At 45.1% G+C, this 72,089-nt stretch overlaps 2 protein-coding genes across 2 annotated transcripts in view; both read left to right on the top strand.

Moving 5' to 3' along the window:
* The window catches only part of LOC142786841 (uncharacterized), a 5,771-nt gene extending 1,506 nt beyond the window's left edge, over positions 1 to 4,265 (top strand). The window contains exons 3-4 of the mRNA XM_075884530.1: positions 1,109 to 1,216; positions 3,883 to 4,265. Coding sequence (XP_075740645.1) covers positions 1,109 to 1,216; positions 3,883 to 4,032 — 258 coding nt within the window. The 3' untranslated portion in view covers positions 4,033 to 4,265. The remainder of the gene's footprint in view (positions 1 to 1,108; positions 1,217 to 3,882) is intronic.
* Positions 4,266 to 23,486: 19,221 nt separating this feature from the next.
* On the top strand, positions 23,487 to 58,981 carry LOC142793095 (Na(+)/citrate cotransporter-like). Its single transcript, XM_075885739.1, has 14 exons — positions 23,487 to 23,594; positions 24,844 to 24,993; positions 25,546 to 25,661; positions 25,830 to 25,963; positions 30,031 to 30,193; positions 31,929 to 32,063; positions 33,266 to 33,382; positions 33,782 to 33,862; positions 43,693 to 43,800; positions 50,610 to 50,790; positions 51,568 to 51,729; positions 52,659 to 52,796; positions 54,135 to 54,209; positions 58,835 to 58,981. The coding sequence occupies exons 1-14, from the start codon at positions 23,487 to 23,489 to the stop codon at positions 58,979 to 58,981; spliced, it is 1,815 nt and encodes a 604-aa protein (XP_075741854.1).
* Positions 58,982 to 72,089: the final 13,108 nt, after the last annotated feature.

The following is a 72,089-nucleotide window of genomic DNA, read 5'->3' as shown; positions in this document are numbered from 1 at the left end:
CTACACAGTGTGAACTGTAAAGATTTCATGCTCGTCTCCTCGCATCATGGTTTCGCACCGCCGCAGATCATTAGTTTTGCCACATATAAATAAAGTTCCTTATGTAACTTTGTGAAGAGCCTTTCAAGGGCGTAACCGCTCTTTCAATGCGCCTCTTTCGATGTTTCTGTCCCTAGAATTAGGTTTATTCTCTTGGTGGTGCCAAAACAAATCTGGGGTACTGTAAAATAATTCTCGTTTTAAGGATTTACTGAAAGATTGACAAATTGCATAGCGCTCCGGACAAAGCCATCACTGGAGTATGTGTCAGTCTGCGCTTAACTAAAACAGTCCCTCTGCGAAACCTAAACTCGTGAAAAGCTTGCCCGGCCTCCGATTGATTGACTCAGTAATTGGAGGCCAGAAAACCAAAACTATTGGACTTCAGGGATTCAGGACAATAATATACCAAGCACGTCTATGATGTTTGTTACCATGTCCTAATCTTCGCAATGTTCCAACATACAAAAATTCGAGGTGGCCTTAATCTTTGACTTTGTTGCCTGACAGATTCAATCAAACGTCGAAGTTTGTGCGTTGTAGTGTGTACCTTGGTTTTACGGTGTTTGGTGGCGCCGTTTTGTGGAGCCATATATGAAGAAATGCGTAGTCTTCCAGGCTAGATATATGCCGTAAGGATCATCAGTGCTTCTAAAACAAGCGCCTGCCTCTATTATTAAGCTCATTAGGTTAACTTTTGCTTATAGTTCTGGCAGTTGACTGGCCCTCACTTTAAGTACAATCATGTTATAAACTTCTGTTTTCAACATATATTGTAAGTTAAAGCAAAACAATTAGCTTCCTGCCAGTTGTATATTGAAAAGACAACACTGAACATTCGGCCAGCCGGAAGTAAGTGGGTTACTGCTAGTGCTTGGAAAGAAAAGCAGTGTGCTGCTTGTTAACTGAGCCACTGATACAGAACGTGATCGTAACGTACCACCGTGTAGTGTCAGAATAACACCAAAGCACTTGGTTTTCTTTTTTTTTCTTACTGTGTTTGTTCATATAAACTGCATGAATTGTGTGTGTTATTGCGCGCAACTATTGGGTGTCTTTGATTTCGCAGTTCGATCGCAACGACAGCAAGAAGGTTACTGGAGACCCATCGTATTTCACCAGAATGTACACGAACGACTTGGTTGTTTTCGAGAGGGACAAAGAGTTCAGTGAAAAAGTGAGTGTTACTAAAAAAAATGCAGTGATGAGCATAATCAGTTTCCTCTGAAGCTATTTTTTTCACATTCCCACCTCATTGGTGGGCTACTTCTCACTTTGTGATATAACTTAAAAACGGTAAAAAAGAGCATTGCAGAGCCAAGAAAAGTACGAATGAATACTGCATGCTGTTAAATAACACCGCAGCACCGTACGTGTCTGAATAGTGCATAAAGATCTAGACAGAATAGTGCGGCAACCGGACAAAGCCCTGCATCTACGTCCCAGCACGTGACCTGGAATTTACCACAAATTTTAAAATAAGCATGAATTCGTTTCCTCTCCTCTCAAATAATCTTTCTGAATGAAGTGAAATCATCACGCCTTAAACTCAGTGTTCACGGCCATTGATCGATTTTAGTATCGTTTATGCCGCCACTTTCCCGCACGCACGCATGAACGCTATCACACGGAAAATTGCACGTTCGAAGAAAAACAAAACGAAAGAAAATATTCAAGGTTAGGACACGTACTGGCAGAAGACAGCCTCTTCTTCCTGACTTGTAATCCCGGCATACTTTTCAGTGGCCTCGCTAGGGCAAAATCAGCGAGAAAGCCCTTGAAACCTGCGAGAAATCTCTGTTACACCGCTTATACTTCCCGGACTATAATTTGTGGTAGTTGATTCGTGCGATACTAAGTTCACGCAGTGAATATTTTCAGCGATTACTTCAAAAGATGAGACCAAGTCTTTTTAAATTGCAATCTAAGAAAGATACAAACCATTGAAACATTCATTAAGGCTGCGTTGATTATAATATCTTGTATAGCTCAAAAACATTGCTATAATAAAGAGCTCATCACTTTCGATGTTTGGCCTTTGCCCAATTAAATAAAAGAAACACATTTCTACACATTGGAGGCCAGTTACAGCTTTGCTGCCTTTTTACGTTATGCGTCTGACGCCATCGAATATAATGACCGTCATCGTGAGTTGGTTACGATGCACAGTAGACCAGCTTACACCCTTGAAGAGTTTTACCGTGTATATAAGTAACACCCTTACTTCCTAGTAAAGAGGTGTTTTCACGTATTTAAACACCCATACCAAAGATGTTTCCAATGAACTAAACATCCTTATCAGTGAAAAAACGTTAAAAATAAAATTTACCAGTCAGGAAACATGCATTTACAGATGACATCTGCATAGAATAGACATGCACACGCCAAACTGCGTACACAATGATGATAAGATATGTAAGGTTTAGCGTCCCAAAACAAACATATGATTACGAGAGACGCCGTAGTGGAGGGCTCCAGAAATTTCGCAAACTGCGTACACAAACCAGCGTAGTCTAATATACCGCGTGGACGGAGCAGTCTCACTACATAGCTTTAGGGTGATATTCTGGTATATATAGCCATAGTATCTTCAGCTTCTGTTCAGTGCCGATGAAAATATATCTGTTTTTATATATGAACACTGTACTATAAGATAATAGGCCTCAATAACGGCGTCACTGTAGATAGCCCTGAAAAAAACACGCAATTTTTATCTGAACTCACCGTAAGATACAATGAAATCCTAATCAGTGAGTACCATCTATCATTTTCCTCATTATTGCATGGGTCATGGGTGTTTCGATGACCCGAAACGCTCTTAACTCCTAAAAAGTGTTTTGTCTAGAACAACACACCTTAAAGACAGTTCACCAATGCAAATTATCTTTTGCATTCACAAACTGGTTGCATCTGGGTCAACAAAATGGTGTTTTGCTTGCTTGAAACTCTCTTAAGGGTGCAAAGTGGTTCGGAGCGTAAGGAACTTGAGACATTACCTTTATGTTCTCACTGCAGTATGGCAAATATAATGTTACACGGCATAGGGAACACGAAGCCAGAAGACAGACAATGAAGACAACGAACGCGAACGCACTCGTGTTGTTGCTGTCCCGCCATCTTGGTTGCAGCTGCCTCAATTTTTCTGTCTATTTTTTGTAAATATGTTTATTTTATTCATACTGCCATTATTGAGACGATAACATAAATGAAAAAGAAATAAGGTGTATGAAAAATCAATTTGCTACTGGTAGGAACGAAGCCTGCAACCTTTGAATGATGCGTCCTATGCTCAAACAAGGGCGCTACAAGAATGATCTATTGCTCATCTACTTTATCAGGGGCTCTATCTTTCTGTGATCCTGCGAGTGTTAGCCAGCGCCGTTCACAGCCGGCGAGCGTGGAGCACTTTTTATTTTGAAAGCTCGCGTCACGAAGCTTATTGCAAGTTGAAAACTATAAGCCCCCAAATACTACTTAATACATCGAGTCAGACTGAATCAGATCCTCGCTATGAAATAATAAAATAAGGAGGATTTATCGAGGGCTAACTTATTTTGTTAAAAACATCGCAATGAAAGCAACAAGTGACGAACCTAAGGCAAAAATAGGGGCAATTACTTGTTTCAACTGCTCTGTGCTCGTTGAAGCATAAATATAAAGGAACCAGCGGGGATGAAAATCACCTCGAACTTGTTAGTGCGCAATTAGTGCACTTGTAACGCGTCCTTACTCCCTCCATCTTCTGTTTACGAGGTACAGTTGTTCATTATGTCTCTTCTCAGTACCTGTGTACAGCTAACACAATTCTGTTTTGTTTTTTCTCACGATATCGTCGAACATCAGCTGAAAGAGGTCACCAAGCTCGCCAAGTCATGCGTTCTCTTAGACGACGTGTTCTACGACTACCACAAGTGCGAGTGTGACAAGCCGAACTTCAAGCTTTTGCGAGCCGCACGTCGCGTTCTCTGGGGCGGTTCTGCCAAGCTGTCCTGAGGATGAAGCCGGCGAATCAGCGCTGATCCACTCGCTGAAAGATGCACTCAGCGCACATACTGTTTTCTCCGATGTTACAGAAAATATTTTTTTGCGAATGTTGTACCTTTAAAGACATTAGTTCCCATACACATCAGACGAAATGAGCTCAATAATTTCGCACAATTATAGTGTTGCTGCTTTATCGCAGTTTTTTTTTTTGAAGCCTCATACTGCTCAAAAATATTCTTCATATCCTCCTGATTTTTTTTAATACTGGAGTAAAGAGTATTATTTCCTTTTACTTTATTTTTCTACCAGGGAAGCGTTGTGTTAAAGCACCCCCCTCCCTTCACTGACTTTTTTTTTAATTTGCATGTGAATATGTATATACATTTACTTGTTTTAAGTGAGTATCCACTGAAAGCTGAAATTTATACTGTGGCTACGCTACTATTACACATCATTGGAAGCTGATTTGTACAACTCCGAATTGTTGAAAACAGCACATCAAGATGTCTGTCTACTACACTAATATTTACAAGGCAGATACGCTAAAATAAAAGAGACGTAGATGAAAAGCTCTTTTCTTATAGCTGGAAAACACGCGCTTTTTTTTAGTACAGTGCTGTAATGGTCCCGGCAGAGTGCAAACATGTTTATATACTTATTTGAATAACGAAATCTTCGGATCCACTTAAACTTAAAGGCCAGAGAACACTTTCACACTACTTTTACTGCTAGTACCACGGACTTTCTGTTCGCGCCACATTATTTTCCAGAAGATGCGGTACTACCGACATTACCCCTCTTTCTTCAATTACGACTGCCTTTTTTCACGAGTTGCCATTTTGCGACACCACGTCATCATTGTCGCAGCTGCAACAGAGAACATACCTCACGGTATAGAATGCACTTGTATCGCGAATGCCAGGTAAGGGCGTCGACCAGGGATAGTGGACCTCCGACGGGGTTAAAAGGTATATTTATATTTTGCAGCTAAGATTTAGTATTTGTGCCAGTTGGATGTAGAGCATACGGACCCGCATCTCACACGGTAATTGAAATAAAGAACATTTTATTGCAGTTTAGTCGCTTGCATTGCCCGAATTAGAGATCGTTTGAAACGTAATAGTTAAGTAAAGTCGTCAAAAAGTGCAACATTGAAAAACAAAGAAGTGGGAGCTAGGTGAGTCTCTGATTCTACTCAAGTTCATGAGTAAGTCTTGAGTGAGGAATACCCTAGGACCAATAAAGTTAGAACCAATAAATAGATAAGAAATGTTCGCACAGAGGGTTACAGACTGCATGATGCGTCTGCTATACTGTCAAAATGAGCAAAAGACACGTGGTTACTTTACAGAATACATACATTCGCTCATATAATGGGTACTAGAAAACACTAAAAACCTGATCGCCGAGGGAAAAAATCAAAGGCGTTTCTTACGATTGAAGTATCCGGCAGGGTAATAGAATATTGCATGGAAGCCATGACGTATAGCATACTATTTCTGGCGATTGACACTCACACGGCGTTGCACCAATCTCGTCACAAACCGCATGAGAGACGGCGTGCGAGTAGTTGAGAGGTTTGGGAGGTTGAGAACCGCCAATAGAAAGGTCGCAGACTTGGTTTTCGTGACAAATATTAGGATGCCAACACAGGCGGCGAGCAAGAACACAGCCGAGTCTGGTTTCTGTGTGATATGCCGCGGAATATTCGCGAAATGAGCTGTAGCTCTCGCACAACCGAAATCATTGTGCTCACCAGTTGTCACTGAGGAACCTCGAAGACCTTCGCGGAACTAGAAATTCCTGTGTTAACACACTACAGAGCTGCGCAGACCCTGATTTAGCCATCTTCGTCTAATGCATAGCTGAGCTGATTCACCAGGCCTACCGTGGTTTCCGTTTATTGCACACTACATTCAATGTCTTATCTTTGCCTTATTCATAGTGGCACGCTAACTTAGCAAGACAACCGAGGGTGATCCAAAGTGTAATATTGCTGTGCAGGTGGCAAGGGGAACGCAGGCAAGCCCTAACACTAGTCTTCCCGAGCATCGCCCGATTCAATATACTCTAAATAAGGAATAAAACGGACAAATTAAGATAAGACGAGTTCTATACAGTTCAATCATTTTTTTTTCATTTGTAAAAACTCGTGAAAGACAATAGGTGCGAACATCCACGTTAACTTCCCTTTATTCAAATATATCTAAGATTACCGGGAAACCGCTGCGAGCTCACGTGTTCGCTGCAACCGAAACTTGCGCTTAGTTTTCGAGGCATGACATCGTCGCGTAATGATAATTCATTGCACGACTCGCGCTGAAGCCATTGACGCGGGGTCCCAAGGGTGAATTTTCTCCTTTTATGAGACACCGAAGGCTCTCACCTTGCTAAATTAAGGTGAACTCTGCTGAAACATGGCAGGTTTTCCTACATATGTTCTCTGCATGCATCTGGAACTTTCTCCTCAAAATGTTACAGCTGCAACAGATACAGGGACTGCACTAGCCCCCAAACTAGAAACGAAAGATACTGACCTGAAAGGTTCTAAACCTTTTTCCACGACATGATTTTTGTTCACATTTCCCTGGCCAGTCCAAAACGTTACCAATACGTGCTGTACGATGTTTTCAAACCGTATATAATGTCTAATATTTTGCTTTAATTCGCTCCAAAACCGAGTAAATATACATCAGCTCTTGATGGTGTGAGAAAAACCTCATCCGACTTCAAATTTAAAAAAGATAAAAATTAACGGTACGCAACAGTCAAGAAACTACACTTCCTTTACCATCAAATCGCAGAAAATATGTAATCTTTCCTTATTAGTAAGTAGATATTGGTGCGCTTGATTTCTTCATTGAAGCACGTAAACTGCAAGTACAAATACTTAGGCACTACGTGGTTGTGCACCGCATAGTTGTTTTCACTATAACTACATAGACAAACAAATCAGTAAATGCACATTGTTATCAATTTATTCTACACGAGGCGCAGGTGGCATATGCGTTGACGCGAACTCGTGCCAAACGTGCATTCATCCTTGCAGAGGGCTTGTTCAGGCACGCTTGGCGACATCCAAGGTGTCAGTGCCAGCGATTACAGTTGTGATGTTGCTGCTGTCGGTGGTTTTAGCTCCACCCTGCTGCCGTAAATCCTGAAGTCCCACATGTGAGGCGGGTATTTCTTGATTGACCATTGCGGCAAGCGTGCCATTCACGCTGCGGTTATCGGAAGCGGCCCTGGCCGCTGACAATGCGGGCTCCACCACGAGGCCATTACCTGCTGCCAGTGGGATGACAGCCTTGACGGTGGCCGCGCGATTGTTGGTGGCGTTGGCAGCCGTCCCCTGCTTGCCACCGCTCAGCTGGTCGGCCACCTTGGCCCTGGAGGCGATGTAGTTGCGCACCTCCTCGGCGTTCTGCTTCAGCTTGGCGTGGTTGGTGAACGAGTACGTGAGCACGCCCGCGCAGCCCAGAATGGAAACACCGAGCACCGCGATGATGACGTAGAGGCCTTCTCGGTTGACGAGCACAACTGGAACGTTGACTCTCGTCTGCAGTTCGCCTTCCATGGTTACTGCAATATGCCGTTGATGAAGAACTAAAATCAATCAGTGGAGTGGTTTGAACGGAGAAAACGTTAAGTGGATGACGGTTATGGCGTGTGGTACTGTCTCCAATTGAAGATGCTGATAATGACCATTCTGTAGCACGTGTGGAAGTAGAAGTGCGCTGAAAATTTCCGGTAGGTAAATAGGCCAATCGCACTGGCATTCAATTTAGTGAAATTGGTTGAGAGAATCATTAATGTACGAATTAATGAACTTTTTACCGAGAGGTCAATTCTTAGCCCCTGTCATATTGGCTTCAGGGTTGGTTGTTCAATTTGGGATGCCCACGTTTATTAAGAAAGTCGGCTTCAATTAGCTCGGCTACATAACAAATATGCAGCTTTAGTTACCTTAGACATCGCTAAAACATATGATACCGTGGAGCACTGTATTTTGATAGATCGATTAGAATACCTTGATTTTCCGTCATACATAGTAGCGTCGGTTTATAAATTTCTTGCCGACCAGAAATTTTATTGTCTTAAAGATGGGTTTTCATCATCTACTCACATGCCCACGAGGGGAGTACCACAAGGCTCAGTGCTTTCCCCGGTGATATTTAATTCTAACGTAAACATACATAATAGTCTATAATTATGCAGACGATATCGCGTTTTTTTATTTTTTGCAATGGCAGATGACATTCAGATTTCATATGAAAGGTTGCAGACTTATCTTAATATATCCAAGAGCTGACTTGATGGCAATTGCTTTCTACTGAATTCGAGTAAATGTTGCCTTCTTTTTTTTCCACTGTAATACCCGTGCACATCTCTCTGTCTTACCATCATGAGAATATACCACACGTGGAATCTGTTAAATACCTTGCAGTAATTTATCATGCATCGCTTAACTGGCGACCTCACATCGAATACATCACGGGGAAAGGTGCGCGGGCTATTGCCATATAACGTAGGCTAAGCAATTACTGCATAGGTATGAGAAGAGACACACTGGTAATGATATATTACATGTACGTTCATCCTATTTTGTAATTTGGTTGTGTATTTTTCTATAGAGTTCCAGCTTGCAATTTATGTCCTGTAGTTTTTTAGGAAAGGGAAGCTTTGCGCTTATGCCTCAGAATCCCTAAAACAGTTGCTAACAATGTGTTGTATTTTGAATCGAGGGTCTCTCCAATTTCCTGCAGAATTCGCCTTCTGACTGTTCAGACATTCTTAAGACTTTATTATTCACCATTATGACAATCAGAAACAGCCTTTATTTCCACCCCTGTGTCATTTTTCGGTGTAAGATGGCCGCAATTTCACACTCCACAAATTACATTTGTACAAAAATTAATGCAGCCTCTCAGCGTACGTATATGCGATGTCATGCCGAGTCATAATAATTCATAACCTGTGGAAATGCATTTTGGCGACATTTTTTCTAATAACGCCAAATTACTTTCCTCTGATATTTTGGATGGTTTACTACAAGTTTACCTGCGCAGTATTACAACAAACGTTGTTATTGCTACAGGCGCACCACAATGTGACGAAACGTCAGGGGTTGGTATTTTCACCCCGATTTTAGATTGGATTTATTCCCTTCGACTACACGATTTCATACCCGTTCTTGTGGCTGAATTTCTGACAGTAGTGCTCACCTTATGCGAGTTTGATGCGGCACTTGCATCAGCTGTTATAATAACAGATTCTCTATCTCTCCGTGCGGCACTTTCTGTTGCTGCTGATAACGAAGTAACAAAGGCGTTTTGTGCACTAGTGTCAGCGCATTTGAGAAAAGAGAAAAGCCTGATTATTTTAGGTGCCTGGACACAGAGGCTTATTTCTAAATGAAATAGCCGGTTCATCGTCTAAGTCATCAATGAGCAGACCAATTCTACCGCACTTTCCATCATTCGCTTATGGGACTGCTGCTCGATTCCGCCGACGTACGCTTATGGAAGTCTTTAGAGGTACATCACTGACAAATTCTACCGAATATCGCCAGTTATTATATCGCTGGCGAAGAGCCTTTTGTCGAAATCGTAAACAAGAAGTAGCTATCACAAGGCTGCGTTGCCGGGTACCAAATCTAAATTTCTACAAACACAGGTCTGCTCGGGCACCATCGCCACTGTGCGCGTTCTGTGGTGAACTTGAAACGATTGATCACTGCTTTTTAACCTGCAGGCAATTGAGCACAATACGAGAAACCCTTTTAGAAATACCTTTACGTGGCATTAGTATGGATTTATATGTACCTGTCATTCTGTCTTTTGAAGCTTCAATTTCTGGGTCCTCAAGTGCGACAGTGTGCGCAGCCATCCAGGACTATAAAAATGAAACAAATTGGTTGACTAATTATTCTGCATTATTATTCTAACGTATCTACAAAGATATATACGTATGAAAATTAGAGTATTGCTCTACTTTAAAAATAAATTCATTTCGTTATTTATATAATTATATGCATTAGATCAAGCACCACCATTTTCCAGGTCATCGGTAATCTTTCTATTACATAATCTCCATTACTCTAAAACTATACAATATTTTATAAAACCCTTCAATTCTTGGCCAATCACCCACAGTGGTACGCGCAACGGACAATAGATGAACAAGTACAAGAACAAGAATAAATTTGAGTCCCATTTTCTCTGAGACTTATACTCTGTTTCACCACTGTATACCAGAGCTACGCGGTCTGAAAAATCCACTCCCACACGCTTTCGCAGCAAAACATTGTTCCAGGTGTAGTAAATACCTTGAAATTGACAGGGCTGAAAAAACGGGCGTTTTTGTGTGTGTGTGTGTGTGTGTGTGTGTGTGTGTGTGTGTGTGTGTGTGTGTGTGTGTGTGTGTGTGTGTGTGTGTGTGTGTGTGTGTGTGTGTGTGTGTGTGTGTGTGTGTGTGTGTGTGTGTGTAAGTTAGACCACATCAATACGTGATACACTTATGCTTCAGAGTTCTCTCGTACGCAATAAATTTGCTGTGTCCGTTACCACTGGTAACCCTGTTCACAAATCAGCATGGCAGCACCCATACAGAAGCAACCACCAGCTTCGATCCGAAATTGCTCTTGCAACACGCCTACTACGCCGACAGCAACAAATAAATGGTAAATTCAGCCATCGATTTGGTCCATCATACTCTGAATATACAGCATCAGGTACGTTTCGTTGTAATTAGCCAGATATGCTGCTTGTTTAGCCACACCTATTAGGCCTAACGCGCCTTGGGCTGCGTCGCCAGACGAAGACCGCTGCACTCTAATGGCCAGAGAGATGTTTTTAGGTTTACAAAGCTTGCAACACTTTACACACGAGGCCTTAAGACTTCAATTGTGTCACTGAGTTGAAAAAAAAACCTGCATTGTCTTAGTGCACACTGAACGAGACGTGAAGCAATTTGATAACCGTAGGGTCACACATAACTACAGCTTCTTAATATTATACAAATTATTTGGAACGGTAATTTTTAATAGCGCAAGGCAATTCTCTGCCTTTGGCCAACAGAGCAATCAATCTGATTTCAAGAGAGGGTAGCACATCGTCAATCACATCAGGATCATCATTTGGAGTGCGCCCACCGAAACGCAAGGGCCTGTCCCATGTTTATTTTTTAACTTAGTACTCAAGCGGCTACACTTCGCTAACCTGCAATGTTCTCAGCCTAACCTACTTCCCGAACTTTCTTCTCTATCTTGGAATGCAGTCTGTTACCCCTAATGACCAGCAGTTATATTACCTACATGATATGTGCCCCTCCCATGCTGAATTAATGATTTCGAATGGCAAGTCCTTAATACCCACTTTTTTACTAGCCCGCTCTGTTCTCTTCTTGTCCCGTGATGTTAACCCTGTAATTTTTCTTTTCCTGGCTCGCTGCGCTGTCCTTCATTTGTGTTAACTAATCAATCATATTCATATGGTAAATATAGATGGAGAAATTCACTACTCACAACAAGCGACTTCATCCACCTCTCAAAAATCATTCCAAGCAACAAAAATACCAGTGGTCTTGAAAGTACAATGTGTCCGAAAATGTACTCGATATATATGTGAATACATTAGCCAACATCTGTAAAATTTTGCATCCGCTTTGCTTTTCGACGACGAAATAAAAATAAACATAATGGCTGCGTATCTACATGCTTCGCTGCAAATGTCATTGAAACACGACAGATTTCTCCCGGCCGTACTACACAAATCCTGGTCTCATCGTGTGAGAAATGGCGATGCGTTAGATATGAATCCCATCTGGCAACGCCGCCGGGAAACATGAGCTTATGCGGAACCCAGGGACACTTCTAGGTGGCAGGAACATGTCGTCGGAACAGCGTTTTTTTCGTGCGTAGCGTCGCATTTTCATCGCAAGGTAAGAAACACTGGGGTCTTTAGAATCACAAATCAATGTACTTTTTAGTAAAGGAATACATCGCCTAATAGCTACGTAGTGACGTTGAGCATCACATAAACGCAATAGTTCCTTTTTGATCGACAAAGTTCACAAGTATGAATGCTGCCATCAGTTCAAGATGGCTGAGCGTTGAGCGGGTGCTTAAACTTTGACCAGGTGTCCGAGTCGTGTGATAGACCAACACAAAAATAGAACTTCTCTGTTCTAGTATCCCAAGCAAGACTATCATATCTTCAAAATTTATCAAGCAAGGGGTAAGGCAATTATATAAATTATATGCTACATTTTTTCATGCCATACTTACACGAGCAGTGCGAAGAGTAAATTGGAAAGGACCCGTCATAACCACATCTTAGCAAACTTTTAAGCTACGCCTTTAAGTGTGCAACGTAACGGCGCAATCGGGTTTTGTGCACATCGCTTTCTCAATCGCTCGGCACACTTCACTTGTCAGCCGAAACCTAAACCTAGCCGTGAGGAAAGGAACGTCTGTGTGCTTGTGATTGGTCGTCAACTGTGCTAGGGCACCTGCTGCAAGCGCAGTTGTGTAAAACCAATCACGCTATAACCTAATTTGTAGATGTAGTGAAGTGCCCACTACGCGTGTTAAGCGGTATGCGCACCTACATAGCTGCAAACTTCTTGGTGTGGTGGGTGTAATAATAATAATAATAATAATATTAATATTAATAATAACAATAATGTAGTGAATAAGAAAAACGTTGATACCATCAGGTCAGCTATCATCAGCACAAGAAAAAGGCACGAGATCGGCGATCAAGCACCGTCATCTGGGTTCGCCTGCCTTCCTTTAGAGCTACCACCCGCTTGCTGAGTCCTTCAATAAACCCCCTTTACATTTGGTGGATCGTGCTGGGTAATTGCATCACCTACACCCTGGAACTCCGATCCCGCACCCTGCCGTCGACCATGCAAGTTGACGCTACCCAACAGACAGCACCTCTCGCGGCTCCTACTTTCCCCAGCCCGGTTCACCAGCGAGACCCCCCGATCTTTTCGGGCGCCGAAGACCAGGACGTCGAGGACTGGCTGTCGTCCTACGAAAAAGTCAGTGGACCAAACAGGTGGGATGACGCTGCTAAGTTGAGCACCGTCAACTTTTACTTGGCTAATGTGGCCAAACTGTGGTACACAAACCACGAATCCGAGTTCGAGAACTGGGCCACTTTCAAACAGGCAATATCCTCGGTTTTCGGTCGCCCTGCCGTGCGAAAGTTGCGCGCCGAACAACGCCTGCGCTCACGGGCACAAGAACCTAGCGAAAAGTTTACCGCCTATATCGAAGATATACTCGATCTCTGCAAGCGCGTCGATGCCGCAATGAGCGAAAGTGCCAAGATCCAGCACATTATGAAAGGTGTTGATGACGACGTCTTTCAAATGCTCCTGGCGAAGTCTCCTGGCACGGTGTCTGAAGTGGTAACTCTGTGCCAGAACTACGACGAATTGCGATGGCAACGAGCTCTCACCCGTCGTCCATTTCCGCCTAACCAACCACTTGCTGCACTGGACGTCGTACCTGACCACTCCCGCCTTCTAGCACAAATGAAAGACTTTGTGCGTGAGGAGGTCGCACGTCAGCTTTCCCTCCTGCCGTTTTGTCAGCGCCAAGAGCTCCCGCAGTAGCAGCAAGAGCAACCACCGACACCGTTAGCACCCATGCTCCAACATGCACTTCAGGACCAGATTGCCGAGGCTATGCCAGTGCCCTTTCAGCAGCAAGTTGTCGCCGCGCCTTTTACTTATGCTGACGCAGTAAAGAGGCAGCAGCCACACCAGCCCTCGCCGTTCAAAGGACTGCCGCATGTCACCGCTCCTACTCAGTCTTCCGTCGCATGGGCTTCTCCCCTCGCTACCACAGCCTCGACTCAGCCGTATGCCACGTGGGCGGCGCCCCTTGCTGCAAATGCCTGGCGAACGCGCGATAACCGGCCGATCTGTTTTGCGTGCGGCGGACCTGGCCATATCTCCCGATACTGCCGTCGTCGCGTGCCCGCCTACACAGACGTCCGACCACGAAGCAACTACATGGACCGACCACCTTTTGGTTATGAAAGTTCGGATCGTCAGTCAAACACGTCTTCCCGTGACTATCCAGCAACTTCGTCTCGTCGCTCACCTTCACCCAATCGACGCTCCTTTTCACCCATGCGTTCACGACCAGCCCCTCAAAATGAGGGAAACTAGCCGTCGCAGTTCAAGGGGCAAGAAATGCGCTATCGAAATCTTCAAGTACTCGCACCTTGCCGTCAAATATCGTCGAAGTTTTTGTAGACGGTGCCAATGCATAAGCTTTTGTGGATACCGGTGCCGCTGTGTCTGTTATAGGCGCCAAACTTTGCCGCAAGCTCCGAAAGGTGACCACGCCGCTTGATATGTTCTTACGTGCAGCAAATGGAGAACCTGTTCGGCCTACAGCCGCCTGCACTGCCCGACTCAAAATTGCGGAGGACCACTACATTGTTGAGTTTATCGTCCTTTCCTCGTGCTCTCATGACATCATACTTGGCTGGGACTTCCTATCCCGTAATCGTGCCGTTATAGATTGTGCCCGTTCCGAACTTGAACTGCTTCCGTTCTTCGACCAGCCCTACGACCACACTAATCAAGCTGCGCACAAGCTCGTTGTCAAAGACACTGACATTCCACCGACAACAGCTGTTTTGCTCCCTGTGGTCTCCGATGGCATGCGTGATGAAGTAGCATTTTTCGAGCCATCAAGCCTCTTTCTAAGTCGGAAACCACTTCTGCTCCCTTATTCAGCCCTCTCAATTTCTAATGGAGCCAGTGCTCTCTGCCTTACCAATCCCTTTGCGCATACCATTAAACTGTTTAAAGGCGAGTCTCTTGGATGCGTACAGCCCATTGATAACGGACAAATTTTTACCGTGCCGCAAGAATCATCCCAAAGTGACCTCGCCGCCATCAGTGCTCTTAACCACTCTCATCTACAGGTTTCAAAAATGTTCGATTCGGCGATCGCGGACGGACTGTCACCATCTGAACGATCTGAACTCCTCCAACTGCTGTACCAGTACCGCGAATCTTTCGATGTTGTTCAACCTTCACTTGGCCGCACTTCTACCACTCTACATTACATCGATACCGGCTCACATGCGCCACTACGACAGCGACCATATCGTATTTCTGCGGCGGAACGCCAAGTTATTACCGAACAGGTGAACGATATGCTGCAACGTGGTGTCATTCAACCTTCACAAAGTTCATGGGCCTCACCTGTAGTGCTCGTTAAAAAAAAGGATGGTTCCGTTCACTTCTGCGTGGATTACCGGCGCCTAAATAAGATCACTTGAAGAGACGTGTATCCTTTACCCAGGATTGACAATGCCCTTGATACTTTACAAGCTGCCGAGTTTTTTTCATCATTAGATTTGCGCTCAGGGTTATGGCAGGTCCCCCTTGCAGATGCCGATCGACAAAAACAGCCTTCGTGACACCGGACGGTCTGTATGAGTTTAATGTCATGCCTTTCGGCCTCTGTAATGCGCCTGCCACCTTCGAGCGCATGATGAACTCGGTTCTTCGGGGTTTGAAACGGCAAATCTGTCTCTGCTATCTCGACGATATAGTCGTTTTTGCGCCAGACCTTGGAACACATCTCGAGCGCCTCAAACACGTCCTCACGTGCCTGAAGAATGCTCAGCTCCAACTCAACCTCAAGAAGTGTCACTTCGCTGCTCGGCAACTTACGATTCTCGGGCACGTCGTATCAAAGGACGGTATACTTCCAGACCCGGCTAAGTTACGTGCTGTCGCCGACTTCCCCAAACCAACGACTATGAAGCAGTTACAGAGCTTCGTGGGGTTCATCATCATCATCATCAGCCTGACTACGTCCACAGCAGGACAAAGGCCTCTCCCATGTTCCGCCAGTTAACCCGGTCCTGTGCCTGCTGCTGCCAATTTATACCCGCAAACTTCTTCATCTCATCTGCCCACCTAACCTTCTGTCTCCCCCTAATCCGCTTGCCTTCTCTGGGAATCCAGTCACTTACCCTTAACGACCAGTGGTTATCCTGTCTACGCGCTACATGCCCGGCCCATGTCCATTTCTTTTTCTTGATTTCAGCTATGATATCCTTCACCCCCGTTTGTTCCCTAATCCACTCTGCTCTCTTCTTGTCTCTTAAGGTTACACCTACCATTTTTCTTTCCATTGCTCGCTGCGTCGTCCTCAATTTAAGCTGAACCTTCTTTGTAAGTCTCCAGGTTTCTGCTCCGTAGCTAAGTACCGGCAAGATACAGCTGTTATATACCTTCCTCTTGAGGGATAGCGGCAATCTACCTGTCATTATTTGAGTGTGCTTGCCAAATGTGCTCCACCCCATTCTTATTCTTCTAGTCACTTCAATCTCGTGGTTCGGCTCCGCAATTATTACCTGCCCTAAGCAGACATAGTCTTTTACAACTTGAAGTGCACTATTACTTATCTCGAAGCGCTGCTCTTTTCCGAGGTGTTTGTACATTACTTTCGTTTTCTGCAGATTCATTTTAAGACCCACCTTTCTGTTCTTCTCGTCTAACTCCGTAATCATGAGTTGCAATTCGTCCCCTGAGTTACTCAGCAATGCAATGTCATCGGCGAAGCGCAGGTTATTAAGGTACTCTTCATTCATTCTTATCCCTAACTGTTCCCGTTCTAGGCTTCTGAAAACCTCCCGTAAGCACGCGGTAAATAGCATTGGGGAGATTGTGTCCCCCTGCCTTACACCATTCTTGATTGGTATTCTGTTGCTTTCTTTACGAAGCACTATGGTAGCAGTTGATCCCCTGTAGATTTCTTCCAGGATGTTTATATATGCTTTATCGACGCCCTGATTCCGCAGTGTCTGCATGACGGCTGATATTTCTACTGAATCAAACGCCTTCTCGTAATCTATGAAGGCTATGTATAGTGGTTGGTTATACTCTGAGCATTTCTCTATTACCTCATTGATAGTATGAATGTGGTCGATTGTTGAGTAGCCTGTTCGAAATCCTGCTTGTTCCTTTGGTTGATTGAATTCTAATGTTTTCTTTATTCTGTTAGCAATTACCTTTGTAAATAGCTTGTATACTACAGAGAGCAAGCTAATCGGCCTGTAATTCTTCGAGTCCTTGTCATCTCCTTTCTTATGTATTAAGATGATGTTAGCGTTCTTCCAAGACTCCGGTACTCTTCCCGTCAGGAGACACTTCGTAAACGGAGTGGCTAGTTTTTCTAACACAATCTGTCCTCCATCTTTCAGCAGATCTGATGTTACCTGATCCTCACCAGCAGCTTTGCCTCTTTGCATGCTCTCCAAAGCTTTTCTGACTTCTTCTATCATTACTGGTGGGGTGTCATCTGGATTACTGCTAGTTCTTATAGAATTAAGGTCGTGGTTGTCTCGGCTACTGTACAGATCTCATTAAAACTCCCCCGCTATTTTAACTAACCTATCAATATTGGTTATTTTTCCTTCTTTGTCCCTTAGTGCATACATCCGATTTTTGCCTATCCCAAGTTTCCTCTTCACTGCTTTGACACTTCCTCCGTTTTTCAGAGCGTGTTCAATTCTCTCCATGTTATACCTTCTAACATCGGATACCTTACGCCTGTTAATCAACTTCGAAAGCTCTGGCAGTTCAATTTTGTCTGTTGTACTTGAGACTTTCATGATTTGACGCTTCTTAATGAGATTCTTCGTTTCCTGGGAAAGCTTGCCAGTGTTCTGTCTAACTACCCTGCCTTCAACTTCCACTGCACACTCCGTAATGATACTCGTCAGATTATCATTCATTGTATCTATGCTAAGGTTGGTTTTCTCACTAAGAGCCGAGTACCTGTTCTGAAGCGAGACTTTGAATTCCTCTACTTTCCCTCTCAGTGCTAGCTCATTGATTGGCTTCTTGCGTATCAGTCTCTGTCGTTCCTTCATCAAATCAAGGCGAATTCGAGACCGTACCATTTTATGGTCACTGCATCGCACCTTGCCAACCACTTCCACATCCTGCACGATCCCTGGGTGCGCACTCATTATAAAGTCTATTTCGTTCTTATTTTCGCCATTAGGGCTCCTCCATGTCCAATTGCGGTTTCCTCGTTTTCGGTAGAAGGTATTTAAAATCCGTAAATTATTGCGTTCTGCGAATTCTACTAGTAGCTCTCCTCTGGCGTTTCTAGTACCGATGCCATAATCTCCTACTGCCTGGTCTCCAGCCTGCTTCTTCCCTACCTTTGGATTAAAGTCTCCCATCAGTATTGTATACTGTGTTTTACCTTACTCATTGCCGATTCCACGTCTTCATAGAAGCTTTCAACTGAAGCATCATCATGGCTTGATGTAGGCGCGTAAGCCTGTATCACCTTCATCTTGTATCTCTTATTCTGTTTAATTACGATACCTACCACCCTTTCATTATAGCTATAGTATTCCTCTATGTTGCCAGCTATGTTTCTGTGAATTAGGAACCCCACTCCCAGTTCTCTTCTGTCAGCCAAGCCCCGATTGCAAAGGACATGCCCATTCTGTAGCACCGTATAGGCCTCATCTGTCCTCCTAACCTCACTAAGCCCTATTATATCCCATTTAACACCCTCTAGCTCCTCTAATAGTACAGCTAGACTTCCCTCAATAGATAAGGTTCTAGCGTTAAACGTTGCCAAGTTCAGGTTCCAATGGCGGCCTGTCCGGATCGAGAGATTCTTAGCACCCTCTGCTGCGTTGCAGATCTGACCGCCGTCGTGGTCAGTTGCTTCGCAGCTGCTGGGGACTGAGGGCCGTGAGTTATTTGACGTATGCATGTGGGAGGTAGTGGCCAGATACTGCACCAGGGTGGCCAATCCTGCTCTGGTGAGGGAGTGCGTTCCCGGCGGTGGTTACCGGTGGGGCCGCACCCCAGGCCTCGTAATGCAGTTCCATCACCACGCGGATTTTTTGAATTTTTATCCGGTTGGGAATGCGCGGCACCGGGATTTAAACCACGGACCTTTTGCATGCGAGGCGGATGCTCTAACCACTACGCCATCGCTGCTACTGGGGGGTTATGCCATCGCACTACGCCATCGCTATGCCATCGCTGCACTACGCATGCACTAGGCCATCGCTGCTTCATTGGGTTATGCTCCTACTTTCGCCAGTTCGTGCGCAACTTCGCCTCTATCATTGCGCCTTTGACCAAACTTATAGGCAGCACCACTGATATTTCGTCATGGTCTTCTGAGTGTGACCAAGCCTTCTGTGCCCTTCGTCGTCTCCTCACTTCGCCACCAATACTGCGTCACTACGATCCTACGGCAGCAACTGAGGTCCACACCGACGGAAGTGGTGTCGGCCTCGGTGCGGTTCTCGCGCAACGCAAGCCTGGATTCGCTGATTATGTCGTCGCCTACGCCAGCATAACTCTTACCAAGGCTGAATCAAACTACTGCGCCACCGAGAAGGAATGCTTGGCGATCGTTTGGGCGCTTGTCAAGTTCCGCCCATACTTTAATGGCCATGCTTTTGATGTAGTAACGGACCACCACGCATTATGCTGGTTATCTTCGCTTAAGAACCCATCGAGTCGTCTTGCCCGTTGGGCTCTTCGGCTTCAAGAATATGACATTCGCGTGGTATATCATTCCGGCCACAAGCATGCCGATGCTGCTAATGCACTGTCACGATCTCCCCTATCCCCAGACATCGCATCTGTTTCCTCGGACAACACGTTGTCAGCGCTTGGCGAGGACACCATCTCTTCTGCACAACGCAATGACCCAAGGATCGCTTCGCTTTTTGACGCGTTATCCGAGGCACCGACACTTCCAACCACTCGAACCCTGCGCCGGGCTCCGCACTTTATTATTCGGGATGGCCTTTTGTACCGGCGCAACTATTCAGCAGATGGTAGGAAATGGCTACTAGTCATTCCCCGAACGCTGCGCTCTACCATCTGCGCGTCGTTTCATTCCGACCCGCAATGTGCTCACGCCGGTGTTTTCAAGACCTACGAGCGCCTACGGAAAAGGTATTACTGGCGCGGAATGTTTACCTTCGTCCGCCAGTTCATTCGCGGCTGCCACGAATGTCAGCGGCGGAAAAGCCCGCCACATCCTGAAACAGGTTCATTGCAGCCACTTCCATGCCCAGACCGCCCATTCGACCGAGTAGGAATTGACCTCTACGGGCCACTACCATTAACAACGGCAGGCAACCGATGGGCTATCGTGGCAGTGGATCATTTAACACGGTACGCTAAAACTGCTGCTCTCCCCACAGCTGCAGCACAAGACGTCGCAACTTTCATACTCAATCGTTTTGTGCTTCGTCATGGTCCTCCTCGAGAACTCCTCAGTGACTGAGGCCGTGTTTTCCTCTCCGATGTAATACAAGCACTTCTTCAACAGTGCCATATGGTTCACCGGAAGAGTACAGCCTACCACCCACAGACGAATGGCTTGACTGAGTGGTTTAATCGTACTCTGGGGGACATGCTCGCTATGCATGTCGCTTCTGATCAAACAAACTGGGACCTCGTTCTCCCATTTGTTACATACGCGTATAACACCGCTACGCAAGTCACTACCGGGTTTTCCCCATTTTTTCTCCTGTACGGTCGCGAACCATCACACACCATCGACACTTTACTGCCATACCCGCCAGATCCCTCCGAATACAAGCCTGTCTCTGAAGCCGCTCGTTACGCAGTAGAGTGCCGCAAGCTAGCCAAGCGGCTTACTACGTCCGACCAACAGCGCCAGAAGGAGATCCGTGACGACGACCATCGTTCTGCACCAACGTTCGTTCCTGGAGCACTTGTATGGCTTCATGTACCGCCCTGCGCCCCTGGTGTATCACCCAAGCTACTCTCCAATTATCATGGTCCCTACCGAGTGGTCAAGCGTACTTCACCCGTGAACTACGCCATTGAACCCCTCACGCCACCGAGCGACCGTCGTCGGCGTGGACGTGATATCGTTCACGTAAACCGTCTGAAGCCGTACTTTGACCCGCTTGTCCCCACGTGTTAGATCGCCAGGATGGCTTCAACTTTTTCGCCGGGGGTAATTGTAATGAATAAGAAAGACGCTAATACCATCAGGTCAGCTAACATCAGCACAAAAAAAAAGGCACGAGATCGGCGATCAAGTACCGTCATCTGGGTTCGCCTGCCTTCCTTTAGAGCTACCACCCGCTTGCTGAGTCCTTCAATAAACCCCCTTTACAATAATAATAATAATAATAATAATAATAATAATAATAATAATAATAATAATAATAATAATAATAATAATAATAATAATAATAATAATATAAATAATAATAATAATAATAATAATAATAATAATAATAATAATAATAATAATAATAATAATAATAATAATAATAATAATAATAATAATAATAATAATAATAATAATAATAATGGCTGACATCGCACAGTAGACGACTCTAGAATTTCGCTTGCATCGATATGCGATTCACGTCACCGGGATCATGTCCACGAAGATCAGGTGAGCAACTGAGCACCGTTACCACTGTTCGACCTAGGCGAACGGCTAGCGACAAAGATGAAAAAGATGATCACAAATAATTATTAGTGAATGAACCGTAAATAATTGGAGGCCATCTAGATACCAATCATTTGATCCAATTAAGGGTGAACTAAGTTTACACGCCAGACTTACGATCCTCAAAGCAAATTGCACGTATACAAACAGTACGCAATGTTTCTGTTATTGAAGGTACAAAGTTATATGCGCATCTTATTGCCAATAAATTTAGGTCACTATTAGCCCACCTTTGCATGAACGACACTCCCGTACGTATAAAACCGAGAGTGCTTGGGTTTTCAATATTTATTGCATATGCATCACTGTTGCCAGTTCAATTTTTAATGTACAGCAATGAAAGAGGACAAGATGACTGACTCTTATTGATTCATCTTTATATTATTATTCTTTTATTTTTCAAAGAGCTTTTGCTGTTTATTTTTCTTTTTTCTTTTATTATTAGGCTCTCAATCAGTGTATCACATATACGCTACTACAAGCTTTCATGAGTGATCCCCTCCTGAGTTGGTATGTGCCAGTCCTTAGAGGCAACAAACAAACGAACTCTCGCAAACACGCGCAACCATGTAGGGCGTGCCATGCGCAAGCTCGTGCAGATCCCTTTCTGATCTCGCCGTACGCCTGCAGTTCGAACCTCAGAGTGTCTGCTTGCATTTCTCTCCCGTGCACCTCAATTACCTTACTCAGAGACCTACTCAAGTTCAGGTGAGACCAGCTTTATTTATCGGGGTATCTGTTCACCCACAGGCGCTACAAACAAATAGTACGGCCTGATTACTTATGTGATGGCTTATAGCGCCATTTACTGTTGATTTTGCTAGTGCAACTGACGTCACCGTTCTACGACTGGCATTTGCGGAATCCATGGCTTGTCGAGTGCCAATTAATGGATGCTGAAAAAATTCTAAACGATGACACTGGCGGTGTGGCCCGTGTCGTTAGTGTATCCTTTCTGTGTCGGCGTCGCTGAGAACTTGGTCACTAAAGATAATGTTTGGTTGTTAGTGGTCGTCTAAACTATGGCGATATGACGATAAATGAATAGGCCGCAAACGCAAGTACGCGCATTACTTTGCCTTTATTTGGTATTGTCATTCAAGGAGCAGTGCACATTAAAAGCCGTCGCATGCTTAAAAAATGACAAGCCTGACAAGTTGGTGATGATGCTTCGTGACTGGAACCCTTCAGAAACAAATCCTCAGCTCGTGCTTCCATTTCCTAAATTTTCTTATGGAATTCCGTGCGGTGAAATTAAAATGGGCAAAATCATAAGAAAGCGCACAGTTAAACCTTGAAGAGAGGTAACATAATTATTAAAAATGGTCTTCGAAGTACAGGCACGCAATCACCTTCAGTCTACGTCCTTTTCATGGGCTTTGATGAGGGCAAGCAAAAAGTAAGACAAAGAGGTGTCCTGACGTCGTTGCGCTCAGTTGTACTGCGGCAAGGGCTGCAAGACAGAGCGCCAGCCTTACACTCCTCAACAGTGACTCTAACATGAAAATACGTGAACGAAACGAGAACTGGTAGCGCTGTCGGTGAAAAAAAAACATAGAGAGATTCAGAAGATTTTTTATTTGTTCAAGGGAAGCGACATTTTTTGAAGTGGTTAGAAGCTTTTTCTCCTAATAGTTTGATCTGTGGGCATGCCACCCCTATTTCAGGACCTGAGGGGGTGACTATCGCATTGGTTCCGGAACCAACAGCCGCATCGTTTTTAAATAATATTAACGATGTCACGCTTAGTATTATATGTTTGGTCACTTTTTACTGAAACACTTATTTTTTGAGGTCTGGTCAGTTTGCGGCGGATATTCTTTAAGTATCGGCCACAGGGTCCCTACAACAGCTGCCCTAGAGAGTGCCACCACAAACATGCAATTCCAACCCAGGTTGACGTCCAGCCTACATTGCATGAAAGGCCATGAGTGAGTCCAGGCTCGTAAATACACTGCTCAGGTCGTGGCAGTTCATCTACGTGGTAGCCGTGCCCGTGATACTGCTACCGCTACCGTTTTACATGAACAGTAAGGTGAGCTTGACATTACTTTATACTCGTAAATAATTACATCTTTGATGAATTTCGATGAATGCACCATGGCACATGGAAAAAACGTTTCATCACATACTGCTCTAAGTTTTGCTCAAAAACTTCGTGCATTGATCGCAATCGCGAAAATTCATGGCAATATTTGGGTCATCTCCACAAAATGCGGTGTAATAAATTGTTTTCTGTACCGTACCTGTCACCGCAGTGATAGTGAACAAATTCGGGCGCACGTTAAAAAACCCCAGGTGGTCAAAATTTCTGAAGCCCTCCACTAAGGCGTCTCTCATAATCATAGGGTGGTTTTGGGACGTTAAACCCCACATATCAGTCAATCAATCAGTGATATTAAACAAGAGACGCTCGTGGCACTAATTCATAATTTGTAGCAGCTCGCTCTTTTAGATCTAGTCTCACGTAACCTTGCAAAACGCTAAGAAAATACGGCCACTCCATGGAGAGAAGCGGATTTCGCCGTCTACTCGCGTCGAGAGCGCAGCACGTAGAAAGGTACACGAGCCAATCGCCGATGCATGCTGAGATAGCACGTGAGCTGGCGATCGCGACCACGCGACTAGTTTGTCAAACTTCACTGATGATACTCAGGCGACATCCCCCCTTCCCTATGTCTTTTAATGTCCTTCAAGACAGGCGCAGTGTTTTCTCTTTGCTCGAGCAGCATTGGAAGGCAGACTTTGCACTTATGGTGATGAGTAATGGGTCTGCTAGTTTCATCTCCGCAAGTGCCTCATTCATCGGCCCCACTCACGCGCTTTTACCCTAGGGTAGAACATACGATTAACGGGGGGGTGTTATTCATATGCACTTTATCTGAAAGAAAACGGCAATGCCGACGTCAAGAAGCTATCGAGAGTGTCCATACTACGCCATCGTAATAAACGTTCGAAAGAAAAGTGCAAGTGTGTATTTAGAAACGTATCAAGTGAATATTTGAACTAAACAGAATTAAACCCCATATTTGTCATCGTAGATTGAATGGCACCATTTTCAATACACAGACCTAAACGCTGTACGGGTGCAAGTGGAGTAAACATTCCTTGGACTATTTGCTGAGACAGAAGTTTCTAGAGACCACGGCCGCCTCCATCTAATTTTTTGTTACGACTAAATTGTATAGAATTAGTTATGACGTCTTCAAAGCACATCTTCTTGTTTCTGTGCGAGTAGGAGATGGTGATTATGCGTGTGTACACCAAATTTCTGTCCTTCTCAGGCCGGCCTCAGTGCGTATGTGATGCTCTGGATGTCGTTCTACTGGACGGCAGAGCCCATTCCACTTCCGGTGACGGCGCTCATGCCACTCGTGTTATTCCCCCTGTTCGGCGTGCTCACCACTGCCCAAGCTACGAAGCTGTATTTCAATGTAAGTCAAAGTATTTCTCTAAAGTAGTTTCGCCGGCACCCCTTATCTGCTGGCCACCTGGCCCTTAAAAACCAATAAATGAGTTGCTCTAAAATACTTTCGGAACCACCTCTTATGTGCTGACCTCCTGGCTCCTAATAATCAATAAATGAAACTAACTGTTCGGAAGGAACGCCCTCATATACTAAGCCCCTATGCATAGCAGCCATCGGTATGTAAAGCTGAGCATCGCAGAAAGATGGGAAATCGCTGCTCCCGTCGAAGCGATTATGTATTGTTACATTGCAGTACTTGAATAAAATAACGGTAGTGAGATGAGAAACATAATGTAGATTTAGTTTGAGAATTCATGTTTCCGTACCGAGGAACACTGACGCCATAAGGGGACATAAATTCCGCAGTATCAATCTTCAATCATTTTACAGTAGTTTGCTGAGTTCAGTATTTTCTCTGCAGCACTTCACGTAATGTTAGTTAACGATGGTAAGCGTATATGCTTCACTGCACATATAATCGATTTTCCGCTTATCTTGCATGGGCAATGTGCTTCAGGACATAGGCTTCGTCATGTTCGGAGCGCTGGTGGTGGCAGCTGCTATCGAAGTGAGCAACCTGCACCAGCGCCTGGCCCTTAGAGCACTTCTAGCCGTCGGCACCAGCAACCGCAGGTAAGGGCAACAGTCACTATATTATTGAAATGTAGAAGTTTCCCAGACACCTGTGCTTAGGAAATGTAGATTACGTAACTATGCAAGATTTTATGTACTCATTATTTTTCTGTTTTTTTTCATTATAAAAGGCGTTTGTACAAAAGTAGTGCACATTTTTTTTTTCAGGCTTCTGTTAGGTTTCATGCTGTTCACGATGTTCATATCGATGTGGATTTCGAACACAGCGTCTGCCTCCATTATGGTTCCCATCGTCATGGCAGTAATGGATCATCTACAGATCCTCACCAAAGAGGCCCAAGGTGACTGATTCTTGGTTTATATATTTGACGGTATCTGTGTTTGGTTTATTATTTCTTTCGTTTTACAAAGAGGGGAGCAAGAGCTAAAGACTATGTGGCCTGACAGAGGCTTTTGCTCCTTTGGGCATTCGGCATGCATAAAAATGACTTTGATGCATGTAAAACAATAAAGCATTAGCTTGTATATAACTAAATGCAAACAGAGCATATAAAGTTTCGCATCATATAAAATACCTCTAGGCAACAAAAACGTTTGCAAACACTTCTTGAAACGATAGAACGAAACACTTAATGTAAAATAACAATATCGTGCAAACACTTCATGAAACAAAACATATCATGCAAAACACTTCATAGAAAAAAAACACATCATTCGAACTGTTCAAGATTATGTACCCCGATGCATTAAATAATGAAGATTGGAACTGTAATAAAACAGTGAAAAGGACAAGTATAGACGGTGTATAATTATGTCATTAATAAGTTATCATAGAACGTATGACTAAGTTTTTTTACATGTCGTTCTAAATGGGATGCGTAAAAGTCTATGTCATTCCTTACAGTGTTTAATAGCCGGGGTATTTTATAGTGTAGGTCCTAGCGTCCGTAGTTTGTTTGCAAGAGTCATGGCATTGTTGTTTGGTGGCGTAACTGATACCGTGGAGATAAAATTGGTGTACTACTAACATGGAATAGTACTGCTTTTTTATAAGCAATAGTAATCTATAAAAGTAAGTTTAGATTTGCTTTCATCAGTGAATGTTTATTAAAAATATTGTGTGCGTGGGTTAGTCTCGCGGCCAACCATGATAGTTTTCGAAACTTCTTATTACCTCTTTTTGCAGTTTAATTAATTTGTCGTAATTTTTGCAGTAGTTGTTCTCCAGACTAATGCACAATAACTAAGTTTTGAGTAAAAAAGGGCGTAGCACATTGCTTTTTTTTTAGTGGTAGTGGTATAAGACTACTAATTTTATATATAGAGCCTACTACTTTCCTAAGGCCACTGCTCAGCTCATTTACATGATTGCCCTAAGAGAGGTTTTCTTGAAACCATACACCCAAAAGCTTTTGCGTTGCTACTCGCTCTATCTGCTTTCCTTTGAATAAAACCGTAATATTAGGAGGCATTGGTATATTTATTGCCTTAAATACTATTATTTAGTTTTCGTAACATTCAAATTAAAGTTTTTTTAAGTTCATCCCGTCAGACAATAGATTTAATCAATCATTACTTTCTTTTTCAATCTGCTTTAGTGATGTGCTTGAAAATAAAGTATTGGTGTCATCCTCATACATGACTATGCTCGGTGTAGGTGATATGCTTGGGAGGTCATCCTTCCGAAATAGCATGCGAATACGCTGTGGAACCGGGGTGCAGTGCAACCGTAAATACACAAACGTGCACATGCTTGCCAAGTATGTGTACCTACGGTTGCGCACATGCGTGGCTTGTGGGAAGCCTGTAGAGCTGATTCAACCTAGACGTGTCTGTACAAATAAACTGTACGAGCATATAATAAAAAATGGTCGCTCAAAGTGCATTTGGAAAATAGATACAATATACAACCACATTTATAGTGTCCAGCAATACACGTTCCGAATTTCTTTCCAGACAAATCCCATGCTTCAAAAATTTTGTATTATATATCTGTGTAGCACAGCAGTAAACACGCATCCACAAAGCTGTTTGCTTCAAACTTTTATATTTGCTTAAAAAATTTTTTATGCCTCTGACACATCCCAAGGGAAAAAAATCAGTAATCAAAATGTCAGCTGGGCGTTGTGGGGTCTCGGAAAACATCGCTATCTCGGAACACATAACACAGTAGATGTGGTAAGGCAAACTGAACGTGAACATTTACCAATTCGCATTTGTAGTGATGATATCGTCCACCAAACCAAATACACCGCTGGTAACATTTCAAACAACCTCGTACAATATTTCACTACAACACAAAAACAAATTAACAAGTTAACGTGAATGGAGTGTCGCCGACGGTCGACCCACCACAATGTATCCACGGGCAACCACCCGGGTGTCACCCCATGGGCCCCACACAAAGAGTTAGCTCGTGCGCAGGCCCCAAAGCGTTAACGTTCATAGCCGCGAGTTCTTCCAGATGGTGCAAGTACTACCTCGGGACTCTGCTCCGCAAACGGGGACACGCAGTCCTCATCACCTTCCCCGGCTTGAGGACTCTGACGAAATGGCAAAGAACATAACTATCAATGTCATTAGTTATATTTTATTGACTTAGTAACGCAGTATAAGCTTCGAAGGGGAGCTAAGCGAATCTTCGTTTCCCGTGGTATTGTTTTTATTGGTGTGTCTTATATCTTAGGACGAACATTATTAATTTGGCAGAAATACATACATAATTACACTTCTTCTTATACGTACCACGTTCGAGATACTAGAAACTTAATACTATTAAGACAGCAGTTAGGACGCTTGTATCGCCGACATTTTCCAGCACTTTTATAAATACCGTTATCGTCTGTATTTATTTCTTGATGACACGGAAAATACAGCCTTCTGACTCGTGTATAGAAAACAGGTCATTGAATATCTCAGTGTCTTCGAGTATTTTCTCTCGTTTCGCAAACGTCCGCATTGAACGGGAAGAGTGCCCCGCCGTGGTGGTCTGGGACTAAGGTAATCGGCTGCTAACCCGCAGGTCGCAGGATCGAATCCCGGCTGCGGTGGCTGAACTTCCAATCGAGGCGAAAATGCTGTAGGCCCGTGTGCTCAGGATTAGGTGTATGTTAAAAAACCCCAGGTTGTCGAAATTTCCGAAGCCCTCCACTACGGAGTCTCTCACAATCAAACGGTGGTTTTGGAGCGTTAAACCCCACATATCAATCAATCAATTGAATCGGAAGAGTGTTATTTTTATGGCAATATCCTCTTCATATAGTAACAACTTGTTTTGATGGTGATTCGAATTTCCACCTTGATAGCAGATGCATCAATTTCTGAAGCTTGTGTGAATTCTGGAGCTTTTCTTTAGGCATGCGTATTTTCGAGACATGTTATTGTGAATGTTATCTCATAGGTACAACTCACCTATGATTCTAAGCATCTACTCAACTTAGTAACGCAGAAAGGGCTTCAAGAACCACGGTTCCTACATAACAAGCAGCTGCGCCAAAACACCTCCAGTTATTCCTATAGTTTACCTTAGTTGGCATTCTCTAAACTTTGCGATGTCTATCACGATTTCTAGTCCCGGTTTCTTAAATAGCTCTTTCAGCAGTGGATAGGTATACTGATGTATGCACCTTTTTTATCCTACGTTGTTTATGTCTGTGACCGACTAATTTAGTGAACAAACTACGATGTTTCACAAATATATACTAGCAATGTATTAGTAATTTTTGTACTAAGTATCATATTGATATTGTTCTACGTGCCATGTTCTAAAACCAACTTGAAAAAAACATTACTTTCAATTTCCTCGAAGGAATAGAAGCACAATTGTGCACACATTTAAAGGCTGTAATTGCCTTCTTTCTGGGTCAAAAATTACCATCACTGACTACAGAACGACAAAATATTTACATTCTATTCCAATTACAAATACTAAAACCCTCACAAGAACACATATCACTTTGATTTCTTTCTTGGGATGTAATATTGTGTGCCTTGAAAATATGATGTAAGCATTTGAGAAGTGAATCAAAACTTGCGAGTGAAGAGGATATACATTTGTATACCTATGTGCACATATTTTGATACTTGCCTCATCAAATACTGCAGCTGCTCATTCTACTAAATGATATAATCATGGAAGGGCATATTATAGTAGCAAAATCTGAACTATTAGGATAAGTCATTCCCAAATAAACTGTGTGCTCTCCGAGTGGTGCATTGAGGCCTGAGATTAGACCCGTGTAGCCAAAGATCTGTCATAGGAATCAGCATTGACCATTCTCAGAAGTACAGTTATATGCTAGACGACTCTTTTGCTCTAAACTGGGCAGCGTGGTCTTTAGGAATTGATGCAAGTTTTCACGATATGTTGAGTCAACATCCGTATCTCTTTCACTCTCGCTACACGCAGTAGACGCAGGGACGTCTTTGGGTCCCGTGAAGTCCCCAGCCGTGCAGGTGACATCCCCAGATGAGCCTGCACCTGTCCCTGTTGTCGAAGAAACGACTCCTGTTGTCCAAGAGAGGACTCCGGTTTTCGAAGAGGTGACTCCAGTCATCGAAGACGTGCCTCCGTAAGTTGAGCTATTTGTTCTCCCGAAATTTTGTGTATAGTGGCATTAGCACCGTAGAACGGACACTCATAGAAAAATAAACGGTCGAATGAACGAGAGAAACAGGCGAATATTATCTCAGAGCATTGCGTTGGCAAATTAGTCGTCAAGAAAAGACTCCCTTCTCTGTTAAAACCCTGCCTCAGACATTCATGGTTCAGGACATAGCATGCACCACTTGTTTATCAAATCTCACCAAGATTTTATATATAAGCATTCAGAACATGTCCTACAGAGGCACCCGCCCCCCCCCCCCCAAAAAAGAGCGTTTTGTATATTCTGTAAACAAAAATTTAAGGGGTACATCTTTAGTGGGAACAACAAGAAACCAGCACTAATAAGGACAAGCCCTGGCTTTCTAACAAAAACCGTGAAGGAAGGTAATTTTTGAAGGCCTCGTTCTTGCTGTTTGAAACAACATTAATCAAACCCAGCCCATAATGACGCCATGAAAGGTATCATATTTCTCATCATCAGCCTAACTACACCCACTGTAGGACAAAAGCCTCACACATGTTCGGCCAGTCAACTCCATCCTGTGCTTGCTGCTGTCACTTTATAGCCGCAAACTTTCTAATCTCATTTTACCCGCTTGCCTTCTCTGACAATCCAGTCAGTTAGCCTTAACGACTAGCGGTTATCCTGCTTACGCGCTACGTACCCGACTCGACATTTCTTCTTCAGTTTAACTATGATATACTTAACTCGTTCCTTTCCCAGACCCACTCTGCTCTCTTCTTGTCTCTTGAGGTTGCACCCATCATTTTTTTTCCATCGCTCGTTCCGTCATCCTCAATTTAAGCATAACCCTCTTTGTAAGCCTCCAGGTTTCTTCGAATAACGCATCAAACCTGCAGACCGCGTTCGATGCAAACCGCGTTCGAAGACCGCGTTATTTGAAGGCCGCAGATTCGGTTCCTGCCCACGGCAAGCCATGCTTTCACCCACTTTTCTTTCTTCACATTTACATTACAATTCGGTCTATTAACGTCTCCTATACTTTCCTTGCTATTATTGTCTGTGAGATCTCATATATATATATATATATATATATATATATATATATATATATATATATATATATATATATATATATATATATATATATATATATATATATATATATATATATATATATTTCTGCTCACGGCTGGTTATTTTTTCATCCATTTTTCTTTCTTCTTATTTACATTCCATTGGTTCTAATAACTTCCCCTGTACATTCCTTGGCATTACTGTCTGTTAGGTCTCGTTAATTAAACACAGAAAAACGAGCCCTTAGGTATACACTTCTTTCCCTATATATATATATATGTATAAAGTTGCGAAAGGAAGTAATGAATCCTTACCGATGTATGATTCATTTTCGATATAGCTGGACTCATGAAATAAATGCATCAGCTCCTCTATAAGTAAGATAGCCTTCTTTCTTAACAGGTGAATGACTAGCAACACCATGACGTGCCTATGTATTCTCTGTGAAAGGTCTGAATAATTTCCATTCCTGTAGGCGTTGACTGTTTAAGTCAGAACGCTTTGGTTCAGAGAAGCAATGACCAACGCAAAACATTGACACTCCCCACTGACGACCCCCGTCCCAAGACCAGCTCATTTGTTACGTTGTAACTCTTCACTCTCGTCTCTTGCAAAAGCGATGAGTCTCTACGGTACTCTAATGGGCCGCTTTATCTTGCAGAGCCGAGAACGAATCGCAGCTGGTCCAGATGCGCAAGGTCATGCTGCTCTCAGTCGCCTATGCCGCGAACATCGGAGGCACGGGATCGCTCATTGGCACTGGAGCTAATTTGGTTCTACAGGCGCTGTACATCGAGTAAGCTGGACATTACGCAGCCACAGAAAAAATAGTGGGAAGCTACAAAAGATCTGGGCTCTGATGCGATTATTGGGCTTCAAAATTAAACTGCGCTTTATGCGTACCCTAGCCATCCTTGTATCAGTTAAAAAATATCTCAATGCACGCATTCGCGATCCTTCGGTGTTATACTGCGCAGGATGTGAGAAATTGTATGGAGACGTGCTTTATGAGATTAAACGTCATATACCACGACTTGTCTGGTAAAAGTTGAATAGAATGGCCGGCCGATGTGAACGGCTTTACAATACAACATCACAGCAATATATGTCGTAATAATATTTATAGCTTACCAATATTTTAGAGAATTCGGTCACTTAATATACGAAAGATGCTAAGATGACAAACAAACGTCGCGTGTTTTTTGATGTCTTGGTGGCCACTCGGTATTGGTTCTCAAACATAACGACCAAGGCGCCACGTGTCACGTGTCACGTATCACATGTAAGCTTCCGGAGTTTGATACGACTACATGTCAGCATTCATAAGCATGAGCGGAGTCTTCAGCTCTTTGTCTTGGCAGACTACTATACGCTGCCGCAGAACTCTTAGTCGCTATACACAAAGTATGGGTCCAAGTGCAACGCTATTGCCATTCTTAAGAAGTATAATCACCCGATATATATCTAAAAAAATATGATGAACCTTTCTATCATAATGACTAAGGCACAAGGTTATATTAGTCTATTTTTATTATGCTATTTCTGTGTTTATGTTATTATGCTGATCATTGTATTGTGATAATTATTATTCAATGTAGCACTGTTTGCTGAACTTTTTTCGCGTAGCGAAGCCACGTCAGGCCGAATGGACTTTAGCTTCGCTTCATTTTTCTGTATCTCTACAGAAATAAAATCTGTTCATTTCATTTCAAAAAATATTATGCGTTAGTTCTCAGTAACATTGCGCAATAACACGTGTTGTAGTGAAATGAAAACGTGCTCAGAATTTGAATATTTCTGTACTCGTTAAATTGACAGAACTGTGTTTCTGAATGTGTGTACAAAGTACGCGAAAAATTTTCTAGCTACCATTTCTTTCTTAGTTAAAATAATGACAATTTGAATTTTCACTGCTATCTTTGTTATGATTTGGTTGTTTCTTCGTCGCACCGTTCGCTACTTGCAACGCTAAGCTCCACGGCATTTTCGCGTTCACAGGCTGTTCAAGCAAGACGACCTCACCTTCCTCTCGTGGATGTTGTACAACGTGCCACCAATGTTGGTGTGCACTTTTCTGGCGTGGATTTACATACAACAGATCGTGGCCAAGCTAACGTAAGCAAATTATGTTGTGTTGCCATGGCCAAAATTAAGAAATCTCTCGGCAGAATATGTTGTCATAGTTTGAAGATATCGGTGAAGTCTTTCATTTATTTATATTTTGCTTTTGTGAAGATGCAAGCGGCTGTCCAAAAACACTTGTCTGTCCTTTGTACAAAATAACCTCTAGCCCATATGTGTCACAGAAATTGGGCAAGCTCCACTACACTACTCACAACTGGTCTTCTAAATACTGGCAACAACGTTTTGGTGTATTATAAAGAAGATGACTATGGGCATTCGGGAACAATGGATAAACGTAATGATATATTTGAACCTGTGCGTATGCACAGTATTTATGGTCCCCGAAGTAAACAATCGGGTCGAGTGATCTTCCTATTCGCCCTATTCCAGTCCGAAAGGCATGGAACAAGACAGCCGCGAGAAAATCAGGCAGGAACTCGAACGCCGCTACAGCAACCTTGGAGCAATGAGGTAAGCCAGGCAATAAATTGATTCCATCGATCTATCGAATGACCCGAAAACTTGTCAGACAACACCTTGTTTGCATGAAAGAGAACCTCTCTACAACACCTTCTTTGCATAAAAAGGAACCTGTCTCCGTATGACCAGCCCCATCTCGATGTGCCTTCATGGTGCGCTTACGGCATCGAAGCAACATGTCGAATAGATTGATTCATTCATGATTGCTCGATTGACTGATTCATTGAACCTGACGTATACGAAAAAAACTTGTGGATGGATAAAACTGGCTTCAAGTCAGACCAAACATATCAGTTAATTTCCTCCTCCTCGACTAGCTTGTACACTAGCTAAGGAGGGAAGATGTTTGAGGTTCGGAATGGGTCTCCTCGATGACTCGAGTGCACGGTGGCAGCGCGAAGGAAGAGCCGTAATCCGGCGAAGAGACGCTTTATTGCAGCCTCGGGCATCTGCCCGAGTCCATCCCGAACCTCCGCTCTCGCATTTCAAATTCGAACATCCGCTTTTCAACCCTCGGTTGAACAAAGGGTCTTCACACAAGCCAATCACACGTTGAGCTCGCATCATCACAACCAAACGCAGAAACACTTACATAACAGACACTGCATTGGTAAAGACCACGCTACCAAATAGTGGTTAGAAGAGGAGAAAGGCACCTAATTTTTGCAGGCCGGTCGGGAGCACGGCGCAGTGCCTCTACCAAATACAACAAGCAAAGGAATAGGTTCTCCGTGTGTCACAGTCTCCCTTGCCAGGCCGTGTATCGGCCGACCTACGTCGGTAGCCGTCCTAACGCTCGAGCTCCATCAGCTTTCTCATTAAACGACGCTTCATAGAAGCCTCCTTAAGCGCGGAGAGTACACTCTCAAGCCATCTGCGCTTACCAGATGCACATGCGACAGCGAGGCGCCCCGCCATCCAAAGAACACTCGGTAATGACGTATAGCGGGGGAGGATATGCTCGTCTCCGTGCCGCAACCATCGTCAGCCCAGTGGTCGCGTCCCCGCGGCATTCTCAACACACGTGCATGCCAACAATGACTTATACCCCTGTCACACGGGCACCCGCGAAGACCGTTTAACTTCCTCGTCCTTAGGACAACGAAGATGCGGTCCGTGTCACACGGCCATCCTTACGCAAACGAAGGCAAACGGAGCATTTCGCAAAGGAAGTTTAACGATCTCCCTTCGCAGCAAAACGAGGTACTCTCGTCCCCGGCAGTCTAGAGGTCGATTTGTGGGGTTTAACGTCCCAAAACCAACACGTGATTATGAGAGACGCCGTAGTGGAGGGCTCCGGAAATGTCAACCACCTGGGGTTCTTTAACGTGCACCCAAATCTGAGCACACGGGCCTACACCATTTCCTCCTACATCGGAAATGCAACCGCCGCAGCCAGGATTTGATCCCGCGACCTGCGGGTCAGCAGCCGAGTACGGCAGTCTAGAGGTCAGAGAAAAATTTCCAGCACTGAGTGGCCGCAGTCATAAGTATAATACACTTTGGCAATATTGTTACGGAGCTCGCAAACACACGGAAGAGAGGAATGAGCGTATTTCCTATATTTACATGCCAAAGTGACGCTTCAGAGCTGCCAGTCTCTCGCGCGGCGAGTCCACTTCTTTTTCATCGAACTGTTGTCCACGACGGTAGAGCCATGCCCACTGCCTCGTAATATCACCCCCGGCGAACAAAGCGCCGTCACGGCGCCCCTAAGTCAATCAGGACTGGCAGTATAGTAGGGCTTTAGGCGCGACACATGAACAACATCAGTAGATGGTGTAGCAGAGGATGAGTGCGGTTGAACGGGAGTGATGAGGTAGTCGACGTCGGTGACCTTGCGGAGAACTTTGTAGGGTCCTGTGTATCGTGGGAGGAGCTTCTCGCACAAACCTTCACGTCGATACGGCGTCCAGAGTAGGACAAGAGAGTCATCAGGGTAGTCAACGTCGCGGTGCGAGTCATCGTAGCGGACTTTTTGTGCGGCCTGAGAAGCACTGAGCCGAGTGTGCGCGATTTGGCGAGCGACGCGGGCTCGAGAAGCAGCGTCCTGCGCATACACCGTTGGTTGGATAGTAGCAGAAGGAAGGAGTGTGTCGAATGGCAACGCAGGGTTGCAGCCGTACAAAAGAAAGAATGGAGAGTAGCCGGCGGTGTCATGTCTTGACGAATTATATGCAAATGTAACGTAGGGGAGCATTGCGTCCCAGTCACGGTGGTCAGCAGAGACGTACATAGACAACATGTCTGTAAGAGTTCGGTTGAGACGCTCCGTGAGACCGTTAGTCTGGGGATGGTAGGCAGTAGTAAGGTGATGTTCGGTAGAGCAGCTCCGGAGGATTTCGTCGATAACTTTTGCGAGGAAGCAGCGGCCCCGATCCGTCAAAAGCTGGCGCGGAGCTCCATGCCGCAGAATGACGTCATTTAGGAGAAAGTCTGCGACGTCTGTAGCGCAGCTAGTTGGCAATGCACGAGTTATCGCGTATCTGGTCGCATAGTCGGTTGCGACAGCGATCCACTTGTTGCCTGACACGGACGTCGGGAAAGGTCCGAGCAAGTCGAGGCCGATGCGGAAGAATGGTTCCGGGGGAATGTCGATAGGTTGGAGCAGGCCAGCCGGACGGAGAGCAGGACGTTTCCGACGCTGGCAGCGCTCGCAAGCAGCGACATAACGGCGCACAAATTTATACATGCCAGGCCAAAAGAACCGTTGCCGCACGCGGTGATAGGTGCGTGAAAAACCCAGGTGTCCCGCCGTCGGTGCGTCATGCAGATGTTGAAGAATAGTGGCACGCATGTGTTGGGGAATAACTAACAAATATTCCGGGCCATCAGACTTCATGTTGCGACGATACAGAATGTCGTTGCGAAGGACATATTGACGGAGAGAAGGGTCGGAATGTCCTGAAGATACTCGCTGAATGACCTTCTTGAGGGTTGCGTCCCGGCGCTGCTCTGTGCCGATGTCGTGCAAATCAGATATGGCGAGCACACAAGAATCGCCTTCATGGACAGCGAGGCTAGCAGGGTCCACCGGATAACGCGAGAGACAATCAGCATCTTGGTGCAACCTGCCCGACTTATAAATTACGTCGAAGTTATACTCCTGGAGACGTAGAGCCCAGCGACCTAGGCGACCAGTTGGGTCCTTGAGCGACGACAGCCAACACAGAGCGTGGTGGTCCGTAATAACTGAAAACTCGCGGCCATACAAGTAGGGGCGAAATTTCGCTACAGCCCAGACCAACGCAAGACACTCGCGCTCTGTTATCGAATAGTTTCGCTCAGATGTGGAGAGAAGGCGGCTGGCATACGCAATAACACGCGTTTGGCCTCCCTGGTGTTGAGCGAGGACGGCGCCGATTCCGTGAGCACTGGCGTCTGTGCGTACTTCAGTCGTCGCAGACGGGTCAAAGTGAGCCAGTATTGGTGGTGAAATGAGCAGGTCGATCAGCGTGGAAAACGCAGCTGCTTGGTCTTGGCCCCACGAGAAGGGCACGTTCTTTTTGAGAAGATCAGTTAGTGGTCGTGCAATTGTAGCGAAATCGCGTATAAAGCGGCGGAAGTACGAGCATAAGCCCACAAAACTCCGAACATCTTTGGTTGAAGAAGGCAGAGGGAAATTCTTGACAGCGCTAATCTTGTCAGGGTCAGGTCGGACGCCAGCAGCACTTACAAGATGACCAAGGATCGTGATTTGTTGTCGGCCGAAATTGCACTTTTTCGAGTTCAGCTGGAGTCCTGCTCGACGAAAAACGGCTAAAATGGTCGACAAACGAGTTAAGTGAGTTTCAAATGTTGGGGAAAAAACAATCACATCGTCGAGGTAGCAAAGACAGATGGACCATTTATAACCACGAAGAAGAGAGTCCATCATGCGTTCGAACGTTGCCGGGGCGTTGCACAGCCCAAAAGGCATAACCTTGAACTGATAAAGGCCGTCCGGTGTGATGAAGGCAGTCTTTTCTCGGTCTAAGTCGTCGACAGAAATTTGCCAGTAGCCCGAACGCAGATCAATAGATGAGAAGTATCGCGCGCCATGAAGGCAATCAAGGGCGTCGTCGATTCGTGGCAGCGGATATACGTCTTTGCGGGTTATCTTGTTCAAGGCACGGTAGTCAACGCAAAATCTCCAGCTGCCATCCTTCTTTTTCACTAAAACAACAGGTGACGCCCATGGACTTGAAGAGGCCTCTATGACTCCTTTGGAGAGCATTTTCTCGACTTCTCGTTGTATGACCTGGCGTTCGGACTGGGAAACACGATACGGTCGCCGTCTAACAGGATTAGCATCGCCGGTATGTATTTGATGACGCACGAAGGACGTTTGCCCTAAAGGGCGGTCATCGAAGTCGAAAATATCTCGGTAGGTAGTCAGAACGTGGTGAAGTTGCGCCAATTGACAGGGCAGAAGATCAGGGGCGATCATCATCGTGATTTCGTCGCTAGGTGCGTTTGCTCGGCTGGCTGCAGTAGGGGACGAACAGTCTTCAGGGTCCAATGCCACGATGCTACATGCATCAAGTGGGGAAACGTGGGCTAACGAAATGCCTTGCGGGAGAACTTGGGTCGAACTACTGAAGTTAAGGAGCGGAAGCTGAACGTAGTTGTCCACAATAGTCACGATTGTATGCGGCACAGCAACACTTCGAGCCAAGAGCACATCCACCAATGGAGACACTATGTAGTCACCGTCAGGAAGAGCTGGTGATATCGTTAAGGCAACACACGTGGTGGCTTGCGGTGACAGCCGAACATAATCAACAGCGCACAAGCGGTGTGACGGTGAGGACGGCACAGGTCCAAGTCGAGGCAGTTCAAGTTGAAGAACGCCGGTTGCACAGTCGATGAGAGCAGCATGGGTGGACAAGAAATCTAAACCAAGAATTAGGTCATTTGGGCACTGCTCAATAACTGCAAAGAGAACAGATGTGGGGTGATCGGCGATAGTGATGCGTGCTGTGCACATTCCTGTGATGGCAAGACTTCTTCCGTCGGCGACACGAATAACGCCAGGGGCAGCCGGTGTGAGCACTTTCTTCAGGCGGCGACGAAGTCGGGCACTCATCACAGAAATATGCGCCCCAGTGTCAACAAGTGCAGAAACAGTCAGGCCGTCAACGTCGACGTCGATCAAATTTCGTCGTGTCGGCAGTACAAGGAGAGGATTTGAGGTCGGTACCGAGGATGCAGCTTCACCTCCAAGAGCTGCACCGCTTAGTTTCCCTGGTGAGAATTGAGCGGGGAGGTCGGGCGTCGTCGTAGAGGAGAAGGGGACGACGGGCGACGTCCTGGCGGCGAACGAGACTGGTGACGTCGAGGCGACGGTGAGCGGCTGTGCTGCGTATCAGGGGCATCGCAGGCGTAGGAATCGACGGGCAGAGGCCGGCGGTAGTTGTCGGCGATCGGCTCAGGAGGTTGGAAACGACGGTAGCTATCGGTGCGGCGAGCAGTGTTATACTGGTTTCGGGACGAAGACCAATGGTTGTGGCAATACCGTGCGACGTGACCTATGCGGCGGCAGTTAAAGCAGATCGGCCGATCATCCGCAGTTCTCCATTCGGCCGGATTGCGAGAGCGTGGATAAGACCTTTCTTGGGGTGGTGACCTGGGGCGAGGCGGCGACCTTGAACGGAAGCCAATTGGTCGAGACTGAGCAACGGCGCAGACATCGAAGCCCAAATTGCTCAGTTCTTCCCGCACAATCGACTGTACCAAGCAAACCTGAGGTACTTGCAAATCGACGTGGCCGTTGGCGGGAAGAGTAGGTGTAATTGCTTCGATTTCCCGCCGGACAATTCGCGTAATTTCAGACGCTGGTGAAGACTGCCGATGGGAGGACAGTCCATCTTCGCAGGAGGACGTCGCTGCGGTGTTCGGCAGTCGAGTAAATGATCTTGAAATCCGCCTGCTTTTGGCCAGTTCAAAACGCCGGCATTCCTCAATAATTTCGTCGACGGTCGCACAGTTCCGGCACATTAGCAGGTTGAACGCGTCGTCCGCTATGCCCTTGAGGACGTGGCCAACCTTGTCAGACTCCGACATGTCGTTGTCAACTTTACGACATAGAGCCAGCACGTCCTGTATATATGAGATATACGGCTCTGTGGACGTCTGAGCACGTATAGACAACTCCTTCTTTGCAGCCGCCTTTCGACCGATGGGCTTCCCAAATAAGTCGCGAAGCTTTTCCTTGAAGGTGTCCCAACTGCCGATCTCCTCCTCATGGTTCTCGTACCAGACTTTGGCCGTGCCTTTCAGGTAAAACAGCACATTGGCCAGCATAAGAGTCGGATCATACCGGTTGAGAGCACTGGTGCGTTCGTAGTCGGCTATCCAGTCGTCGACATCAACTTGGTCCGTACCGCAGAACGTTCCAGGATGCTTCGGATGCGTCAGCACGTACGTGGGTGGGGGTGGGGCCAGTGGAGGCGTTGCCGTGGATGGTGCGGGCGTCGCCGAAGCCGATGGAGAGGTGGCCGTGGGATCAGTCCCGTGTTCCATCACGGAAACTCCGATTTGACGACCACTGCGGAGCTCCGTTGTATGGCGCTTCGTTACCCAGCACTCCCACCAATTTGTTACGGAGCTCGCAAACACACGGAAGAGAGGAATGAGCGTATTTCCTATATTTACATGCCAAAGTGACGCTTCAGAGCTGCCAGTCTCTCGCGCGGCGAGTCCACTTCTTTTTCATCGAACTGTTGTCCACGACGGTAGAGCCATGCCCACTGCCTCGTAATAATATTAAGCGTTCTTTCGTTGTAGTACTCATTCACAACGCGTGTTTGTTTACATATATTTACGCCCGCCAAAGTTCACTTACTCTCAACACCGATGCCCTACACACCATGCCTCACGAGTCGGGCCGGGCGGTGCCAGCCAATCAACGTCATTACCAGCGCAATATCGTGCCACTTCTTCACGTCGTCCGCTGTGTCACTCATGGCTGAAGAACACAAAATGTGCGCTCACGAGGCAAGAAAGCACAAGAACTCTCGTACCGGGCATGTACACAGGCAAGAAAACAACTAAAAGCACAATGTGGCCAGCGTCACTAGCAGCATCGCTACATTTAGCAAATTCGTTTTTTTTAGTATTTTGAATGGTTTGTTGGTCGCACACCTACTTAATAGTGCTTTTTTGTAAAAACCACATAACAAGTATTCAGAAAAAATCAATAGAGATAACATAGAATGCTTTTCCGAAAATCAAACAGTGCCAGCTGAGCCCCCTCGCGGCAACTGTTACAACCTTGTCATTGCCGTGTGACACTGCCACAACTCCTTCCGCGTCGGACTCCCTAGGGGAGATTTACGTTGACGGTGTTCAACGGAGTTTTGTGGGGGCCGTGTGACAGGGGTATTAAGCTCGGATGGCAGCGCCCGGCCTGCTTCTTACCGACACTCTTCCGAGTAAGCCTTCCCCTTCTAGTCCCAAGTGGGGGTGACCTTGACGGCTCCGGTCGTGAACCGTGTGAACGAAGGTGTCTCCTTTAGTTCCCGTTCGTAGGTCTTCCGTGTTCGCCTTCGTGGAACCGATCAGCTTCATCAGTTGACGGGTCGGGAACTGGCTTCGCGCTCTGCATCAGCCGCATTAATTGTGCTACACACAACACGCCGCTAATGGTTACCTCATGCTGACTACAACCCTTGTTTTTTTTTACATATAGAATGTAATGTAGATCTTAGGAGCCTGGTCGTGCATCCCATCAGCACAGAAACCCACACGAGCCCTCCTGAGATACTTGACAGCAACTTCATTGAGGGACCGCCTGTGAAACTCGGCATTGTGTGTGCGATGTGACATGTGTCTATCCTTCTCTCTCTCTTTTACTCAACTCTCCCCCTCCTCATGTGTAGGGTAGCAAACTGCACGCAAAGTCTAGTCAACCTCCCTACATTTCCTACATTCCTTCTTTCTCTCTCTTTACAAATAGATGTAACATTGAACACAAAATACAAATTTTAGGCGTGGTGCATCCAAGCATATCGCCAAGGGGTAAAGCTATTCTGACCGAAAGTGGCACTGTGAGCTGATTTTTCAGATAAGTAGTGAGGAATAAGTGAAGAATGAGTATGAACTTGTATTTGTTGTTGTGTAAGGCTCGTACAGAAAATATTTCCTTCAGTAAAATCAACCTCACTGCAGCATAATGACAAAGCACTTGTGTTGCAAGCCCGAAAACACATTCGGGGTAGTTTCACGGAGTCCTTAAGCAGCTTTTTACAAATTTAAAGCGTCATTCCTTTGCAAAAGACAATTTCAAATACAGCAGCAGTAATCACAACAGACTGTATTTAAAAATAAGGTACAAATATCTGCCTCAGTATGACGTTTATTATAAAATTCTCATCGTAGTTTATTATAATGCTCGCAATAGCTTTTAGATAAGAATATTTTCTGTCAAATTTAGCTGAAAGAGCGCATTTTCTCTGGATATATCACAACCAAAATCTGTAAAAATTCTTGTGGGTCACGTCGAAACTTTTTAAACTCTCAAGTGTTGTTGGCAATACATATCTGATCTGCCTTGTTGACCATAGTTTGCGCTAGTATATTTATGCTAAGAAAGGATTCATTGCTTTTTCTTTCGTATTAGGAAGGTCGGCTGTTTGCACAAAGTCGCAAATTCTTAGAAAACAAAATATTGCTTTCTTACTGTTATCAGGAAACCTTTTTATTACGGCGGTCACCAAACTTGACTCGCGTATTTGCGTCCCGGATATGACGTTTTAAAATCTACACTAACAGATGACAAAAAAAACTATTCTACACAAGAAATAAAACCCCCAACCTCTCGTTCTGCAGTCCTCAGCGCTAGATGACTCCACCCCAAGTCATACATTCTGCAACAAACCAATGGCGAGCTAATTAAATACACCACTTCACGTTGGTGGTATTCAGGGCTCTATCACTGGCGATATTGTGTGAAGGGCGACCTTCAGAGGTCTTAACTCCGCTGATTACGATGAGCGCGCGCTCCACGTTACTCTGCCGGACATGGTCATCCGGGCGCGCAACGTTTCGAATAAAGTTAGAGAACGAAGTCACTGGATGCAACGGCTGCGTTTGCGCAAAGAACATGCTGTTCAAACACAAATAAGTCACAGCTCTGAAAATCGTTGCTACACGCATGATCTGTGTCTGTTCTGTTCGTGCGTCCTTTGTGCTTGAAAAACGCACTGCAACTTTTGAACGGCTTGTCGTTCTTCGTGTGACATTCCTATTTGTAGCTATCACATTCACTTTTTCATCACTGTGGTAAAATTGCCCTTTCATGGGCGTGTGAATGCCGACATAGAGTGGGGTTCGTAATATATTGTGTCCAGGTAAAGCTTAACAACTTCAAGTACCATGATGGTTACTTCATGGTCATGGGCGTTAGTCGTCGAGATGGAGATGTACTACTACAGGGATCACTGTGCATTTATGCACTTCAAATAGTGCTATAGCTGCCAAACACAATAAATATTGCGCAAGCTGTCATGCGTCAATGCACAATAAACATTCAAATTACATCTGCGAAGAAAAGCCTAATTTTCGTGTTATATCTATTCCTATGATGTAAGGATCAGCCACGTTTTTCTTGATATGTACAAATGTATTCGTATGCTTTCTCATGGTCCTGCTACCAGCTATACTGTATTCTCATCCATGGTAACCATACAGGCATCGTTTCGAAATGAAGGTATAGTATTCTAATGCCATGTAAAACATTTGGAAATATGGAACTAAGCGCCGTCATTTCTTACACTAAATGAGCCACCTGCAATGCGACGCGGTCAGATTCATTCGCTGCGCAAACATTTTATTTCCAGGTTTCAGGAAGCGGCCGCGCTGTTCTTCACCTGTGGGATGATTCTTCTGTTGCTCACACAGAACCCCCGAATCTTCCCTGGGTGGATCAGTCTGTTCTCGTACGGCAAGTAAGTTATGTTCGTGTGCTTTAACCTTTGTACAGATTTTTTTTGCTTCAAAGTGTCTAACGGGATTTTTTATAAATGGCAAAAAAGGATTTCTTGCTGTGCTGTGGTAAATTCATGTTTCACTAGTCGATCGAGAGAAATTCGGGCATTTTACTGGTTGTTTCAAAGGAGCTGCTTTCGCGCCAGATACTTTTCACTTGCTGCTCCGCCAAGCCATGCATTCGGTTGCAAACAGAAGAAGCATCGCACGTCACTTGCATTGTTGTGGAAGAACCATGGTCACCCGTTTCAGTGGAGGTAAAGCTTGCGATGTAAACAAAGAGCGAAAGCAGGAACAGTCTCTCGAACCGGTTTATGTGACGTGTACATGAACAATTTCCGGCGTGATGTTACATTGTTACCTTTGGCCCTGAATTTCATTATGGCAGACCTCATTGGGATCTAAGCAGTTGGCCGAAAAAATGATAGCACATCCGCGAAGTGCATCATGATGAGTGGGGCGAAGCGTCCATCCATCAGTTCATCCGTCTATCCGTGCATCCGTTCGTGCATTTGTCCATCTGTGCGTCCGTCCATCCATGCGTCTATCCGTTCGTTCATCGATCCGTGCGTCCGTCCATGCATCTGCCCGTTCACCTAGAGAACACTCCAAGTATCACCAACTCACGTCTTTTCATCATATATTCAGCATGTAGAAGTACCGCAATCCAGCCGACGTTCTAAGAACGAAACGAGAGGTTACACTCGCGCACTTTCTTACGATCTGCGCTTCGTGTCTACTTCCCCCCCCCCCTTTCACCGGTTCCAGTTCATGGCACTGCGGCCCAACCCTTGCGTTTAGAAAAAATTTATTGCCACAAACGTCAATAACACTCAACAGAACATTTCCGTCTTAGACATACTCTAACGATGATGACAAGACAGACGTCATTTACATGAACATGGATATGAGATGACGTTGAAAAAACATGTACATTCGATGGTTCACTCAAACACAACCACAAAATACTTCAAGGTAAACAAGAGACAAATAAAACATAAATATGTGCATTTTGCATATTTACATGTTGGCATGCCATTTTTGCCGGCACATCGACAGTTCAGCCTACCAATACCAGGCCGGCCGAAAGACAAGTTTCACTCTTCCGTCATAGACCGACACAAAAGGGCAAGACCAGTGCCGAAGAAATTCCTCTTCACCGAGGAAGAAGAGCTCCTCCGACAAAACAGACAGCAGCTCCGAGTACAATCGTTCTAGGATCGGGTAGAGCGCGCGGCGGCGGCGGCCCGCTGCAACCGCCTCGCAGCGGTTGCGCCAGAGGCAGAAAGCGCCGGCAACAATGAGAAGACAAGCGAAGCGGCCTCGCGAACAACGCCCAGAAGAAACGAAGCGATTTACTCTGAGGCAGGGAAATCCAGCATGTACGGCTCTCCAAAAAACGCGAGCAATGATGCAATGCCTCAGAAAATGCTGATTTGTTTCCCGAAGGGAGCAGTTCGGACATGTTGCTGACTGGACTATTCTCCACCTTTCGAGGCGGTCGAGAGTGGGAAGTACACCCCATCCCAGGCGCCACATGAAGTCCCGAAGGTGTCCAGGCAGAAAAGAAGCCGTTAAGGAGCTCCAAGACACCCGTCTAGAGCGAGCACGGCGGGCTGGCGGGACCAACGGAAGCAACAAAGCAGCAGTTGTCTCAACTATGTGGTTGTTCAAAACATCTATGCCAGGACAGCTCGACTTGACATGGCGAAAAAATGCAACAGTTGTTGCATAAAACGCAGGAAGTGTTATTGACTGTGGCCCCCTGTTAAGTTGCGCATTAGGCATCAAATGGCGAAGGTGAGTACCCAGAAAGTAGTATGCAAGCGTTCGTGCGGGAGATTCCTCCCCTTGCACTAGGCGCAAAAGGAAACGCAGTGCCAGCAGCCGACAGCGTATGGACACTGAAGGGAAAGCAAAGCCTCCTTGAGCACGCTGCTGTCCCAGTGCCGCGCGAGAGACCAACTCAGTGCCGCCTGACCAAAAAAAGGAACACAAAGCAGACTGTAGTGATCGCACGATACGTAAAGATGGTTGCACGACGTGAGAAAGGTACCAAATGCGACCGCAAAATACAGTCTGCGCAAGGTACCTCCGCTCAAGAAGCGGGAAGTCAAAATCCTGTGCATCCTGAATTTTCAGTCTTACTTCCTCGAGAGCGTTTAACCAAACAGATTCGCAAATGCCGTAGTGATTGTATGAAATACCTAAAATACGAAGGGACGCGGCCGGCTGAATGGGAACACCGGCGCTAAGCCTGGAGTTTGGAGAGCCAATGAAGAAATACCGGGATTTGGAGATGTTCAACGCTGCACCTGAAATGTCGCCATACTGGGAAAATACATGCAGGCTGCGTGAAAGGCTATCTTCATCTGAAAGGTACAGGGTTATATCATCAGCGAAAGCTGTGACTTTCACGACACCGCTACCAGGAAGCGCAAGACCCCGGACACGTGAATCCGCGTCAAGAGCACGCAAGTATGGCTCAAGGCTGAGGACAAATAGCACAGGAGACAATGGACAACCCTGACGGACCCCACGTGTTATGGAAAAGGCAGCACTTTCCCAACCATCCAGAACTAGTGTGCTTTTCAGACCAGTGTACGTATTTTTAATCATTTTCACAAACGAATGAGAAAAGCCGAAGGCTGTGAGCACTTTAAAGATATACGCGTGCTCTAGTCGGTCAAACGCTTTTTCCTGGTCCAAAAACACAAGGATACCACGCGCAGATCGCGACAAAGTATAAGCTATGATATCCCGTGTCGTATATGACAAGCTGTGTATTTCTCGTCCAAGCACTGATGAAGTCTGGTGATGACCTATTAGGGTGTTCAACAGACCCCTCAAACGTTGAACGGCTACCGCCGCGAATATCTTATAGTCAACGTTGAGGAGCGTCATAGGTCTCCAATCTTCAGGATTAACAGAGGAAGAATCACCCTTTGGAATAAGCACAATGCGTCCATCTCGAAAACTTGATGGAAAGACACCGTCCTCGTAGCATCGCCGGATTACCGCGGTAATTGTAGCACCAATCTCATCCCAAAATGTCAAGTAAAACTCAACAGGTAAACCGTCTGGCCCTGGGGCCGTTCCACGTTTCATAGATTTCAGTGCCACCTTTACCTCTTCAGCCGACGGAGGGATGTGCAGGCAATCTGCAACTTCTTGAGGAATACGGGGCAAACTTCTAAGCATTGGCGGTGTTTCATCACAGTTAGTCCGCATGGCCGAACACGACATTGCTTCAAAATGCGCCAAGAAAACAGATCGATCACGCGTAGGAAGCCGCTGCGCAGGTGGTATTTGTGCTGTCATAGAGACAGGTGACTCTGATTGCCCAAAAAAGGAATGTCTCGCGTAGCGCAGCACCTCGGGATGTGCACATGGGTTGTGTCTACAGCGCCATGCTGCTGCCGCCAGGGACGAAGCAGCAGTCAAGCGCTGAAAGCGTTCACGCAGTTCACGCTGCCACGCTCGCATCAGAGGAGAAGGCGTCTCGGCGCGCAAAGCAATGCGTAACTTCATCGCGGTATCAGAAAGCTCTTCAGAAACGCGTCGACGAAGCGAACGCCCCTCCACTGCGCAGCGCAGGCGCCACTGTGTTTTAAGCGCATCCCAATCTTCAGGACCAGACGCCGTGAGCGACACACGTATTGCGCGTGACAAATCTGATCTTGAGCGCGCGTCCTGCAGGACGCGAACATCAAGACGCCATGGCTTTTCTGAGAAAGAAAATGGAACTTCGAGCTTCAAGACAATAGGCCGATGATCAGATACGTACACAGGAGAAGGTGGGAAGGACGGAACGCATAAATCAGAGACAAACGCCTCTAACGCTCGTGGGATATAAGCCCGGTCGAGCCTGCTGGAGGATCGTCCACGTCGCCATGTCCAAACAAAGGTATTTCCGTGCACTACATTGTGCGCGTCTAGTAATGAAAAGTGGTGGACAAGGCGGCGAAGCTCGCGTGAATTCCAAGCAGACCGGCCCCAGCCAGGACCTTGTACATCGGTTCGCGTATTTAGAACGCAGTTGAAGTCGCCAATCAAAATGACGTCACGACCGTCAAGAAAAAACACATCCAGGTCTCTAAAAAAGTCATTAGACTGTCCAGCTTGCGCTGGCCCATACACACACAGTATCCTTAATCTGAAAGAAAAGTAGCTACAGTCTAAAGCCAAAACCCTGCCCACGCCATCGTAAAAAGCATGATGATCCCTTAATAGAGCTCGGTTAAAAATAATAATACCTACTCCCGTAAAACGAGATGTAGCAAAAGAGAAATAACAATCTAGGTTGAACCTTCGTTTAAAAGCAAGCACGTCGGATAGCGAGAAAAAATTTGTTTCCTGGAGGAAACAAATTGCTAAAACCAAGGAGGTTACGCCCAGCGAGTTTAACGTGAACCCTTTCTGCTCAGATACTGTTCTAAGTGCCTCCTTCTGGTACTAGTATTTTTTTCCAATCATCAAATTCAAGGCAACTTTTATTGAAGATTACGTCACTAATACTAGTCTCTGTAAGTAATTTCATCATAAACAACTATCTTTTTGTTTATCATTAACATGTGCGGCTTTCCTTCTCATTTGAAAAGACATATGACATGAAGTATGAATTCGTGGTGTTTTTTTTTCTCTCTTTTGTCTTGTGCATGCGTTATTAGGAAGTAATTTGCTATGTCGCTCCTTGTGTTCACTATGAGCGTATGAAACACTCACCCCAAACAATCTTTATGCCACTTCTTGTTTCGACTATGTCCCCTTCTTTTTCGACTATGTCCCCTTCTGTTTCGACTATGTCCCCCGATAATGTCCACCTGCGTGGACCTAAAGGTCTGCGGTATGTAATAAATAAAAAAAGGGTGCGCGCGTGCCGCTCGTCTAGTCCGGCCGTGGAGTTGGCTACCTACAACTACGACTACTACATACATCCTGGAGGCACGACCGACGGCATAGAGAGCTTCCTCCCTAAATTTCGCGACATAGGATCAGGCCTCGGACGCAGGCGCCAAGCGCTGTGTTTTTCCGGGAAGCAGCTTGTATACGTGTCCTTGAGCGAGCCAAGCTCCTCGTCATAGTCGGGTTGCGTGGAACCCGACGTTGGAATAACTCCCACTCCTCAACATGCGTGCTAAAAGGCCAACTATTCCCATCCAACTAAAGCACGTCTTCCCCCCGCCCCTTCACTCCAAACGCAATCATCATCATTTCAGGGGTTCTAGACAAAGGTTGTCTCCTCCAAGTCGACAACGCTCTACTCCCCCCCCCCCCCCTAAAAAACTCAGCTTTTTCGCCTTGTATTCACAGAGTCAATTGTCCAAGGCATAGAAGTGGTACACCTTCATTCCGTATATGGTACACTCGTGACCCCATCAGATATCACGACCATACTCATTAGGGTATATATTGTCACATTCTCTTTCAATTCTTCTCGACACGATTCTCCTGGGTTCTCTCCACTTTTTTTGTTGTTGTCTCGGCAGTACCTTTCGACATTGTCCTGCCGCCCGGATAAAGTTACACGCCGCAGTATACGCTCGGTAAGCAATAACGATGGCCCAAGAAATTCGACAAGTTGCTCGAGCACGACTAACGGACGCGCATGATAATCAGAGGCACGTATATGACAGACGCTATTGTGACGTCCACCATGTACCCAGTAATGTGGTCCTGTGTTGGTCCCCCAGGCACCGCGTTGAAATTTCGGAGAAGTTACTTCCACGCTATTCCAGACACGAGCGTATTTTACGCGAAGCGACCGGCGTCACCTGCGGAATAGACCTCTAGTGAAACCACCATAACAGTATCGAGTGGCCCTTTTCTCGCACAAACAGGTGAGGAAAAAAGTGGTCATGAAACATCACTTCTCGAATAGAGAGGAGGTCCCGTGCCCTGACCCTCACTCTCCGCGCGAGTTTACAAACGACTCTTGACACATCGGTGAGCGGGAAATATCTGAGGCGAGAAAGAAAGTTTAGGAGACAAATGTGTGGCCAAGCCACCGATGGCTCTATCTTTTATCACATGTTATCTGGGACGTCATTGATGATGTCTTACTTTACGTGTCCTGCGCTGGTGTCATGCGAGGTCACGTGCGTTTTTATATATTCCGTTCCCCTGGCTTGAATGAAATGTTGAAAGTTAGCACCTGTGTGTCATGCGTGCGTGTTGTTTGTCGTTGTGCACTTAGAATTTACTGACCATGCCATGTCATACCAACATGCCTAAACCACTATAATTGTGTCCCACAATCTTATTGCCGTTGACACGTGCATATGAAGGGAACAAGGTGACAACCGCCCCCCATGTAACGTAACAGGGTTGGGGCATTTTTTTATTTGTGCTTTGACTTATAGTAGAGAAGGAGAGTGTTGCGATGGACCTTCAGCCCCTTCTGACACAGGAGAACCTGCGCATGCATATGTCTGTGACCACAATATTTTCCACAAAATTGGCCTAGTGACAGACTCCTTACTGATTTTCAGCAGGTGAAAGTTCGTTAATGTGATCATAAATGTAAGCACAAGGGTATTTTTGCATTTATTCACCCTCGAAGTGTGCCCACTCTGGCGGAAATTTAGCACGTGTCCTTGAGTTTCATACGTCATGCAACCATGATGAGTCGTGTGTAAATAAAACTTAGTGCGTTAATATTCTGGCAACATTAAACTGAACCTTTCAGGAAATAGTTTGCTTCTCCCATGACAGCCCATATCACACAATCACGGCCCTAAAATACTGCACATTTTTTTTTCTCGTACAGGAACATCACGCCAAGCGTGCCCGTGCTGTTGATTGTCATTTTGATTTTTGTGGTTCCAAAGGACCCAACGCACGGCTTCCAAAACTTAGGCCTCCTTACATGGGAGGAGGCCAATTCTAAAGCTCATTGGGGCGTCGTGCTCGTCATCTGCAGTGGCTTGACGCTTGCCGAGGCTTCCAAGGTTAGTGCTGTTCGCCTCCTCAACGGCGACACAACCTAAAAAGCCTGCCATATCTCAAATGCAGTTAAGCGAATTAAGGGTTCGGAAGTCACTGTATTTGACGGTGCACTTCACCCTGTGATCAAGTAACCATAAGTTCATGTTATACAGGCAGACAGGGCAATCACCGCACTGTGTATTTCGTAGGATCCAATGTTTTGACACTGGACTCACCTTCGTCCCTGCTTGTCTCCACACATCAAAAGCGCGTTCATCTTTGTTCAGCTGAAAATAGTTATCTGCGTGTTAACGTCCCACCCAAGAAAAAATGTATTCCCTTATTAACAATGCACATAAACGTTTGCAGTGGCAATGTAGGTGGTGAATTCACAAAATTAGTTTTCATTTAACCTGCGGATTCTGTGACCGAGATTTTCGCACCGTTATACGCACTGTCTAAACAATTGTACTGTGAAAAGGGTTCATATTTTACTCCACAACTTTCTTCAATGCCTGTGCAGGAGAACTGTAGACATCACAATGGTATCACGGTTAAGTTATCGGTTAAGTTACCAGGGCTTAAGTTATCGTATACAAGCCCCAATTTGTGCTGATACTATAGGAGCTGATACTATAATAAGCGACTGGTTCTAGCCAAGTTATGATGAGCGGAGAGGTAAATTGTGTTCCCACCTATTTTAATAAGGGTGAAGTATTTCTCTGACTTAAACGCCCTTTCCCATTTTTTTTTCTGCCCACCTGCGAAACTCGCCATTTAAATGCATTGTCGGCCCACAGGTGTCGGGTCTCTCTGCGATCCTGGTGGACCACCTGCGGGCCCTGAAAGCGTTGCCGAGCTACGTGGTGGTGTCCATTCTCTGCTTCGCCGCCTCCATTCTGACCGAATTCACGAGCAACGCGGCAGTCAGTGTCATCACGCTACCCATCGTACTCGAGATGGTGAAGCGTTCTCTTCAACAAACCTCGCTGGTCATAGTCGATCTAGCGGAATACATACTCGTATTCGGTGCATGTGCCATTTGCCATTTCGCGGTGCAGCGATGTAATGGTAGCGATGATTGTCAATATGGTGATGTTGATAAAGAAAGCTATTCCTTCAGTGTGCTAGAGCATGACTACCTAATGTTCACGGCCTAGTTCTTTGATTATCAGAGTTGGGAAGTGGAGTCGGCAAACGGAGCCTATAGCCAAAAGTCACATGCAGCACCACATCAGAATTTGAGAGCAGCTTGTTAGTAACCAAGGAATGCCTAATTTTGTGTCAGAACTGCAGACATCCAAAAAAATTAATGACTCTCGCTAACTACCAAGGCCTTCTCGTATCATTTAATATTTGCTGCACTTGAGAAAGATAATAAATAATAAAGCCTATTTTAAAGAATGAACTTCAAGTGCGAAAGGTGCCATATACTTTGGCAAAAATGTCAATAACCAATTGTTCGCGCTACTACAGCGAAAGGTACGTTCAATACACGTTCCTGGGTGAGTGAGTGCACGAGGCTGAATGTACATTCGTATCATGAATACATAGGTATAGGTCACAGTTTCAAATCATTTTTGACCTAAGCAATCCCGAAACAGTGTCCTGGCATGTTTACTCATACCTTATTTTTATGTTGTCTTTAAGCTTTAGTGTGTTGTGGCTGGTGATAGGGGTTAGCGTATGACTTTGCCAAGATTATAGCCCCATTTGACGTCGTGTATGTGCTATCAAGGCTTACGCTTTCGTTTAATATATCGATGCACCATATAATACAAGCGTGTAAAAAAACTGCATACGTAAAGAATAGAAGTAGCTTTGTATCGTTGCTGTTATTGCCAAAAAAACCTTTTGTTCTGACAGCACCGTGTGACGCGACTGTGCGCAGGCCGTGGCGCTTGAAGTCCACCCGTTGTATTTCGCCATACCGGTGGCCATCGCCTGCTCTTTTTCGTTCATGCTTCCGGCGGCCACCCCGCCCAATGCCATTGTCTACGAGATGGGCAAATTCAAGATATCAGACATGGTGCGTGTGCCATGACGTGCGGCCTTCAAGAATCTTGTTGGGTGAAAGCAATAATGGCAAATCACAAATCTCGGTGCTTGGAGTAAGTGTAGGGAAGACGTTTTCAAGAGTAGGATACGTTAGCAGTCCCGACATACTCTTAGACTGATTGGTGAGTCACCACAGCATTGCCGCATGGGATATTTAGCCCTCGTTAAGTTTGCCCCACTATTTTAATTTACATATAGTTCATTGTTAGATAAACAAAAAAAAAGAAATTCTCTTGGAATGTTCAAGCAGTGCGCTAAAGAGTCTGAGTTATTATGTTGCAAAACTACTATATCGTGATTGTGAATCAAAAGTTCCTTTTTCTATGGGCTAGAAGCCTTGTTTAAAGCTCATGTCAGACATAAGATAATGTATTTATATTTCATTGAGCTTCTGAATAACCTTAAAATAAATACCTGTGCAAGATGATGTTTATTCTTCCCCCATCGCTTTTATGTTGGAATCTCGAAGTGCACAGTGATTATTGACGAGGTGTTCTAATACTAGTACTTCAATATTCCACACTCAGATACAAAATAGCGCGGTGTGTTGTTTACAACTCATTACAATTACAAATGGGAGCAGCTTGATGAACTTGACTGAAGATGGCTGGTGCCTCTATGCGATGAAATTTCTGGTTTAGAGTAGAAACCCTAATATCGTTAGTATATGGCCTAACTCCATCTAGACCAAACTAATGTTGTTCTTCTAACAATTATTTCACACCAGACGTATTTTGCTCCGCGTGCAAATATTTGTATCTGGGACGTCAAATGCGCATTGAATATCAACGCTGTGTTACGTGCCAGGGGATTCCCTTAGTACGTGTGGTTCTTGGCTAAACTTGTATTGTGCTCTTCAGGGTGCATTCAACAGCATAGCGAATGGAAACACCAGTACGTACTCTAACATGTTAAGCAGTAGTTGATCTGGCCATACTTATATATACATATCGGTCACTACATAAAAACAGCATTGGGCATCTTTGTCTTCAGGTAAGTGTTTTTCGAAACGCAATCGACGTACTACTTTTATTACTTAGTTGTAGAATATGTCTCTGACGAGATAGTTATCAGCTCAATTTTAGTCTCTCCTACCTAATCAAGTTTTAAGAAATGTTTTGTCAACGGCAAAAGAACTTTTGCGAGGGAGAGTTGAATACTCATAGTGTGGCCGCGTATTACTAATATAGTCGGTAGTAATGCGTACGCATCCATATTAAGCGCACATCTTTAACTCTCTGCGAAAAGTTCAAGATAGCACCAGTGTTTAATTTCATTCTTCTTCACTCGCACGTGTTCATATTCACAGGTGGCTCCAGGCTTCATCATGAACATGGCGTGCGTCACCGTGGAGCTCATCAGCATCCACACGATGGGGCCGCTCGTATTCGGCGTGCACAATTTTCCGGCGTGGGCAGCAACAAACCAGACTGATACGCCGGCTCTTTCCGCATGAGCTGTGCGCTCATTAATGACCGTTAGTGAGTCCTCGCGTGCACTCACGCTAAATATAGCAATCAATAACGTAACTGCATTTACTATTCGGTTTCTCGCCGTAACTCACTGAGATTTTTTCAATGTTCTCCAGAACTCACGCCAACTATGCCGCTAACAGTTTGACGACTTGCCAAGACCAAATCATAAGTTCCAAAAGCACGAGTGCTTTTGCGTACATGCACAGTAAGCCATGGATACTTTGATTTTATTTTGTCTGTGAGGTTTAACGCCCCAAAACCACCATATGAATATGAGGGACGCTGTAGTGAAGGACTCCGGAAATTTCGACCACCTGGGGTTCTTTAGCGTGTCACCGAAATCTGAGCACACGGGTCTTTAATATTTTCGCCTCTATTCAAAATGCAGCCGCCACAGCCGGGATTCGATCCCGCGACCTGTGGGTCAGTAAAGCTGAGAACTTTTTCCACTAGAACACGGTGGCGGGGCACCATTAACACTTTTCTGCGTGCTGTCAACGACTTGCTAAACTTTCTTATGCGCGTGATATTGCGAAAGAGCGGTAAAAACATAACGCATTGTTTTATTAAAAACTAATTCATTTACTGAATATTTAAAGTCGACAGCTGTGCAATGTCGACTGTTTTGCACAGTGTAATAGACTAGTAGAGATTATGCAAATATCGCATTGAATGTTCTTTATTCGAAAAAAAAAGAACCATGCGAATGTAATAAAGGGGATTTTTTGCGTTTTCGTACTGTTTTTTTTTTCGACATGTCTTTTTTTTTTCAGCGAATTCTCTAAATATCACTATGTATTCAACTTGTAAAGAGGAAGAAGATTATGTGCCTCAGTGGGTCACGCCTTTAGCGAGAGGAGCCAAGCGCGAGCGTTTGCCCCGAGTGCTGCGATTCCTGGGTCCGTTGCCGCCGTCCGCTTTCCGCATCAATAGACCTGCTGTGCAAGTACTACTTGCGCTAATAAACCCCATTTCAGCGTGGTGGAGGTGCGGGGTAACTCAACCTGGAACTCCGCAGCAGGAAACTACCTGCCATCCTAGAAATGGCTGAAGAAAACACCCAGCAAGGTGCGACCCAGCCTTCGATAGTCATCGTGACCCACTGCGGCCCATAATCTTCTTCCTCTCTACAAACTTATGATTCTTTTTAGGAATAGTGATAAGGTTTATGCTATTTCATAGAGATCTACATACACTCTCAGTAAAGTTTTCTCTAAATAAAACTTCCATAACTTCCAAGAGAATTAGAGCTTACTTTCCCAAGCCCAAGAATTTTGTTTAGGAAAAGGTAAATTTCCTACACTGGAACATGGCATCCTTTGTGAATCTCGTACCACTCCACTTTTTTTTTGTATTTGACGCAGGTACTTAAGATGGTGTCATCAGTTTCAAATAAGAGCCCTTTAAGTTGACTACCAACACCGATATCGTGTTTACCGAAGACTGTCAAAAAATAGGGATGATGAAAATTGCATGTGATGATACAATATATCTTCCCATTGCACAGCATGCTTACATGCAGCAGTACTGTTATTGAAGATAACAAACTTGCGAAACGCCTAACTATTGTCTTGATTCAGAAAGCTGCATTGGGAAGAGCAAGGATAACCAACCTTAGGGAAACCCTTAAGCTTCCCTTTTCTTACGGCAAGAAGATGGCACCGTTGGGTCCAATGCTCACATTGATGTTTCATTCGCTGGCCACACTACGCTTCTCGGTGGACACCTCAGCCACGCAGTGGGGGAAAGAACGTATTTGTGCGTGCAATTAACCACCTCAAACTCTGACAGTTTGCTTACTATACGTACAGTTGCAAGGTAGGACAGCCACCCTATAACTGAATATTTTGACAGCCAGCCAAGTACCTACTGCACGTACACTTTCTGCGCTTTCCCGATGCTTTGGCTCACTACAATGACGCTTATGATATTTGTTACAAAGCTCCACGTAATGTACGGCAATTTGGAAGTAACCCATACGATATATTTTTCAGTTAAAATATGTGCGTGAATCTACATCTTCACAGAAAGTTCTATTCAATAGAGCTCATATTAGGCCCAAATTCTGGCCCACATTAGCACGTTTCCTCTGCATGAAGTTTCCGTAAACGTCAAAAAGAGTAGTGGGTTATCATTAGCTATCGCATATATGTGAATGTCACCAGTAGCGAAGTAGGTAGTCAACTTTTTTGAGGTAGAGATGAACTTATCACGTATCCGGGCTATGCTTTCGAGTATATATAGCATACGTTGGCAGTCTCAACGTATGCTGAGCTCCATTGGCGGCAAACCATAGCATTCAATTATGTGATATTTTGGTCTCACAATATATTGCGCGCTTATATATATATATATACATGAGAAGTCCTTTTGGTATGTTGAAGCGGCGTGCCGCAGCTGTTCGACTGAAGGTCCTCCAGTAAATGTATAATAACTTTTTTTTTCTTAGCGCACACTGACACCTGGACAAAAAAAGTGTGCGCTAAGAACGTTATTGTGCGTTTATACCAACCATTCAGTCTTGCAGTTCCACTCCAGTAAATGTGTTAAAAATAAGGCATTGTTATTTCGATTCGGTAGTTGCTTTTGCTTTGAAGCTGGACACACACAAACGGGGCCATACTCATTTCCCTCCAGCCCCCTCCCCCAAACGAAATATTTTCACCGACTCTTTCTTTCTTTCTTTTCTTTTTATTTTTTTTCTTTTTCCTTCTTCCTTTATTCCTCTTTTCTTACTTGCTTTATTTTTTCTCACTTTCCTTTTTTCTTTAAGGGACTTGTCTAGTCTTCATGCTTGTGGCTTCGAGCATGCTTGCGGCTTTGATTATCTAGTTTTGGCTTTTTCTTACGATAACGAAATCGCTCGTTGCTAATCTGTGAGCTAATACGAATTGGTGAGATTAACACGTTATAGTGGTGGTGCGGGGCGAGCTTTGTGATCTTCACCTTGCTTCAAAGCGGCCGCGTGCCAGACTCAGCCGGAAGAATGAATTTTAGGTGAAACCGTGTTGTGCTATCCATCATTACCGAATTGGCTTGAACACCATGCGTTGCAGCTCCTGTAGACATTGGCACCAGATTTGTCGGTAAAGAGCACATTTACGAAACTCATTGTTCATTCTACTTGACGCTCGCTGCCAAAGATGGCTGACCCTTATAAGCGGTAAAAATGTGGTGGATAGTCGCCAGCCTAACTTCCTTCGAATATGACCCACCTCAATTTAGGTCAAACCAACCATGTCATTGACAAAGTCATTTTGCACCAAATCTAGTTTAAGTATATGCCAGCAAAGATTTCGACATGGGGTGGAAACCGCGCATTGAATGTCATCGTTAGGATAAACGCCATTTGTGGCTGTCGACAAAGTTCTTGGTCTGTACTACATATGTGCAGTGCCTTCGAGAGTGCATGCAACATCATAGTTATTTGAATTAGGTGTACATGCTCTAACGGCCAAATAAAGTGTCGTTGAAAGGACCATGAAACTGTAGGATATATGTATAAGTTACAACTATACGGAAAACTTGAATTCCTTCTCTTTGTCTTCGGGTAAGTGTATTAAGTGCACTCCTCGTATTACTTTATTTGTGAATATGAGTCTTTGACGAAAGAGTTGCGTTATCAGCTATAACCTATTCCCGCTTATCTAATCGCGTTCCAAACAAAGCTCTATATGATTCGAAACAAAATTTACTCAGCAACAGCTTAATACCTATGATGTGGTAAGATGTTATTAATCGTAGTCGGAGTTAATTCACACGGGCCACGAGGTCATTACCATCCTCTCAAGTGGTGCCGGCCGCAACATTGAACAGGTCTACGTTCCGTTCTAGACCAACACAATTCTCCAAAACAGAATAGCACGGGCCTCGACGGTAATGAGGCGGCCGATGCGGCAGCCCATGCGCTCACTCTCCGCGCACCATCTTAATCCCGTACCAATCCGCACCTCGGAACCAGCCCTGGCCTACAGCTTTAAGTAGATGACAAAATATTACCAATCCGGCCATCATATCCGTCCAAGCCTCTGTAAAGGCATCACAAAGGCGGAGGAGCAAATCCTGCTTCGTCTTTACACTAAACCCTATTGTGCCCGGCCATCCTAAAACACTTCAACGCCGCTTTCACGCGGAAATGCAAGAACTGTGAGGAAAATTACTGTGATATTTTTCGCGTGGTGTGTACATGCCGAAAAAAAACCCCCTAAACGACCCGACCCTTCGCGGGAGGACTGGGCGGCAGCTCTGCTCGGCTGCTCTCACCTGACTGCCCAATGGGTCTTGGTTGAGCGTGCCAGGGCCGTAGCCGATGCCAATGGGACCTCGTAAGGGGGAGCCGATCTACAGTGTTAGTACGGGGCGGCCCTTTAGAGACTACTCGCCGCCGTTCCCGTACATAACTTCCATAAATAAACGTCTTATATGACCACCACCTCCCGCGTCGTGCGCAGGGATCAAATTCTCTCTAAAGAGTACAAGAGAGTGCTAGCGCTTAATTCCATTAGTCTGCACTCGAGCGTGTTTTGATTCGCAGGCGTCTCCAGGCTTCTTAATGAACACGGTCTGCGTCACCGCGGAGCTCATCAACATCCACCCACTGGAGTCCCTCTTATTCGGTGTGTACAATTACTCGGCGAGGGCGGCACAGAACCGCACCGAGACGCCGGCTCCTTCTGGATGAGCTGAGGCCTCATTAAAAGACCAAACGCAATTTCTCGCGTGGTCTCCCATTACATTTTGCAAACATTATCGTAGTTGCACTTTATGATTTGGCATTGTGCCGTATATCACTGTTCTTTTTTTGTATGTTTTCAAAAACTCGGGGAAAGTACCATTTGAGTTCAAGCTCCCATAACCAGTTATCGCAATATCCCCATTTCCCAAAAGCAAGTCGTAGCGCAGTACTTCAAACACGACGCTTAAGGGAACACAGATTCGTTTTAAGGCCATGCGTATTCTTTCATCCAAAGTTTTTAGTGACCAGTCATCAATGACTCAGTAAGCATCATCACGCACGTAATAATATAAAGAAGCTGTGAATGCTTGACACATTGCTTAATTATTGAATTCACTCACAGAATTATTTACAGCAACAGCTGTGCAATATTGACTATTTGACATACTGTCATAGAATGGGAGAGAGATAAGTATGATTTTCAATGTTCTTCCCTCCAAAAAATATTATATATATATATATATATATATATATATATATATATATATATATATATATATATATATATATATATATATATATATATATATATATATATATATATATATATATATGCGTGCATACACATAGTACTATTTTTCATAAGGGGTTATTTCAATTTTTTTATTAGTAGAGTCTCCCAATATCATCGAAGGGGACAAATATTGTGTATGTAATTTCTTAGGCTATATTGTTTAAACAAAATTCTTCATGATTTTTCTTGAAGATACTTTCAAATATTTTTGTAACTTATTTTTATGAAGCGAAAACTTGTGTTTTGAAAGAGTTCATGAGCAACACTCCCGTCTAAATTTGTTTTAGGCCCGTATTTTATTCAGCAGTTCCTTCTTAGCGCACACTCACGCGAACGCAAAAGCCATAGCAACGGTAACACCGACTTTATTATGCACTTTTCTATTCGTTTTTGCACGTTTTTTCCCTGTTATGCACGTTTATGCATATCATATTATATTCCCCTGTTATGCACGTTTCTATTCCCCTGTTCTCTGCGCTAATAAAATAAAGACGTACCTGCTTTCACCCCATCACCGAACTCGAGGTTCCCTCAACATTTCGTACCGGCTCTACCGAGATCATTTAGTGCTTTCACGTCCGGATGTTATTTGGTTTCCCTAGCGAAAAAATTTCTCCCATCACAACATTGTCGTTACGCACTCGTTTTCACCGCATTTTTCTTCGGTCTTCGAAAGAACTCGCAGGATTCCTTGCGTATGCACCTAAGATGACTCAAAAGCAAAAGCGTCTTTTCTTCTTAATGAATGTGTAAAGCAGCACACTACACGAGCTTCACGTGCCACTGCCGAGCGCCGTCTTCATTTTCTTCTCTAGAGGTTGCGTGGTGTACGGTTTTGTTCCACGCCCGAATGAGGGCGCCACAACAGCACCGTGTGGCGTTAGTGTACATGACGTCACCTCGGAAAGTATGACGTCAGGACGTCATGCAAAATCGACCACGGGATGACGTCATATGGGGACGTCATCACCTGGTCACTTTCTAAATCGCTCGTCCTCAGCACCATGGGGTGGTCCCCGTTGATAGTCCCATACCCGCTTGATGAGGCATCTAAGCATTTCGCCCTAATAACCACAACGGTTCATTACATGCTCTAAATCTGACGTCGCATGCAGGCTAACGGCCTTAAGAGTAAAGAATGATGCATGTGAACGTGGGTAAGAGAGACTAGCTGCTCAGAGCCCTGTTGTGTGCATACCAATACACAAACACCTAAGTATGTCACAGTGAAATGACGGAAGGTTGGGCTATGGCAGCACTTCGTCATTATAGAATCTTGTGAAAAACAAAAGTCAGTGTTTGTGTTTCCTAGATTGGTGTAGTTATACAGTCGGAGTCTCCTGCTTGTTTAGGGTATTGAGTTTCAACCACTGTTGTTTGAAGAACACTTCCACACAGATATCATTGAAATATTCATTGGAAACATACAGTGCTACGATGTCACACCGTTAACGTGACAGGCGTTAAAAGCTTGTCTCGCAGGAATTCCAGCGTCGGCCTCATTGGTTGTCAGCAATAAATTGATCTCGTCCTTGATTGAAAACTGATATAAGTTCAAAAAATAAATATTAAACGAAAATTCAGCAGACCCCACATACCTTGGGAATGAATTTTATGCGAAGCATACGGATGAAAGGTGAATCTGTTGATTTTTTTTGTGTGTGAAATGACATGAAGTGGTGCTCAATATATGTACAAATATATAGGTTAAACAGCCGCATACGTTCTTTATTAGCAATTGTTTGCAGTTGCGTATGAAGACCTGGTCTTTGCGCTGAGTCACACCATGATGGTTGCCCTCAACATTGCAACACCAATCAACCTCAGTGGTTGGCGCTCAACTTCAACTGACGTCAACCTGCCATAATGGCTGTACCATAGGAATACATATGTAATGTTTTAAAATTTTGATAACCAAAACCACAACATGATTAGACGTTTCAGGAACATTGTGGTTTATTTGCAAGTTATTTCCGAGACCTGGCGTGGCTCTGTGGCAGAATACTTGATTGGCACGCAGAATGAATTGGTTCGATTGCTGCTAGGACACTGAAACTTATTCTTTGCATTCGTAGGGTCAACGCTGCTTATGTCAGCCTTTTCTTAACGCAGAAGCGTTCAAATTACCCCTGTGTGTTCTTGTTGTTCCTGGGTGGATATAAACTGTCACACACCTGCAGCTTATACCCGCATACCAGTGGCACATACCCTCCCCCTGTTATCTGCCACTGTCTTTAGTAAAGTATTTCACGATGTAGGTGACGATATTGTGACATTATCGATGTCAAGACCAGCGCGTCGTATTCGTCGAGCCATCTTACCCTCCCGTACTAATTCTGGTGTACCCCAAGCTAAGACGTAGATCATGAGAGCAACAAGATGTAAACAGACAGACAGACAGACAGACAGACAGACAGACAGACAGACAGACAGACAGACAAACAGACAGACAGACAGACAGACAGATAGATAGATAGATGGATAGATAGATAGATAGATAGATAGATGTATAGATAGATAGATAGATAGATAGATAGATAGATAGATAGATAGATAGATAGATAGATAGATAGATAGATGTATAGATAGATAGATAGATAGATAGATAGATAGATAGATAGATAGATAGATAGATAGATAGATAGATAGATAGAAAGATAGAAAGATAGATAGATAGATAGATAGATAGATAGATAGATAGATAGATAGATACATAGATAGATAGATAGATAGATAGATAGATAGATAGATAGATAGATAGATAGATAGATAGATAGATAGATAGATAGATAGATAGATAGATAGATAGATAGATAGATAGATAGATAGACGCCAAAAGTGCTTCAGTACGCAAAGATATGCTTCGTATTTAAAGGTCCGGTCAACAGGCTCCGACTTTTTTTTTTACACCTCCCAAACAAGCTCTCGCATTTTTCCTACGCCTGATCACTACGCGTGGAAGGAGGCTGGTCACGCGTAGGAAAAATGCGCGAGCTCGTTTTGGGGCTCTACAAAAAAGCCGGATCCTGTTCACAGGCCATTTAAAATTTTCAGGTTCAAGCGAGGTTCGTAACAAGGCCATCTGCGTGGCAAGCAGGTGTTCTACCACATAGGCACATTATGAGTTTGCAATTGGTCGTGGGTCGTGCGTCCTCGAAATAAGTAGTAGGTAGACACTCTAAATCAGTTTGTCCGCTAGATAGTGGTACTTGTATATGCTGAATATATGATGAAAAGATGCGAGAATGCGGTTACGGAGTGTTCACTAATTGGATGGACGGATACACAGACAGATGGATGGACGGACGGATGCGCGCGTGGACGAATGAACTAACGGACGCTTCGCCCCCTCATCATCATTGACTCCGTGGACATGTTGTGATTTTTTTACTCAATAAATTCGCTAGAAGAAGTGGCCTGCGTCGGCCGTGCCAGGAGAGAGAGAGAGAGAGTGTAGAAGAAGGAGAGGAAGGTGATGCACGTGCCTCATGGGGGTGTAACGCCACTGGGAGTATAGTGAACTAGCACCAACTAGTTCACTATAGCTGGGAGGGATGTCTAGAAGAGAGAAGGGGAACGAGTGAAGGCTAGCAAACGCTGCCTGTGTCGGCGTTGCGAGGCGAGAGAGCGTAAGAGAGGACTGACGTGGAGAGGTGCGCATGCACAGTAAAGGTGGTCACGCCTCTCACAGGATTGAGCTCGCAATAAGACTCTTCGCATCCAAATGAAGGACAAAGAATCGTATTTATCTGGCGGTACCACTATACACGCAGGCTTCCGGCTGCCTGTGTTTTTGTTAAACGAGAATGCTTGATGCTCTACTATGGGAGAGCAGAAAGCCATCCCAATTCCTATCATGTCAGCTGTTGAGTCACGTGCGCAAGTATTGAATGAATTCATGTGCGCGCACCTCCAGGGCTCACAAATTTTTTCGGCTCCCAACTTCCTTGGGGTCCCAATACTCGAATTCTATTCATTATGAGATAAAATTTGATTTAAACTGAAACTAAGCAAGCAGCTAATCCAATAAAAAATCTAATATAGAAACGTTTTTTTATTTACGTATTGCTTGTTGCGAATAGTGCTAATGGTTTTGAAGAAATGTTTGGACAATTAAGAGTGCAATGTACTTTACACAATTACATGAAGCAAGATAATAGAGCTAATTGAAAAAGAAAATACGAAATTTTACGTATTGGTCATGCTAGCGGAGAAATGAAAAGTTTTACAACCGGAACCCGCTTGTGATGTCACTTTATTCCGTGGATTATTTTTTTTAAGCGAAGCAGCTTTTTGACTATCTGTGTAACGCTCTCCCTCCATACGAACATACTACGCACCGCAGGTCTTGGCGCGGCGCCAAATAGGTCATGCTCACGGTGGTCACGCAGCTGCTGCGTGTTGAGGTCACGCTCCACTTGCAGTGTGCGTGGGCGTCCCTCTCTCCCTCACCTGCCTCGCCTGCCGCGCACTCGCTGTGGCGCTCGCAGCTGCTGCCTTGTCCGTTTTGCCGCAACACCTGCCGCCACCGCCGCTCGCTACACCGCTGACTCGTAGGTTCACACACAATAATCCTGGCGCGCGTCTAACGTACCCGTTGAAACACGTCTGTACATGTCACCTACAAGACTTACGTCAGGGATCGCTTCAAACAAACCACTCGTGCGGAACGCTGCTTCGTATACCATGAGGGTTCCCTTCGGGGAGATGGTGCAAGTATTATTATGTAAATGCTGATAGTAGAATGAAAGCTTAGCTGCAGGGAACATCAGGACGTATAGTAGGGAAGAATTATAATAAACAACGCCACATTATTTCTCCCACGTGCGTGGTGCTATCATGAGTATCTTCAGAATGGCTCGCGCCCAAATTTTCCTGAGAAAACTGACAGCATATCCACAAGGTGAATGATGAGTAGGGGCGAAGCACGGATGGACAAGACAGACAGACAGACAGACAGAGAGGTGGACTAACGAACAGATGGACGTACGGACGGATAGACGTATGGGCGGACGCACAGACTGACGGACGGATGGACGCGTGGAGGCACGGAAGCACGGATGGACTGATGGACGCTTCGCCCAACTCATGATCGTTCACTGCGTCGATAAGCTGTGACACTGTTTTTATTGACTTGCAATGAAAACGAACTGGCTACTACGACGACTACGACTAAACGGGACATACGACCCACGGCGTAAGAAGTTTCGCCCCTAAAAGGCTGTCAAAACCTTTTTGCTGCGTACCCTTGTGGGTCACGCTCATTATTCAAGTCGGATTGGAATCTTATTAAAAGCGCGGTACGCAAGCATTCACATATCCAAACCTTTCTTTGAAACATGCCATTCACACCAGATAGGCAGCATTGCCACGTTTGTGGGGTTCTGTAAGCCGGTTGTGGCAGTCGCACATTGCCAGGACAGGCCAACCAAAGCAAAGTCATCATCAGTAGTTCTTTATTCGAATGTGGTACGCTGCTTTACAAATGACAGAAGAAGAAAGCGTTGCCGCACGAGGTCCTCGCGCATATTCGAGAGTGTCGCAGCAATTGCAACGAAATCCTGCAAGAACCCACCTTTACCAACGTTCTTTCCAGGCCATCTTTCTCCCGTATTGCCGTCTTCCTGCGCTTCATCAATTGAGGCAAGTAAAACAATAGAGAGTTTTAGAATACCGCTTGCAAGGGCTGCGGGCGTTGTGGGCGTAGCGGGCGCTTAATGAGTTTTAGAATAGCGTTTGCCCTGCTGCAAACCGCAACGCACGATCGTTGTGACACCGTAGTCTCGAAACCAGCGCTCGGGCCACATGCGGGCCGCGATCGCCTAACGCAATTTTGGATTTTTTGCTTGCGTTCCGCGAACGCGAACGGCGACTCACGTTACGACGCATGCGCAGTGGCAGCAACCGCACCGCAGGGGCTTGCGGTGCGCTTCTTAAAACTCCCGAATTTTTATGTCCGTTCCAAGATGCTAGCCATGAACTGCAATATGATAATGTCATAGCAACCATTTGACTGCTTGTAGTTCCTTTCTTCGAGATCAACGCTTAGCAAACTGTTTCGTCCATCTAGCCTACATGTGCATTTCATTCCATGGGCGCTCTCTAATCGGCGGTTGTTGTTTGGTAGCGTACTCCCTAGAAGTTATATGTGCACTTCACCAGATACGCCATTGCAAATAAGCAAGCACAGTGCGTAGACCGCTCGGCGGTGATTGTGTCTGCTTTATTCAAAATGTGAAACGACTGGCATGGGACGAAAGTCTTCGAAAGTTAAAACAAGAATACATGCGCCCTTTCTTTCGTGGGAGTGGCGGCTCGAGTGTGTGTGTCGACACGCCCACACGGTCACGTCGCAAGCAGGCGTTGGGATTAGCACGACTGATTTTGAGGGGTGCACCGTGTTTAGGAAGGAAGGAAAATAGAGGGAAAAGAAAGGCAAGGAGGCTCTGCATGGCACGCGACAAGTTTTCTCCAGTGAAAAGCGCACAATCCTGACACTGCAAGATTTCTAAGAAAACAGAATAGAACCTTAAGTGGTGATAGTCACGACGCCATCACGGATTTTTCTCTTCCCCCACTAACGATATTGCTAACTTAATCCACCACAAGCCTAAGTTAGCCAAAAAATATGGCAGCATATCCACCGGGGAATGATGGAGAGTAGTCACGCATCTGTCCGTCCATGCGTCCGTCTGTGTGACCGTCTGTGCGTCCATTCACCCAGCCGTTCGTGCGTCTGTTCATGCATCCGCACGTCCATTAATGCGACCGTCCCTGCGTTCGTTCATGTATCCGCCCCTGCGTCCATCCATGCGTCCATCCGCCCATGCAGCCATCCGTGCGTGCGTTGATGCATCTGTCTGTGCGTCCGTTGGTCCATCTAGCAAACACTCCAAGTACTACCATCTCGCATCTTTTCATCATATGTTCCGCATATGGAAGCACCGCTATCCAGCGGACATTCCAAGGACTAAACGAGAGGTGGCGCACACACACACACACACACACTTTCTTACGGCTTGCACTTCGTGTCTACTTCCCACCTTTAACCACCTCCAGTTCATGGTATATACTAGTTCACTGAATTCACGGTGCTGCGGCCCAACGCTCGCTAAACCTTTCTAAAACCAAGGAGGTTACGCCCAGAGAGTATAACGTAGCAACCCTTTCTTGTCAGATAGTGCTCAATGTACATGCCAATGGCTGCTAATTGGGAATGAAAGACAGGAGAATTCAGATTTTACTTCGTATTTACTTCCCACCTTTAATCACCTCGAGTTCATTGTATATGCTAGGTCACTGTATTCATGGCACTGCGGCACAACACTCGCTGAACATTTATTTAAACCAAGGACGTTACGCCTAGCTAATATAACGTAGCAACCCTTTCTGGTCAGATAGTGCTCAATGCACATGTTAATGACTGTTAAGAGGGAATGAGAGACAGGATAATTCGGCTTTCAGTTAACGCGCACGCTGTGACTTTTTTATTGTTCAACAACGCACAGGAGAAATCTCCCACTGGCACCTACTTGCAGGTAAAAACGTAAGGCTGGTTACGCACTACGACGAGGGACGAACGGGTGCCGCTTTAAGGAGCTTCGCTCCTAAAAATGGTCGCTCTAACGCTTTGGCAGGAAAGGTTGCACCTTGAATATACATGGTAATAAGATGGCCACACTTGTCGTCGCACTCTTCTTCCTCTGTGTGCGTTTTTTTAGCGGCGTATGTCTTCAAGGTCACACCAATTAGGCCAAGAACAACTTCAAAAGTAACAAGAGTTTCGTTCTGCTAACATGCCGAATATGGAGTCACTTTGAAAACGTCTTCTGGTAAAATGTTTTTCAGACGACACCTCATACTTATCAGCGACCAACAAAAATTTGCATTGGTGCCTCAAAAGCCATTGGCGATCAAAAGCCATTTATTATGTTGCCTGCATTGGCTCTAACGCGCCACTCTATTTTGTGCAGGATGAAACAACAAAGTATATTTTTTCTGTTGATGCCGGTGTTCACGATGCCATTGCGGATAGACAAGGACAACGGGGGCTACTACGACGTGCTGGTGGCCATCGAGGAGTCGGCCGGGCCAAACGAAACAGTCGTCGAGGCCGTTAAAGTAAGCATGAAGTTACTGGGTTCTCGCTCACGCTATCGCCGCTAATAAAAGCTTACAAAGTATCTCACCTATTCGCATAAAAAGGTGAAAGCCACAGTCTTTCGTTTCTTCTCAATCGATGTATCGATCATCTCCACCCCTTCTAGAGAACGTGATTTTGTACTGGCCTCCTGAATCCAGGGCATTGCAGGGTGTGCACCTCGCATGGTTTTTCACGGCCTCCGTGATGGATTCAACTTTTGGACAAGCGAATGATGGCGTCACCACATGATATCACGTTATGCGATCTGCGATGACTGCACAAACTTTGGCAACTGATGATTCGTTTTTCATCCCTCACGTCATGTGAGCTGTCGACGCCGGTGGTCAGTTTTCTCGTTTGGAGGGGCATCTAAACCTTCTGCCTTCTGCCTTAAAAATGATCTTACCCACACTTATATCAGAAACATAAATGCAAACTATACATAAAAGCAAGGACTTCGTATAAACAATTGCTGTGGGAATGTCCACACATATCAACATGTTCTACTGAGGCGCTCCGGCAGCAGCGATGGCTAGCGCTACACAGTTCAGAGGTCCAGGTCCGAAAATGTGCTCTCCAGCAGGCTAGTGACGCTGTAGGGAGACAAGGTCTCCATGTGTTATCTAGCCCGGAACAAAAACATGCCTGGTTATGACAAATTTTATTTCCTCACGCCAGTCTCGCCAATCCCCAACATTTAGGAAATTCTACTCTGTAACAGACGTAACAGGCAGCTAGCAGGTGATCTGTGAAAATTCGTTCAGACCAGGTTGAATGTTTCATCACTAAGCAAGCATAATTTCCGAGATGATCCATGCGGGACTCTTTAAAGCTTTCTGTTATAGAGATAGGCAAATAACAATGTATTTTTTACATATATGAACGTTTTTCAAGTTATCGAATGGTCGGAACGATGCGCGCGATCGGCAAGGTACACACGAACTCAGACTTCGTATTTCTGGGACACAAGGCTGCAGTAGCTCAAGGTAGAACCTTGGATGCATTGCTTGCAAGTCCGATGTTTCGTCTCTGCTGACGCCTAGTTTTCTTCTCGTCCACTTTTATTTCTTCACACTTACATTTCAATCACATCGAACAAAGTCCCCAATATTTTTGGCATTATTTTTCCTTATTTCTCCTTAATACTAAGCTCCATGTAAGTGAAACAAGGTGCGCCCAAAGTCCCCATTCATCCAACGCTATTGAGTGTACCCAGAAAACGTGTTATTTAGAATGGATTTTCTGCTTCTGAAACATTACGGAGTCCCATCTGTCAACTTCGGAATGGTGGACGAAGCGATATATAGCAACCCTGACATCCATTACATTCGCGAATGATGTCGAAGGCCAAATGCAGTGGACTGTGGTTTGGCAGCAAAGTTCTGCTTTCAAACCGCGATGAGTTGCTTAGTGTTCTACACAATGCAACCTTTGTTCATGACCGGGGTAAGCTGGTGGCTACATTCTTATGGCCGTGAAAAGTAAGAACACTCACGTACTCACAAAAGCGAACGCTGAAAGTCATCTAGTAGTCGATGACTCCAGCCCACGTTTCCGTACTCGTTTTTCCAGTTTAGTACTCGATGATCTAGAAGTCATCCACTACAAAACACCTTATAAACATATTATGATGCATACAAATCAAAGTCTTCTGTTTAATGTAGTTCTTCACTTACCAACTCTACACTGTCATGCAGGTGCTGCTGCGCGCCGCCTCCCTGTCCCTGCATAGGGCTACCGGTGGGCGCGTCCACCTCGCTAGCGTGACGCTGGCGATACCGCGACACTGGCCCAGGCGTCCCGGTGTGAAGCAGGTGCCTTACGACCCGCTGTCGAAGGCCGACATACGCATTGTGGATGATGGACCTGGGTTGCTCTGGCCCCAGATTCAAGCGCCCGTCGCACAGCGTGTGGCCGCATGCGGACAGCCTGGCGAACGCGTGTTGTTTCCGATGGCTGCCCTGCCAATGAACTCGTCGTCAGGCGAGGCGGCTGAGACAGTCGGCAAGTGTCTTCGACTTTTACACAAGCACGCCTATTTAAGGCGCTATACTCGGGTACAACCTAATATTAATTGTATGCTTCACCCACAGAACCACGGCGCACCGGCCCTTCCCCTGCGAAAGACTATAATAGTCTTTCGCAGAAGAATAGTCTTTCGCAGTAGCACCTGCGAAAGACCATAGTAGTCTTTCGCAGGTGCGACTGATGTACTATAGTCGCATACAAATTAAGAAGTCTGAATAGTCCCCGCCAAGAAGACCAAAGTGACCAGCCAATCACCTCCGTGACTGAATAACATAGCCAAGGATCCGTGCACTCAGCGATGTTCTCTGAAGGCAGGACCACCAATCTTTCGTCGCATGACGTACATTCTGTTTCACACTTAGGGAAAATCTCGGATCGCACCACACGTGGTGCGGCCAGCGCTGTGCTCGCATGCTGCCGTAGCAGATGACATGGTTCAAAACTGGGGCTCTTCAAGTGCCTGCGCATCCACGAGCCGCTGCCGGCGCCTGACTTTAGCGCCGGCCGCACCACGATTTATCCGTTCCGAGATTTTCCCTAAGTGTGAAACGAACTGTACATTTGAAATGCGCACCTATTGATGGAGACATTGTTGCATCCGCCTTTGAGCAGGAAATGCCGCGGACTTATGAAGTCACATTTGACTATAGCTGGTCCGCGCTCCGACTGTATACTTCTTTTTGGGATAATGTAAATACTAAACGTATAAAGAGTGAAGGCTTCATTGTTACTTTTCGAAACAAATGTTGAAGTTTGGCTGAGCTACGACGTCGGAGTTCCCGAAACATTTACCAGCACCTTCAAGTTTTTTATATAAACCGGTGACAAGGGCTCATGTCTGTATGGGAACGTCGGCTGTCTCAAAGACTCGAGAAGTGCTTCAGTTTTCTATTGCTTCGGGAAGCAAATTGTTTCTTGATGTCAACGAAATAGTTAACTGGTGATGAGTCTTTTGGTTTTAAATATATTTAGTTAGCTAGAACGTGCTGTTTGGCTAGCTTGTTCATATCTGGTGAATAGTATTTTTGTTTTAGTTATATTTAGTTTGATAGAACGTGTTGCCTGGCTAGTTTGCTCATACTGAAAAAATATTAAGGACGCAATTCAACACACACGAAAAAAATAAAAGACAGGATAGGGATGGCCTATCCCGTCCCCTTTCTTTTTTTTTTGTCTATGTTGAATTGCGTTCCTAATATTTTTTCTGAATGTTTTGTTTCTTTGCTTCAAAAATATCAAACCTTTATTTAATCTTTAAATGTTGAAATTATCATTGTATCAGTGTAGAGAAAGGCGCACTTGGCACCCATCGTAATTACCAAAGTGTTATCAAATGGCGTTTTAGATTCTCTTAGAGGACGTTTGTAACCAACGGACAAACAGACGTCTGCGTTGTCAGATAACTTGAACATTGAGTACTCATTTAACTGTGTGGTACAGACGGTGCTATATAATGCAAAAAAAGGTTAAAAAATATCACTGCCTTGCGCATCTCGTGTTGTTCGTTCTGCAAAGGCTACCAACTGGCGCGAGAATGGGCTCGCTACCGGTACGGAGTGCTCGGTGAATTCGCGGCCACTGGCGACGTCTGGTATGCGGAGGACGCCTGCAACGGCACGGTAACTGCCGCACTTCTTGTACGCCTGACTATGACTTCTAATTTCACACGCAAGGACGGTGTTTATTATGCACGGGCACAGATAGCGCTTGCTCTTTGATTGTTTCACAATATATATGTTTATCGAAAAGCCACCAAACGAGAACACAAACTTCGGTTAGGTTAAAAAAGCGATGAACAATTGAAAATACTCCCTCAAGCTAAGGAATGAAGGTCAAGCATTTGTTTTTGAAACTGTGCTTACTCAAGACTCCAATGTCAAATAAGGAAGTTCAAAGCAATGTGTAATATTTCAGCTGTTATGACTCCCGTGAAATTCTACAAAACATTTTTGTGTGCTGTTTTTCTTCTCTAACATACAACAATATAGTTACTTTTCGAATAGCATATCAACAAATTTTTGATGATGTCACTGAAATATCATGTGGAAGCAGCGTAAGTCAGCTTGCTAATTGGGTTGTTGCATCTTAATTACTGTGCACTTTCTCACGCTTCCTGTAGTCTTTAGGTGCTGTAAAACGCTCATAAACTAAGACATGTTCGATTATTTTTGCTCTTCGGCATCGCTTATGTGCAGTTTCCAGCCGCCTGTACCAATTCTTCGAAATATGCGTCAGGTGGTGAGCGTTGGGGTGACAAACCTTGCGACCCTATGTCCGCCTGGCAGCTGATCACGGGTAGCGATGACTTCAAAGGGTTAGTGAAGGCAATTTTTTTAAATGCGAACATATTTTTAACGAACTTCGGTCAC

The sequence above is a fragment of the Rhipicephalus microplus genome, chromosome 2 (assembly GCF_043290135.1).
Source record: "Rhipicephalus microplus isolate Deutch F79 chromosome 2, USDA_Rmic, whole genome shotgun sequence".
In the NCBI taxonomy this organism is placed as follows: Eukaryota; Metazoa; Arthropoda; class Arachnida; order Ixodida; family Ixodidae; genus Rhipicephalus; species Rhipicephalus microplus.
Note: the sequence above shows the minus strand (reverse complement) of the source record. Positions and strands in the feature narration are given on the sequence as shown.

Coding starts and splice junctions, on each gene's coding strand:
- LOC142793095 (XM_075885739.1), top strand. CDS start 23,487: ATGAGTGAGTCCAGGCTCGTAAATACACTGCTCAGGTCGTGGCAGTTC. Junction 24,994..25,545: donor CTACGAAGCTGTATTTCAAT/GTAAGTCAAAGT, acceptor AATGTGCTTCAG/GACATAGGCTTCGTCATGTT. Junction 52,797..54,134: donor AATTCAAGATATCAGACATG/GTGCGTGTGCCA, acceptor TCATATTCACAG/GTGGCTCCAGGCTTCATCAT.